We start from the raw sequence: 72,089 nt of genomic DNA on the forward strand, positions 1-72,089 counted from the left end.
GCTCTTACAGAATCCTGAGTTTCAGGTCAATCCGTGAAAAACTAAACTTTTTACAGAGGGTTGAATGTAGCGTTTTCACTATCTGCTGGTGGATACATCTAAACCATGTTTAGGGTCAATCTTCCCACTTCCGGTTGCTCCAGGAAGCTTAAACTCAACACATGTAATCCTTATAGTGGCCTGATGGGTTGACAAAGAAGACAGTTTGATATGGCAATATAAACCCACATAGGCATCAAGTTGAAGTTAGGGCAGCAGGCAATGTATTTCTATATCCCCTGTGGATTTTGGCCACTCTCTCCCCCCTTTCTCCTAGCCTGCTGCACCTCATATGACATTTTGGAAGGATTTAACCTATTTGAAAAAAGTTGAAAGGCAACGTGGATCTACTGTGGTGTAGTTCTTCCCAGCATTGCAACCAAATCAGATTTGTATTACATATTGCCTGGAGTGATTTAAAAAGGAAAGAAAGCTCTAATCTTTACCCAAATGGTCTCAAATTATAGGCCTGATCACCCTGGACCAATGCCTGTTGGTCATTTCAGTAGAACCAAGCAACTCAAGTAGCTATTCAACCTCAAAACTACCTGGTTTTGCTATACATTCAAAACAGCAGTATAATGTGAAATTTTTTGTGGGCATTTAAAAATGACAGAAAATCTTTTCCAAAATGGTCTCAAATGAGCTGTACTCTCAGGCCCATGGGAGAAAGGGTTTTACTAGGCAGGGAGTGTAGAACAAGATGCATGGAGCTCCAGAGGTCACAAGGTCAATGTGGGCCTGCATGGATGTCAGCAGGGCATGAGGGAGAAGGCCCAAGTGAATAGGTGTGTCTGTGTGAGTGTGTGTGTGAGTGATGTATGTTGTTAAGCTATGGAATTAATTGTACAGCATTGGATTGGTGTTGGCATGGGGTAGAGGGAGTTTACATATACCAGTCATTTCCTTTTAAATCCATGAAGGGAAGTGGACAAGTTCACACTTAGAAAGGAGATAATAGTTCCAATTGAGAAAACATATCAATGGTTCTGAATGCCAACCAATACACATCAGAAACATACATCATGATTAATGTGATAGAACCTGCTCTTACCATGAGAAACAGATTCCCCAATCTTCTCCTCCTCTTCTTCATCTTTAATGTTGACATTCAGCTCCAATGTAGGGAATGTCCTCTTGGTGTAACGGTCAAGCTGTTGCTTTCTCCCGCGGTAGACCTGGTTCATATCCCGTCGGTTACATTAAGCAGTCTATTCTCTGAAAATAGTCCAGACAGCATGTACCCAACAGTGAGGTCAGTGGGATTGGAGAGAGTCCCCTCTCCCTCTCTCTGTCAGCTGGGTAAACACCTCCCGAGTATCATTTCTTACTCGGCAGGATCCGTCCACGTTTTCGGAGGGCTCCTGGCAAGCGGGGAGTCGCCGACCCGCGTTCAATGTGCCGGTCCGCTTAGCGAGTGCGTCCCGCACGCCCCCATGTCTTCTTTTTTTTCATTTTCATATTTTTGAAAAAATTATTTTACATATTTTTTTTTCTGCTTCAAAGTAGATTAAGTCAGCTTCTCCAACATTCCGTTTTTTTCTCTGCTTCAAAGTAGATTAAGTGAAGCTTCACCTCCATTCAGGCAGTTATCACACCCCCCCACCCGGATTCGACCCCACTGGTCATTTAAAGACGTGTTTGGCTACGGGCACGTGGTAAGTTATGCGTTCACCTGGTAGTTGTCTTTTTTTTCATTTTCATATTTATGAAAAAATATATATATATATATTTTTGGTAGTCATTTAGCAGACACTCTTATCCAGAGCGACTTACAGTTAGTGATGCATATTTTCTTCATATTTTTTATTTTTTTTTATATATTTTTTTCTAGCTTTATAAAAAAACAAACGGATAAAAACCTGGTTTTCTAATATGTACGGGTTCATGAGGGTTGCCTAATCACACATGTGACATTTTGGAAGGATGTGACCTTTTTAACCCTTCGAAACAGCACCTATGACCACAATGTAAGGCACTTCCGGTTGTCACAGGAAGCTGTAATTAAACACATATCCTCATTGGGACAAGCTCTTACAGAATCCTGAGTTTCAGGTCAATCCGTGAAAAACTAAACTTTTTACAGAGGGTTGAATGTAGCGTTTTCACTATCTGCTGGTGGATACATCTAAACCATGTTTAGGGTCAATCTTCCCACTTCCGGTTGCTCCAGGAAGCTTAAACTCAACACAGGTAATCCTTATAGTGGCCTGATGGGTTGACAAAGAAGACAGTTTGATATGGCAATATAAACCCACATAGGCATCAAGTTGAAGTTAGGGCAGCAGGCAATGTATTTCTATATCCCCTGTGGATTTTGGCCACTCTCTCCCCCCTTTCTCCTAGCCTGCTGCACCTCATATGACATTTTGGAAGGATTTAACCTATTTGAAAAAAGTTGAAAGGCAACGTGGATCTACTGTGGTGTAGTTCTTCCCAGCATTGCAACCAAATCAGATTTGTATTACATATTGCCTGGAGTGATTTAAAAAGGAAAGAAAGCTCTAATCTTTACCCAAATGGTCTCAAATTATAGGCCTGATCACCCTGGACCAATGCCTGTTGGTCATTTCAGTAGAACCAAGCAACTCAAGTAGCTATTCAACCTCAAAACTACCTGGTTTTGCTATACATTCAAAACAGCAGTATAATGTGAAATTTTTTGTGGGCATTTAAAAATGACAGAAAATCTTTTCCAAAATGGTCTCAAATGAGCTGTACTCTCAGGCCCATGGGAGAAAGGGTTTTACTAGGCAGGGAGTGTAGAACAAGATGCATGGAGCTCCAGAGGTCACAAGGTCAATGTGGGCCTGCATGGATGTCAGCAGGGCATGAGGGAGAAGGCCCAAGTGAATAGGTGTGTCTGTGTGAGTGTGTGTGTGAGTGATGTATGTTGTTAAGCTATGGAATTAATTGTACAGCATTGGATTGGTGTTGGCATGGGGTAGAGGGAGTTTACATATACCAGTCATTTCCTTTTAAATCCATGAAGGGAAGTGGACAAGTTCACACTTAGAAAGAAGATAATAGTTCCAATTGAGAAAACATATCAATGGTTCTGAATGCCAACCAATACACATCAGAAACATACATCATGATTAATGTGATAGAACCTGCTCTTACCATGAGAAACAGATTCCCCAATCTTCTCCTCCTCTTCTTCATCTTTAATGTTGACATTCAGCTCCAATGTAGGGAATGTCCTCTTGGTGTAACGGTCAAGCTGTTGCTTTCTCCCGCGGTAGACCTGGTTCATATCCCGTCGGTTACATTAAGCAGTCTATTCTCTGAAAATAGTCCAGACAGCATGTACCCAACAGTGAGGTCAGTGGGATTGGAGAGAGTCCCCTCTCCCTCTCTCTGTCAGCTGGGTAAACACCTCCCGAGTATCATTTCTTACTCGGCAGGATCCGTCCACGTTTTCGGAGGGCTCCTGGCAAGCGGGGAGTCGCCGACCCGCGTTCAATGTGCCGGTCCGCTTAGCGAGTGCGTCCCGCACGCCCCCATGTCTTCTTTTTTTTCATTTTCATATTTTTGAAAAAATAATTTTACATATTTTTTTTTCTGCTTCAAAGTAGATTAAGTCAGCTTCTCCAACATTCCGTTTTTTTCTCTGCTTCAAAGTAGATTAAGTGAAGCTTCACCTCCATTCAGGCAGTTATCACACCCCCCCACCCGGATTCGACCCCACTGGTCATTTAAAGACGTGTTTGGCTACGGGCACGTGGTAAGTTATGCGTTCACCTGGTAGTCGTCATTTTTTTCATTTTCATATTTATGAAAAAATATATATATATTTTTTTTTTGGTAGTCATTTAGCAGACACTCTTATCCAGAGCGACTTACAGTTAGTGATGCATATTTTCTTCATATTTTTTATTTTTTTTAATATATTTTTTTCTAGCTTTATAAAAAAACAAACGGATAAAAACCTGGTTTTCTAATATGTACGGGTTCATGAGGGTTGCCTAATCACACATGTGACATTTTGGAAGGATGTGACCTTTTTAACCCTTCGAAACAGCACCTATGACCACAATGTAAGGCACTTCCGGTTGTCACAGGAAGCTGTAATTAAACACATATCCTCATTGGGACAAGCTCTTACAGAATCCTGAGTTTCAGGTCAATCCGTGAAAAACTAAACTTTTTACAGAGGGTTGAATGTAGCGTTTTCACTATCTGCTGGTGGATACATCTAAACCATGTTTAGGGTCAATCTTCCCACTTCCGGTTGCTCCAGGAAGCTTAAACTCAACACAGGTAATCCTTATAGTGGCCTGATGGGTTGACAAAGAAGACAGTTTGATATGGCAATATAAATCCACATAGGCATCAAGTTGAAGTTAGGGCAGCAGGCAATGTATTTCTATATCCCCTGTGGAGGCTGGCCACTCTCTCCCCCCTTTCTCCTAGCCTGCTGCACCTCATATGACATTTTGGAAGGATTTAACCTATTTGAAAAAAGTTGAAAGGCAACGTGGATCTACTGTGGTGTAGTTCTTCCCAGCATTGCAACCAAATCAGATTTGTATTACATATTGCCTGGAGTGATTTAAAAAGGAAAGAAAGCTCTAATCTTTACCCAAATGGTCTCAAATTATAGGCCTGATCACCCTGGACCAATGCCTGTTGGTCATTTCAGTAGAACCAAGCAACTCAAGTAGCTATTCAACCTCAAAACTACCTGGTTTTGCTATACATTCAAAACAGCAGTATAATGTGAAATTTTTTGTGGGCATTTAAAAATGACAGAAAATCTTTTCCAAAATGGTCTCAAATGAGCTGTACTCTCAGGCCCATGGGAGAAAGGGTTTTACTAGGCAGGGAGTGTAGAACAAGATGCATGGAGCTCCAGAGGTCACAAGGTCAATGTGGGCCTGCATGGATGTCAGCAGGGCATGAGGGAGAAGGCCCAAGTGAATAGGTGTGTCTGTGTGAGTGTGTGTGTGAGTGATGTATGTTGTTAAGCTATGGAATTAATTGTACAGCATTGGATTGGTGTTGGCATGGGGTAGAGGGAGTTTACATATACCAGTCATTTCCTTTTAAATCCATGAAGGGAAGTGGACAAGTTCACACTTAGAAAGGAGCTAATAGTTCCAATTGAGAAAACATATCAATGGTTCTGAATGCCAACCAATACACATCAGAAACATACATCATGATTAATGTGATAGAACCTGCTCTTACCATGAGAAACAGATTCCCCAATCTTCTCCTCCTCTTCTTCATCTTTAATGTTGACATTCAGCTCCAATGTAGGGAATGTCCTCTTGGTGTAACGGTCAAGCTGTTGCTTTCTCCCGCGGTAGACCTGGTTCATATCCCGTCGGTTACATTAAGCAGTCTATTCTCTGAAAATAGTCCAGACAGCATTTACCCAACAGTGAGGTCAGTGGGATTGGAGAGAGTCCCCTCTCCCTCTCTCTGTCAGCTGGGTAAACACCTCCCGAGTATCATTTCTTACTCGGCAGGATCCGTCCACGTTTTCGGAGGGCTCCTGGCAAGCGGGGAGTCGCCGACCCGCGTTCAATGTGCCGGTCCGCTTAGCGAGTGCGTCCCGCACGCCCCCATGTCTTCTTTTTTTTCATTTTCATATTTTTGAAAAAATAATTTTTCATATTTTTTTTTCTGCTTCAAAGTAGATTAAGTGAAGCTTCACCTCCATTCAGGCAGTTATCACACCCCCCCACCCGGATTCGACCCCACTGGTCATTTAAAGACGTGTTTGGCTACGGGCACATGGTAAGTTATACGTTCACCTGGTAGTCGTCTTTTTTTTCATTTTCATATTTATGAAAAAATATATATATATTTTTTTGGTAGTCATTTAGCAGACACTCTTATCCAGAGCGACTTACAGTTAGTGATGCATATTTTCTTCATATTTTTTATTTTTTTTTATATATTTTTTTCTAGCTTTATAAAAAAACAAATGGATAAAAACCTGGTTTTCTAATATGTACGGGTTCATGAGGGTTGCCTAATCACACATGTGACATTTTGGAAGGATGTGACCTTTTTAACCCTTCGAAACAGCACCTATGACCACAATGTAAGGCACTTCCGGTTGTCACAGGAAGCTGTAATTAAACACATATCCTCATTGGGACAAGCTCTTACAGAATCCTGAGTTTCAGGTCAATCCGTGAAAAACTAAACTTTTTACAGAGGGTTGAATGAAGCGTTTTCACTATCTGCTGGTGGATACATCTAAACCATGTTTAGGGTCAATCTTCCCACTTCCGGTTGCTCCAGGAAGCTTAAACTCAACACAGGTAATCCTTATAGTGGCCTGATGGGTTGACAAAGAAGACAGTTTGATATGGCAATATAAACCCACATAGGCATCAAGTTGAAGTTAGGGCAGCAGGCAATGTATTTCTATATCCCCTGTGGAGGCTGGCCACTCTCTCCCCCCTTTCTCCTAGCCTGCTGCACCTCATATGACATTTTGGAAGGATTTAACCTATTTGAAAAAAGTTGAAAGGCAACGTGAATCTACTGTGGTGTAGTTCTTCCCAGCATTGCAACCAAATCAGATTTGTATTACATATTGCCTGGAGTGATTTAAAAAGGAAAGAAAGCTCTAATCTTTACCCAAATGGTCTCAAATTATAGGCCTGATCACCCTGGACCAATGCCTGTTGGTCATTTCAGTAGAACCAAGCAACTCAAGTAGCTATTCAACCTCAAAACTACCTGGTTTTGCTATACATTCAAAACAGCAGTATAATGTGAAATTTTTTGTGGGCATTTAAAAATGACAGAAAATCTTTTCCAAAATGGTCTCAAATGAGCTGTACTCTCAGGCCCATGGGAGAAAGGGTTTTACTAGGCAGGGAGTGTAGAACAAGATGCATGGATTTCCAGAGGTCACAAGGTCAATGTGGGCCTGTATGGATGTCAGCAGGGCATGAGGGAGAAGGCCCAAGTGAATAGGTGTGTCTGTGTGAGTGTGTGTGTGAGTGATGTATGTTGTTAAGCTATGGAATTAATTGTACAGCATTGGATTGGTGTTGGCATGGGGTAGAGGGAGTTTACATATACCAGTCATTTCCTTTTAAATCCATGAAGGGAAGTGGACAAGTTCACACTTAGAAAGGAGCTAATAGTTCCAATTGAGAAAACATATCAATGGTTCTGAATGCCAACCAATACACATCAGAAACATACATCATGATTAATGTGATAGAACCTGCTCTTACCATGAGAAACAGATTCCCCAATCTTCTCCTCCTCTTCTTCATCTTTAATGTTGACATTCAGCTCCAATGTAGGGAATGTCCTCTTGGTGTAACGGTCAAGCTGTTGCTTTCTCCCGCGGTAGACCTGGTTCATATCCCGTCGGTTACATTAAGCAGTCTATTCTCTGAAAATAGTCCAGACAGCATGTACCCAACAGTGAGGTCAGTGGGATTGGAGAGAGTCCCCTCTCCCTCTCTCTGTCAGCTGGGTAAACACCTCCCGAGTATCATTTCTTACTCGGCAGGATCCGTCCACGTTTTCGGAGGGCTCCTGGCAAGCGGGGAGTCGCCGACCCGCGTTCAATGTGCCGGTCCGCTTAGCGAGTGCGTCCCGCACGCCCCCATGTCTTCTTTTTTTTCATTTTCATATTTTTGAAAAAATAATTTTTCATATTTTTTTTTCTGCTTCAAAGTAGATTAAGTGAAGCTTCACCTCCATTCAGGCAGTTATCACACCCCCCACCCGGATTCTATTTTTTTTTTTTTTTTTTATTCATTTAGCAGACACTCTTATCCAGAGCGACTTACAGGAGCAATTAGGGTTAAGTGCCTTGCTCAAGGGCACATCGACAGATTTTTCACCTAGTCGGCTCGGGGATTAGAACCAGCAACCTTTCGGTTACTGGCACAACGCTCTTACCCACTAAGCTACCTGCCGCCCATTCGACCCCACTGGTCATTTAAAGACGTGTTTGGCTACGGGCACGTGGTAAGTTATGCGTTCACCTGGTAGTCGTCTTTTTTTTCATTTTCATATTTATGAAAAAATATATATATATTTTTTTTTTGGTAGTCATTTAGCAGACACTCTTATCCAGAGCGACTTACAGTTAGTGATGCATATTTTCTTCATATTTTTTATTTTTTTTTATATATTTTTTTCTAGCTTTATAAAAAAACAAACGGATAAAAACCTGGTTTTCTAATATGTACGGGTTCATGAGGGTTGCCTAATCACACGTGACATTTTGGAAGGATGTGACCTTTTTAACCCTTCGAAACAGCACCTATGACCACAATGTAAGGCACTTCCGGTTGTCACAGGAAGCTGTAATTAAACACATATCCTCATTGTGACAAGCTCTTACAGAATCCTGAGTTTCAGGTCAATCCGTGAAAAACTAAACTTTTTACAGAGGGTTGAATGTAGCGTTTTCACTATCTGCTGGTGGATACATCTAAACCATGTTTAGGGTCAATCTTCCCACTTCCGGTTGCTCCAGGAAGCTTAAACTCAACACAGGTAATCCTTATAGTAGCCTGATGGGTTGACAAAAAAGACAGTTTGATATGGCAATATAAACCCACATAGGCATCAAGTTGAAGTTAGGGCAGCAGGCAATGTATTTCTATATCCCCTGTGGAGGCTGGCCACTCTCTCCCCCCTTTCTCCTAGCCTGCTGCACCTCATATGACATTTTGGAAGGATTTAACCTATTTGAAAAAAGTTGAAAGGCAACGTGGATCTACTGTGGTGTAGTTCTTCCCAGCATTGCAACCAAATCAGATTTGTATTACATATTGCCTGGAGTGATTTAAAAAGGAAAGAAAGCTCTAATCTTTACCCAAATGGTCTCAAATTATAGGCCTGATCACCCTGGACCAATGCCTGTTGGTAATTTCAGTAGAACCAAGCAACTCAAGTAGCTATTCAACCTCAAAACTACCTGGTTTTGCTATACATTCAAAACAGCAGTATAATGTGATTTTTTTTTATGGGTATTTAAAAATGACAGAAAATATTTTCCAAAATGGTCTCAAATGAGCTGTACTCTCAGGCCCATGGGAGAAAGGGTTTTACTAGGCAGTGAGTGTAGAACAAGACGCATGGAGCTCCAGAGGTCACAAGGTCAATGTGGGCCTGCATGGATGTCAGCAGGGCATGAGGGAGAAGGCCAAAGTGAATAGGTGTGTCTGTGTGAGTGTGTGTGTGAGTGATGTATGTTGTTAAGCTATGGAATTAATTGTACAGCATTGGATTGGTGTTGGCATGGGGTAGAGGGAGTTTACATATACCAGTCATTTCCTTTTAAATCCATGAAGGGAAGTGGACAAGTTTACACTTAGAAAGGAGATAATAGTTCCACACCTCATGTGTCCTGATAACTTCAGGAATGGAACCATATTGAGGTTGGCTGCTTTCTATACGGTTTGATGGGAGAGAGAGAGAGAGAGAGAGAGACAGAGAGAGAGAGAGAGAGAGAGAGAGAGAGAGAGAGAGAGAGAGAGAGACAGAGAGAGAGAGAGAGAGAGAGAGAGAGAGAGAGGACATCAGGTAAAGTTCTGGAGATGAGGGAATATGTGTGCAGAAAGAAACCCTCCAGTATGGTTAACCCCAGTTAGGCCCAGTATGGACTATCAATACAAGTGACCATTTAGAATGTGACCCAGTTCAATGGGTCTTAACAGAACTGGGGGATGTCAGCCATGAAGTTGTCTAAACACAACTGGAATATAATTTGTTTGTGATTCATTGTTAATGGATTTTCCATTAGGAACACAGGGGGAAAACCTAACACAACAACACACATAACACACAACCAATAAAAACAAAGGGGGAGGAAACCACTAAAGTCATTACCATATTGTCATTTTCTAACGACAGGGAGAAAACATGTAAAATCTAGAAGACTACTTTAGATCTGGTCAGAAGAAGCCTAGTGCACTACGCAGGGAACAGGGAGAGATTTGGGACAGAGACAGTAACTCCTGTATGGAAATCTTCATTCTAATGACAGTGAGCAAATCTCCACCCTATTCCCTATGTAGTGCACTACTTTAGATCTGATCAGAAGTAGCCTAGTGCACTACGTAGGGAACAGGGTGTCATTTGGGCCAGAGTCAGTAACTCCCCTGGGTATGAATTGTCTCTCTATCTTATCTGTCTATGCTTGGTTGACCTAGCAACTGGGTCTGTTTTAATGTCCAGACAGCATGTACCCAACAGTGAGGTCAGTGGGATTGGAGAGAGTCCCCTCTCCCTCTCTCTGTCTCCTCCCGAGTATCATTTCTTACTCGGCAGGATCCGTCCACGTTTTCGGAGGGCTCCTGGCAAGCGGGGAGTCGCCGACCCGCGTTAAATGTGCCGGTCCGCTTAGCGAGTGCGTCCCGCACGCCCCCATGTCTTCTTTTTTTTCATTTTCATATTTTAGAAAAAATAATTTTTCATTTTTTTTTTTTCTGCTTCAAAGTAGATTAAGTGAAGCTTCACCTCCATTCAGGCAGTTATCACACCCCCCCACCCGGATTCGACCCCACTGGTCATTTAAAGACGTGTTTGGCTACGGGCACGTGGTAAGTTATGCGTTCACCTGGTAGTTGTCTTTTTTTTCATTTTCATATTTATGAAAAAATATATATATATATATTTTTGGTAGTCATTTAGCAGACACTCTTATCCAGAGCGACTTACAGTTAGTGATGCATATTTTCTTCATATTTTTTTTTTTTTTTATATATTTTTTTCTAGCTTTATAAAAAAAAAAACGGATAAAAACCTGGTTTTCTAATATGTACGGGTTCATGAGGGTTGCCTAATCACACATGTGACATTTTGGAAGGATGTGACCTTTTTAACCCTTCGAAACAGCACCTATGACCACAATGTAAGGCACTTCCGGTTGTCACAGGAAGCTGTAATTAAACACATATCCTCATTGGGACAAGCTCTTACAGAATCCTGAGTTTCAGGTCAATCCGTGAAAAACTAAACTTTTTACAGAGGGTTGAATGTAGCGTTTTCACTATCTGCTGGTGGATACATCTAAACCATGTTTAGGGTCAATCTTCCCACTTCCGGTTGCTCCAGGAAGCTTAAACTCAACACAGGTAATCCTTATAGTGGCCTGATGGGTTGACAAAGAAGACAGTTTGATATGGCAATATAAACCCACATAGGCATCAAGTTGAAGTTAGGGCAGCAGGCAATGTATTTCTATATCCCCTGTGGATTTTGGCCACTCTCTCCCCCCTTTCTCCTAGCCTGCTGCACCTCATATGACATTTTGGAAGGATTTAACCTATTTGAAAAAAGTTGAAAGGCAACGTGGATCTACTGTGGTGTAGTTCTTCCCAGCATTGCAACCAAATCAGATTTGTATTACATATTGCCTGGAGTGATTTAAAAAGGAAAGAAAGCTCTAATCTTTACCCAAATGGTCTCAAATTATAGGCCTGATCACCCTGGACCAATGCCTGTTGGTCATTTCAGTAGAACCAAGCAACTCAAGTAGCTATTCAACCTCAAAACTACCTGGTTTTGCTATACATTCAAAACAGCAGTATAATGTGAAATTTTTTGTGGGCATTTAAAAATGACAGAAAATCTTTTCCAAAATGGTCTCAAATGAGCTGTACTCTCAGGCCCATGGGAGAAAGGGTTTTACTAGGCAGGGAGTGTAGAACAAGATGCATGGAGCTCCAGAGGTCACAAGGTCAATGTGGGCCTGCATGGATGTCAGCAGGGCATGAGGGAGAAGGCCCAAGTGAATAGGTGTGTCTGTGTGAGTGTGTGTGTGAGTGATGTATGTTGTTAAGCTATGGAATTAATTGTACAGCATTGGATTGGTGTTGGCATGGGGTAGAGGGAGTTTACATATACCAGTCATTTCCTTTTAAATCCATGAAGGGAAGTGGACAAGTTCACACTTAGAAAGGAGATAATAGTTCCAATTGAGAAAACATATCAATGGTTCTGAATGCCAACCAATACACATCAGAAACATACATCATGATTAATGTGATAGAACCTGCTCTTACCATGAGAAACAGATTCCCCAATCTTCTCCTCCTCTTCTTCATCTTTAATGTTGACATTCAGCTCCAATGTAGGGAATGTCCTCTTGGTGTAACGGTCAAGCTGTTGCTTTCTCCCGCGGTAGACCTGGTTCATATCCCGTCGGTTACATTAAGCAGTCTATTCTCTGAAAATAGTCCAGACAGCATGTACCCAACAGTGAGGTCAGTGGGATTGGAGAGAGTCCCCTCTCCCTCTCTCTGTCAGCTGGGTAAACACCTCCCGAGTATCATTTCTTACTCGGCAGGATCCGTCCACGTTTTCGGAGGGCTCCTGGCAAGCGGGGAGTCGCCGACCCGCGTTCAATGTGCCGGTCCGCTTAGCGAGTGCGTCCCGCACGCCCCCATGTCTTCTTTTTTTTCATTTTCATATTTTTGAAAAAATAATTTTACATATTTTTTTTTCTGCTTCAAAGTAGATTAAGTCAGCTTCTCCAACATTCCGTTTTTTTCTCTGCTTCAAAGTAGATTAAGTGAAGCTTCACCTCCATTCAGGCAGTTATCACACCCCCCCACCCGGATTCGACCCCACTGGTCATTTAAAGACGTGTTTGGCTACGGGCACGTGGTAAGTTATGCGTTCACCTGGTAGTTGTCTTTTTTTTCATTTTCATATTTATGAAAAAATATATATATATTTTTTTGGTAGTCATTTAGCAGACACTCTTATCCAGAGCGACTTACAGTTAGTGATGCATATTTTCTTCATATTTTTTATTTTTTTTTATATATTTTTTTCTAGCTTTATAAAAAAACAAATGGATAAAAACCTGGTTTTCTAATATGTACGGGTTCATGAGGGTTGCCTAATCACACATGTGACATTTTGGAAGGATGTGACCTTTTTAACCCTTCGAAACAGCACCTATGACCACAATGTAAGGCACTTCCGGTTGTCACAGGAAGCTGTAATTAAACACATTAACTCATTGGGACAAGCTCTTACAGAATCCTGAGTTTCAGGTCAATCCGTGAAAAACTAAACTTTTTACAGAGGGTTGAATGAAGCGTTTTCACTATCTGCTGGTGGATACATCTAAACCATGTTTAGGGTCAATCTTCCCACTTCCGGTTGCTCCAGGAAGCTTAAACTCAACACAGGTAATCCTTATAGTGGCCTGATGGGTTGACAAAGAAGACAGTTTGATATGGCAATATAAACCCACATAGGCATCAAGTTGAAGTTAGGGCAGCAGGCAATGTATTTCTATATCCCCTGTGGAGGCTGGCCACTCTCTCCCCCCTTTCTCCTAGCCTGCTGCACCTCATATGACATTTTGGAAGGATTTAACCTATTTGAAAAAAGTTGAAAGGCAACGTGGATCTACTGTGGTGTAGTTCTTCCCAGCATTGCAACCAAATCAGATTTGTATTACATATTGCCTGGAGTGATTTAAAAAGGAAAGAAAGCTCTAATCTTTACCCAAATGGTCTCAAATTATAGGCCTGATCACCCTGGACCAATGCCTGTTGGTAATTTCAGTAGAACCAAGCAACTCAAGTAGCTATTCAACCTCAAAACTACCTGGTTTTGCTATACATTCAAAACAGCAGTATAATGTGAAATTTTTTGTGGGCATTTAAAAATGACAGAAAATCTTTTCCAAAATGGTCTCAAATGAGCTGTACTCTCAGGCCCATGGGAGAAAGGGTTTTACTAGGCAGGGAGTGTAGAACAAGATGCATGGAGCTCCAGAGGTCACAAGGTCAATGTGGGCCTGCATGGATGTCAGCAGGGCATGAGGGAGAAGGCCCAAGTGAATAGGTGTGTCTGTGTGAGTGTGTGTGTGAGTGATGTATGTTGTTAAGCTATGGAATTAATTGTACAGCATTGGATTGGTGTTGGCATGGGGTAGAGGGAGTTTACATATACCAGTCATTTCCTTTTAAATCCATGAAGGGACTAGGACAAGTTCACACTTAGAAAGGAGATAATAGTTCCACACCTCATGTGTCCTGATAACTACAGGAATGGAACCATATTGAGGTTGGCTGCTTTCTATACGGTTTGATGGGAGAGGGAGAGACAGAGACAGAGACAGAGACAGAGACAGAGCGAGAGAGAGAGAGAGAGAGAGAGAGAGAGAGAGAGAGAGAGAGAGAGAGAGAGAGAGAGAGAGGACATCAGGTAAAGTTCTGGAGATGAGGGAATATGTGTGCAGAAAGAAACCCTCCAGTATGGTTAACCCCAGTTAGGCCCAGTATGGACTATCAATACAAGTGACCATTTAGAATGTGACCCAGTTCAATGGGTCTTAACAGAACTGGGGGATGTCAGCCATGAAGTTGTCTAAACACAACTGTAATATAATTTGTTTGTGATTCATTGTTAACACACATAACACACAACCAATAAAAACAAAGGGGGAGGAAACCACTAAAGTCATTACCATATTGTCATTTTCTAACGACAGGGAGAAAACATGTAAAATCTAGAAGACTACTTTAGATCTGGTCAAAAGAAGCCTAGTGCACTACGTAGGGAACAGGGAGAGATTTGGGACAGAGACAGTAACTCCTGTATGGAAATCTTCATTCTAATGACAGTGAGCAAATCTCCACCCTATTCCCTATGTAGTGCACTACTTTAGATCTGGTCAGAAGTAGCCTAGTGCACTACGTAGGGAACTGGGTGTCATTTGGGCCAGAGTCAGTAACTCCCCTGGGTATGAATTGTCTCTCTATCTTATCTGTCTTCTATATGATGTTCTCATCTCCTCCTCTCTTCTCTCCTCTATTCACTCTATTCTATCATCCACACCACATGCCAGCTTCAACACAATCCATTTACAAGTTAAAGACACACCTTGGAATAAATAGCAAAGGAAAACTACTACTAGATGTATTTTTTATTTCACATCACCATGAATCATATTTAATAACTGAACAGTAGCAGACCTAACTTCATCTGTTCCTGACTCTGGGTAGTGGATTAAAAAGACCATCAATCTCCAATGATATTAAAGTACAATTCTGAACATTACTGATATACTGAGTGGCAAGTCAAGATATGTGCTGGGTTTGTATTGTTTGGTTAATAGCACCACCTGATGGACAGGTTTAATGTTGCTTGACTGAGCAGTACGGGAGAATAAAAGATGCCAAATTTAGGGCCGGTTTCCCGGACATCTCCATTGAACATGCTTTTTAGTCTAGGACTAGGCTTCATCTGTGTCCGGGAAACCGGCCCATATAGTTCAATTAGCAAGTAAGTAACACTACCTGTTCCATGATACTGAGGAAAATGACATTGAGAGAGAGAACCAATTGAGAAAACATTTAAATGGTTCTGAATGACAACCAACATACATTAACAGCATTCATCATGATTAATGTGAATATATAAGATTAAAACATTGCACTTACAAATAATATGAATGCATTGAATTGTAATTCATAACATCTTCTGAAGATCAAATCAGTCAAATCATTGTACATAAAAACAGAGCAGAATGAATCATCACATCTGGGGACCATCACCACCAGCATGACTAGTATCTATGTGGACCCTACTACAGTTTAACCAGCTCAGCTATAGACTACACCAGCATGACTAGTATCTATGTGGACCCTACTACAGTTTAACCAGCTCAGCTATAGACTACACCAGCATGACTAGTATCTATGTGGACCCTACTACAGTTTAACCAGCTCAGCTATAGACTACACCAGCATGACTAGTATCTATGTGGACCCTACTACAGTTTAACCAGCTCAGCTATAGACTACACCAGCATGACTAGTATCTATGTGGACCCTACTACAGTTTAACCAGCTCAGCTATAGACTACACCAGCATGACTAGTGTCTATGTGGACCCTACTACAGTTTAACCAGCTCAGCTATAGACTACACCAGCATGACTAGTATCTATGTGGACCCTACTACAGTTTAACCAGCTCAGCAGTACCATTGAGCAAAAACCCAGGATAGAGGGGCTGAGTGAATGTGGTCTGGACTCTGTGGAGGAGGGTCATTGTGTCAGAGACACTGTAGAAGGACAGAGTACCTGCCTTGTGATCCAGGTACACTCCTACCCTGGAGGACTGAGGGCCTGATACTTTAGTCCTAACACTATTGTGTCTGAACCAATAACCACCACTAGAGCACTCTAAACTCCAGGACTTGTCATTGTATCCAAATCCACCACCTGTCCCTGTTCTGCTGATGTCTTTATATGAGACTGCTGTAACACACCACCCACTCCACTCCACCTCCCAGTAACAGCGTCCAGACAGACCCTCTCTACACAGAACCTGGTAGTAGTTGGTGAATCTGTCTGGATGAACAGGATATGGTTGGACTTGGTCTGTACGTGTCACCTTTCTGTTCCCTTCAGACAGAGAGAGGAGTGTGCATGCTGTGTTTGGGTCCAGTGTGAGCTGACAGGAATCTGGGAGAATAGCAGAGCAGAGACCAATGAGGGAAGTTAGAACAATAAGTGAAGTCAGATACTGTATCTACCCTGTCTTTGATTAGAGCACAGCAGAGATCAAATCAGAGAAATATGAGGAGTCAGATAGATACCCAGTCTTTGATTAGATCTACTATTGCTATATATTTCTAGAGGGATTGTTAGGAGTGTCAGTAAAAAGAGACTGTTAGTTACTTCAGAATAAAGAGACTCACATTGTAAGAACTGTTCTCTGGTCTTGGGCTCTGGAGGCAGTACAACATCCACTATATTCACTACAGACACACAAACACATTCACAGAGAGAGGGAATGTTATCATCATACCATATTCCACATGTATATGACTAGTAGGGAACTTTCAATGGTCTAAAGTTGATGTTCTTATTATTTTCAACACACCTGTAGTGGAGATCTTGGTCCATTCTCCTTTAAGGACGTCTTCTATTTTCTCTCTCAGTTCAGACACAGTCTTACTCACATCTCCAAAGTACTGAAGAGGACGGACAACGATGCTGGGTAAGTCTGAAGATACACTGGTACTGGAGAGAGACTGATAACTCTGGAGACAGAGAGAGAGAGAGAGAGAGAGAGAGAGAGCGAGAGAGAGAGAGAGAACAGAACCAAATGATTGAGAGTTTTAATTTCATATCACATGTATCAAGGCAGTTGAGTTACCTGGAGGAAATGGATGTGATCCTCTGTGTGTGAGAGCTGCTCCAGCTCAGTGCTTCTCTTCCTCAGCTCAGCTATTTCCTGCTCCAGTTGCTCCAGGAGTCCTTCAGCTTGACTCACTTGAGCCTTCTCTTGGGCTCTGATCAGCTCCTTCACCTCAGAGCGCCTTCTCTCAATGGAGCGGATCAGCTCGGTAAAGATCTTATCACTGTCCACCACTGCTGCCTGTGCAGAGCGCTGTTAAGAGAGAGAGAGAGAGAGAGAGAGAGAAAGAGAGAGAGACTGACTTGTCTTACTTGAATGAGCCATCCTCATTACACTAACACTCCCACCCCCACTCCTAAAAGCACATTGCGTGCCACCACAACCTCCACACAATCACATTATCCAGTACCCAACACCACAGTACAATACACCAACCAGCACCACATTCCAACCGTCCATCCAACCCCTCCTCTCCAGCCGTACAGACAGCCCCCCTGAGCCCCCATACCTCCTGAAACATCTCCACACTGTTGATCATTTTGTACAACTCAAACTCAACCCTAAGGCGTCAACAGTAATGGCATTACCCTGGCAACACAGAAAAAACATGATGAACAGTCTGTCATTGCAGAAAACGGACACCCCTCCCCAACTCCCAGGTCAACCCGAGCCAACCAGCTATTGGTGTCCAGGGCTCCATGTAATACCCTCCACTGGAGGACCCCTGACCTTTCCAGCACTGGGAGCTTATAGAGCACCCTCCACCTATACCCTGCCATGCTCTCAGCCCCCACAACCCCCTGCCACTGATGCCCCTTCACTCCCACTAAGCTCAGAGTGTTAAAAGTCAGTAAGTCCTCCGGACTCTCCTGCCAGTCCCCAGTCTCTGCTGTCACTTGCAGTGGTGGAAACGGTGGTGGCCCCTCCTCAGGCTGCTCCAGCCCTCAGTACTGCAGCATAGAAATCAGAGACCCCTGCTGTATTGAGTCTCTCCTGCCGCATGATGAGGAGCCGCTGATCCAGCCCCAAACCACCAGCCCTCCTCAACAGAGCACATGCTGGTTCCCTCCAGCCCACCTCCGTACGGTACAGTAGCCTCTGTGCTGCTGAGTCAGAACGCTGCCACCCTGACCAGAAAATGTTTACTAACTTGCGCTGCAGGTCCACAAGCAGACCACCGGGGGGGGGTTGAGAATGGCCAATTTATGCCATAGAGAGGATGCCACCAAGTTGTTGATGATCAGCACCGTCCCTCTGTATTCCACTTGGGAGATGAGCCACCTCCACTTCGTCAGCCTCGACACCACCGCTTGTGACACTCCTTCCCTGTTCTTCCTATCCCAACCCTCCGAGCCCAGATACACCCCAAGCATCTTGAGCCACTCACAGCCCCACTGCAACCCCCTGGAAGCTGCGGAGGTGCCCTGTCCCTCCATGCCCCACATAACAGAGCCTCACGCATGCCCCAGTTTCCCTAAGCAGAAGACGCCCCCTCGTACACCCTCAAACTATTCTCCAGGGCCTGTAGGTTCTGCTCATCCCTAACCAACACAGACGTCATCAGCGTATGCTGACACTGCTATGCCTGTCCCCAACCCTATGCCTGGCTCCCACACTCCCTGTAGCCTCCTGCGTAGCAGGCCCAGAAAGGGCTCAATAACAAGAGTGTATAGCTGCCCTGACAGAGGGCATCCCTGGTGAATGCCCCTCCCTACCCAGACTGGCCTACTGAGCCCTCCCCACACCTTGACCATACATGAAGCCCCAGCATACGACCGCAACATTACGTGGTCCTCTGTAGCTCAGCTGGTAGAGCACGGCGCTTGTAACGCCAGGGTAGTGGGTTCGATCCCCGGGACCACCCATACACAAAAATTTATGCACGCATGACTAAGTCGCTTTGGATAAAAGCGTCTGCTAAATGGCATATTATTTATATTTATTTATTTAACATTTGATCACAGGCCACAAAATTCTCCCCACAACCAAAACAACACATTGAACAGATATTCATGGTCCACCCTATCAAAGGCTTTCTCCTGATTATGAACAGATTGTCTGTGATTGAGCGTCCTGGTACACAGTACGTTTGGTCCTTGTGTACAATAGAGTCCAGGTGGGACTTCAGTCTGTTAAACGAGGACCTTGGTAAAGACCTTATAGTCCAAACAGAGCAATGCCACAGGCCTCCAGTTCTTTATGTCGCTCAAATCCCTATTTTGGGCAGGAGAGTCAAAGCCTCCCGTCTACAGCTTAGCGACAGCTCCCCCACCCCGACGCACTCACACAACACACGTCCTGTAAAATAATTCCCCAGAACTTTTTATAAAAATCCAGAGGCAGACCGTATGAGAGACAGCAGCTGAGAGTTTGTGTAAGGCCAGGGAAATGTCTATTTGATTTCTCTGTGACAGAGAGAGTTTGGAATGGTCTGTGAGCAGAACCTGAGAACACCCAGGATCACAGAGTTCTGCCCTCTATAAATCAGAGTACAACTCCACAGCCACAGCCTCATCTCCCCACAACAGAAGTTACCCTCCCATCAGGCTCCCTCATCTCCCCACAACAGAAGTTACCCACCCATCAGGCTCCCTCATCTCCCCACAACAGAAGTTACCCGCCCATCAGGCTCCCTCATCTCCCCACAACAGAAGTTACCCACCCATCAGGCTCCCTCATCTCCCCACAACAGAAGTTCTATATCGTGGAGCTCCGCCCCATAGGGGAGCTCTGCTCCTAGTGGTTTACCCTCTGCCCTAAGGCAGCATCAGCCTGAGACAAAATTATGCACACACCTGCAGTCAATATGAGTACAGGTGTCCCTATAAGAGGGGATGCCTCCCCTCAATCTGCCTCCCTTTATCTTCAGCGACTGGACTAGACTGAAGAAGCCAAGAAGAGACGAAGAGAAGACTCAGGACGAAGAAAACGCCGTCGATTTTCCAGATCATCGACGTCGTCCTACAATGAGCACACCAAGCTTATCCATAGGGTAAGTATTTAACAAAAGCTCTTTTCAGAGCTCAATGTCGCTGTTCCCCTTGGCGGCTGTCACCCCCCCCGACATATGTTTCGTGGGTCGAGGGACACAGCACGCCAGGGACAGCTTCATTAATCCCCCACTATGCGCCAGCTGCGCCCTCCTTTTTTGAAGGAGTGGAAGCAGCGTTGGGCATTTTTAGGGAGGATATTCCTCTTGAGGATGTGCTATCAGTGTTAGTCTCAGCTTCTGAGGCATCATCTGAAGGCGCTGACTCAGGGGATGACAGGGCTATTGGGGAAGAAATGAATATTCTATTGGAACAATTCATTACACTGACCCAGATGTTTAACACCCCTTTTCCCTCAGGAAATTGTGAGGTCATTTACATCCCTGGATGATGACGCCACAGCCTCTCTGTGCTCTGAATTCTCAGGTCTCATTGAGTGGGCTGCTAAACAGCGGGAGATTAAGCTGCCCCCCATTCCCTCCAACCCGGAAGTGGATATGAGGAAGGACGGCCGTTACTCTCGCTACAGCTTGGCGTCAGACGGCGGCCTCCAGCAGCAAGGGAGCAGTCCTCGCCCCCCCCTGCTGCGCCAGAGGTGCCGGCGAGAGAGGTCATTAAAGCGTCATCCTGGCATCACCCGAAGGGCGGCCAGAAGAGACGCCGTTTATGACAGGCGAGGGGGAGAGAACGGAAGACGGCACAGCGCCTGCTGTGACCGAGCCCACTGTCCCCCCCCACCCTACCGTTGAGTGTATGGAGGAGAATGTTTTTTGTTGATGTGTGTAATAAAGAGTTGGCTCTACTTGACACTGTCAAAAAGAGCCCCTTTTCCATAATACATCCGAGAGCGTTCGACCTTCCTCACTCTCGCACTCTCTCTTACCACTATGAGTGCAGCTCAGCCCACCATGGTGCGTTGCTGAGCGCACACATAAGGCAGGTATATAAAAGGTATTAAGTGTACCTTATAAAGACCTCACTTTACAGACTCCTAGGAGTGCTGTAGTGAGTGTCTCACATAGCAGGCTGCAGTCTCAGCCAGATAATGGCATGATGACGCGACCGCTATTCGGGACGGCGCTCTGTCTCAGGCTAACGCCTCAGTCAGTGCAGTTCAGACCCGTGCCGCGTTCACGGAGGGCCTGATTACTAAGGTTACGGGCGTAACCAACGTATCGGCGCCCCCGTTTCTCTCAGAACGCGCTGATAATAACCACATTGGGGATGGCGCACTATCACAGACTAAGGTCTCTGTTAGTACGACCCAGACCCATGCTGCGTTCAAGAAGGGCCCGATTACCACGGTCACGAAGGTGCCCAGTGTATCGGCGCCCCCACCTTTTTCTGAATGCGCCCAGGCTCACCACACTGAGTGTAGTTCAGCCCACCAGAGGTGCAGAGCTGAACGCACACAGGAGGTGAAAGGAGGAATAATACCTAGACGCCGTCTTGGTTTATCTCAAAGAGACCTCACATTACAGACTCCAAGGAGTACTGTAGTGAGTGCCTCTCATAGCAGGCTGCAGTCTCAGTCAGGAGACATGATGACGCAGCCGCTAGTTGGGGATGGCGCACTATCGCAGACTAAGGTCTCGGTTAGTGCGATTCAGACCCATGCTGCGTTCACGGAGGGCCCGATTACCACGGTCACGAAGGTGCCCAGTGTATCGGCGCCCCCACTTTCCTTTGAACGCGCTAATACTCACCACACTGAGCGTGACTCAACCCACCAGAGGTGCAGAGTTGAACACACACAGAAGGTGAAGGGTAAAACGGTATCAAGGCGCCGCCTTGTGTTACCTCATAGAGACCTCATATTACAGACTTCGAGGAGTATTGTAGTGAGTGGCTCTAATAACGGTTTGCAGTCACCTACGATGACGCAATCGCTTGCTGGGGATGGTGCCCTGTCGCAGGCTATGGCCTCGGTCAGTGCAATTCAGACCCACGTTGCGTTCACGGAGGACAGGAATATGACGGTTACAGGTTTAACTGACGTTTCTGCCCCCCTTTTTGGTTCAGAACGCACTAATGTTTCCTCTCCCTTTTTTGGGAGGCCCGCCTTGGGCTGTTCCACCACCTCAGTGTTGGAGAACAGCGGCGGCAAGGGCCATAGAGGAATACAGGTCCTTCCTACTGGATGCACCACAGCTTCGTGCTCAGCCGCTTTCTCAGGCATTGCTGGCAGTGGCGAAGAAGCTGCACCCTCTCACGCTGGCTAGAACAGACGTTGCAGAAGGGTTATGCTCTCCAATTCCACCGGACCCCACCCCCGTTCAGGGGAGTGGTGGAGACGGTGATGAAAACGCCAGACAAAGTGGCCGCTCTGATGACAGAGATTACGGAACTTTTGGCGAAGGAGGCGGTGACAGTAGTTCCGCGGGAGCAAAGGAACAAAGGGCTATATTCGCCTTATTTCCTAGTGCCCAAAAAGACGGGGGGAGTGAGGCCGATTTTGGACTTACGCATTCTCAACGAGAGCATAACCAAACGGCCCTTCCGAATGCTAACGACAAAATGTCTGCTGGAATGTGTCCAGAGAGGGGACTTTTGTACGAGCATAGACCTAAAGGACGCGTACTTTCATGTGCCGGTTCAGCCGCGTCACAGGAAGTTTCTGCGGTTCGCCTTTCAAGGGGTGGCGTACGAATACACGAGGATGCCATTTGGGTACGCCCTGGCACCTCGCACATTTTCCAAGTGTGTGGAGACGGCATTGGAACCGTTGCGTCGTCAGGGAATACGGCTACTAGCCTACCTGGACGATCTACTGGTTCTCTCCCCGTCAGCAGAGCTGGCGGTCACTCACACAACACAGACAGTGATGCATCTCACAAGTCTGGGGTTTGCTGTGAATTGGAAAAAGAGCGCGCCCTGGCCCACTCATCAGATTGTCTACCTGGGGATACAGCTAGACACTGTGAGGATGAGGGCTCGAATTTCGGACCCCCGAAGGGTAGCCTTGTTGCTAGCCCCGAGGAAGTGTCGTCCGAATCACACAATGACGGCTCTGTCGATCATGTCACTTTTGGGTCTCATGTCGTCAGCCCACTCTGTGGTTCCGCTGGGACTCCTGCATATGCGCAGGATGCAGCGATGGTTCGCCCAACCAAGACTAGACCCATTGCGTCAACGTCATCGGTTGGTGGTGGTTCCCCTCTCGCTCAGTGCAGATCTGAACTATTGGAGAAACCCGCGCGTTCTCATGCACGGAGTCCCGATAGGAAAGGTGTCCTCTCACATCCCAGTATTCACGGATGCGTCCCTGACGGGATGGGGAGGGACATGTCAGACCCAAGCGATAGGAGGTGTGTGGCCTCAATCAGGTCGTCATATCAACCTCTTGGAGTTGGAAACGGTTCGACTGGTTCTGACCCACTTCGCGTCTACCCTTCGGGGTCGCGATGTGCTGGTCTGGTCAGACAACCGGACCACAGTAGCTCACATAAATCGCCAGGGAGGAGTCAGGTCTCCTGCTCTCCATCGGGCGGCAGAGGAATTGTGGCTGTGGGCTCACGAGCACCTTCGCTCATTGAGAGCAGCACACATTCCGGGCTACTTGAACGTAGGAGCAGACCTCATGTCAAGAGGGGGTCCTCGAGACGACGAGTGGTGTCTGCATCCGGACATTGTTCTCCAGATTTGGGAACAATTCGGGAGAGCCGAGGTGGACTTATTCGCGTCACGCGGTCAGATGTTGATTGCGCCACCTTGGCCAATTCCACATCGACGGGACGCGTTGTCTCAGGCGGCTGGCACGATAGGGAAATTGCCCATAATCGGCCAACCACTGAAGGCCTGGCTGCTGAGAGGGACAGGCTAGAGCGCCGTGGGTTATCTGATGCAGTGATCAGGACCATACAGGGTTCACGTGCCAGTTCCACTTCTAAGATGTATGCCAGTAGATGGAACGTGTTTTCACAATGGTGTGTCACACAAGGTGTAGACCCCATGAGCTGTCAGGTTGAGAGTATTCTCTCTTTCCTACAGCTTATGTTTGATAAGCAGAAATCGCCCTCCACCATTAGAGTGTTTGCAGCGGCGATTTCAGCTGGTCATGAGGGGTTTGGCGGAACGAATGTGTTCAGCCACCCTCTAGTGAAACGTTTCTTATTGGGCCAACACCTAGAGCCACGCTGCCCCAGTGGGATTTGGCTTTGGTACTCGAAGCGCTATGTAAGTCGCCGTTCGAGCCATTGAATCAAATACCCCTCAAGATGCTGTCTATCAAGACGGCACTGTTGCTCGCTTTGACTACCGCTAAGCGTGTCAGTGATTTGTGTGCTCTGTCGACGAGACCCGACTGCCTTGCCATTAATGGCGATCTGAGCAGAGCGGTGTTACGTCCTAACCCGGCGTTTGTGCCGAAGGTTATTAGCAGTGCATATAGATCACAGACCGTGGAGTTGTGGGCTTTTTCTCCCCCTCCTCATGGGGAGAGGAGTGAGGAAAAGCTTCATTGTCTGTGCCCAGTGCGTGCTTTGGCGTGTTACATTGAGCGCACAGTAGCGATTAGGTCATCGCCTCAGTTGTTTGTGTGTCACGGTGCTGCTGCATTAGTAGACCACTTTCAAACAGCGATTGTCTCATTGGATTTGTGAAGGTATTGAGACAGCTTACGAGGCAGCGGGGCGACAATTGCCTCAGGGTATCAGAGCTCACTCCACTCGTGGAGTAGCAGCTTCTACTGCCCTTTTCAGAGGAACAGGGGTAGAGGATATTTGTAGAGCAGCGTCATGGTCGACACCGTCTCCATTTTTCCGTTTCTATCTCTTAGATATGTCTTCTAACTGTTTGGCTCGATCTGTACACAGCGTGGCTGAAGGGAGATCTTGAGCAAGAAAGAGAGAAAAGCAGGGCTGTGGACGTAGGTTTCCATCAGGTCCGCTTTGGTTAGGAAGACGTGTTTTTGATAGATATGTTTTCCAACTCTTTGGCTCGGTCTGTACTCAGCAAAGCTGAAAGGAGATTTTGAGCCAGGAAAAGAGAAAAAAGCAGGACTGTGGACACAGGTTTCCATCAGGTCCGCTTTGGTTAGGAAAACATGTTTTTTGATAGATAGGCTTTCTATCTCTTTGGCTCGATTTGTACTCAGCTTAGCTGAAGGGGAATCTTGAGCTAGAAGGAGAGGGAAAAAGCAGGACGATGGACACAGGTTTCCATCAGGTCCGCTTTGGATAGGAAAGCATATCTTGTGGCATGACTCCTGACTGACAGGTTCAGTACAGTAGAGGCATGTATCGATTTGACAGAATGTGAGGTCATCTATCTGATTGCTCAGTTTAGTATGACCCATGTTTTGTTCCTGCCCACTAATCTCTGGGATTCCATTGAGTGAGTGACGCGGTCTACCGTGTACACAATGTAGAGTGACACTTGGTGTCATTCCATTAGTGGTCGGTAGTGTTTTCACAGGATATTGAGGCACATCTATCTGCTAGTACAGATTAGTATGGCTTCTATTCTGGTGATCTGCCCACTAGTCATTGGCATTGCCATTGGACTAGGTGGGGCGGGTCTTTAACCGATGACGCGGTATATTGTGACGCCCGTATGGGTTCTTAGTTGCAGTACTGCGGGAATTGGTTGCAGCCATTGCTAGGCTTGACCTTTTCATTTTTTAATGGGAAGTGTTAGGCTCGGCAGGGAGTACATTTTGGAGCGCTACGCTCCGCCTTAAACCATTAGGAGCAGAGCTCCCCTATGGGGCGGAGCTCCACGATATAGAACGATTAGTTACCGGAGTGTAACTCCAGTTCTATGAGTGGAGCGGAGCCCCATAGGACTTAAGGCCCTGCCGACCCTCTCTAGTCTCGCTGAAGATAAATATCTCGGGAGGCAGATTGAGGGGAGGCATCCCCTCTTATAGGGACACCTGTACTCCTATTGGCTGCAGGTGTGTGCATAATTTTGTCTCAGGCTGATGCTGCCTTAGGGCAGAGCAGGGACGGCTTGTTCAATAGGGCGATATGGGCGACGCACTGCCAAACGGGAAAAGGAAGGGATTTTTTTTCTAATCAATTATATCACGGCAACAGCAGTTATCAGTGTTCACGTCTGATCTGCCAGCCACTAAATGTCAAATCAGGCTAAAGTCGTGCTTCAAATGGCCCCGCCCGTTTTTTGGGCGATTTCAGTCAGGTTGAAAATCGCCCAGAAGTCTCTCATAGCCTGTCATGTAAAATCTATTTTTTTCACATTTCAAAGCTTTCAATACATTCTCTATGGGTGTCTGTGTGCATGCACTTACGCGCTTTCGTCATACGTGACGTAACGTTGAACGTAACTAAGACAATGGCGGCTATCAGCGTCTATGTTGCGACCTGCAGTGTGGCGTTATTTTATGTTTTTAATTTGTAGACTTAGTTTACAAACATTCTGCAAACATTCTGCTTTGGACTGATCTTCGGTTTTGGACTGATCTTGTTGATCGTGTACATACCCGCTACGAACGGACTAAATAATGAAAATGCTGCTGGCAGCGGAATCCCAATACAGCTGGGAGACTTGACTGGATGACAGAGTCCCGGACAGAGAGGTGGAGCCGGCCACCTTCACCCTGGTCAGAGCGGACCGCGATCCTGGTAAGAGAGCGACTCTGTACCCCGACATTGAACTGCTTTCTGTGTCATTGAACCTTACTATTGTTGATAAAACAAGTTTACTGGAGAACGGAGAAAAAGTAGAGACTTTTGGACAAGGTGGATAATTGTATAATATAAGGCAGTTTATTCAGAGGTAAAGATATCTGCAATCGCGTGCATGGACCCGTTCGTCAAACTCGTAGGGAGTTTATCAGAAGAGCCCCTAAACATTGTGTGCTGACATTTTATACAATAAAATGAAGTAGGTTGAATCTAGTAGTTCTGATCTTCTGATTGGTCCTGATGAGTTGGGCGATGTCACCTCCAGGCTAGTGTCACTGTTGCATTGGCTCTGAGTCGGGTTCTCTGTCTTCAGATGTTCAGCCTAAGAGAAGAGGATTTGTGTGTGTGTGTGTGTGTTTGTTATCAGTGTGTGTGTGTGTGTGTGTGTGTGTGTTTGTTATCAGTGATGATGTGTGTGTGTGTGTGTGTTTATCAGTGATGATGTGTGTGTGTGTGTGTGTGTGGGTGTGTGTGTATGTGTCCTCAGGGCAAGAACTCGTGAGTTGGAAGAACTGAGAGACCTATGGCGTGGGTGTTATCCTTAGCCACCTGCTGACAAGGCTGACAAGATAGGACTCTTGTTCATTGTATTGAATACAAAGGCCCAACACAAAATGGGTCATGCACAAGATTTTAGTCAGACCAAGCTATAACATTATATATTTACTACGACAGTACATTCAACCAAAAGCTAATATAACAAAGGCATCAGAGATTATTTATAATCTGTCACAGAAACTGGAATCCATCTCCCCAGATCAGTCAATAAATGCTTCTGGTATTGACTTATATGCTGCCCCTGTCTTCATGTTGTTGCTGGACATATCTTTTTTTAAATGTGTGTAGGTCACCTAAATCATCAGAAAAATTGCCCCTCCTGAGAATTTTTTCAGGAGCCGCCACTGGGGCAGAGGGTAAACCACTAGGAGCAGAGCTCCCCTATGGGGCTCCGCTCCACTCATAGAACTGGAGTTACACTCCGGTAACTAATCGTTACCCACCCATCAGGCTCCCTCATTTCCCCACAACAGAAGTTACCCACCCATCAGGCTCCCTCATCTCCCCACAACAGAAGTTACCCACCCATCAGGTTCCCTCATCTCCCCACAACAGAAGTTACCCACCCATCAGGCTCCCTCATCTCCCCACAACAGAAGTTACCCACCCATCAGGCTCCGTCATCTCCCCACAACAGAAGTTACCCGCCCATCAGGCTCCCTCATCTCCCCCACAACAGAAGTTACCCGCCCATCAGGCTCCCTCATCTCCCCACAACAGAAGTTACCCACCCATCAGGCTCCCTCATCTCCCCACAACAGGTTACCCACCCATCAGGCTCCCTCATCTCCCCACAACAGAAGTTACCCACCCACCAGGCTCCCTCATCTCCCCACAACAGAAGTTACCCACCCATCAGGCTCCCTCATCTCCCCACAACAGAAGTTACCCACCCATCAGGCTCCCTCATCTCCCCACAACAGAAGTTACCCACCCATCAGGCTCCCTCATCTCCCCACAACAGAAGTTACCCACCCATCAGGCTCCCTCATCTCCCCCACAACAGAAGTTACCCACCCATCAGGCTCCCTCATCTCCCCACAACAGAAGTTACCCGCCCATCAGGATCCCTCATCTCCCCACAACAGAAGTTACCCACCAATCAGGCTCCCTCATCTCCCCACAACAGAAGTTACCCACCCATCAGGCTCCCTCATCTCCCCCACAACAGAAGTTACCCGCCAATCAGACAAACGTAAAACAAGGGATTTTCTTGGTTTCCCCACTCTGTTTTTCCAACCCCTCTGATGAAACAGAGAACTGAGCCCTGTACTATAATATAATGTGCCATTTTGCAGACGCTTTTATCCAAAGCGACTTACAGTCATGCGTGCATATATATATATATATATATTTTTTTTGTGTATGGGTGGTCCCGGGGATCGAACCCACTACCCTGGCGTTACAAGCGCCGTGCTCTACCAGCTGAGCTACAGAGGACCAGGTGCAGACACATTTATGAAAGCAAAGACAAGGTCATTATTTGGGCTCTAAACACTAACAACCTACCCTTACACACCTCTTTTGCTACCCCTGCACTAAGATTTCTGCCATGGCATTTAAATGTTTTTGGTTTACATATTCCCCCAGTCTTTGCCGCCGTTCATGTTAAGGAAGTCTAACCGTGAAATCTCCATAAGAGGTGGGAGGGAAATCACCACAATCAGAAACCAGTAGAGAAGCCCATAAAGCCGCCATGCCAGAAAAAAACATCAATTTAAGCAGATTCTGAAGACATGCCCTTAAGAACCCATGACCCATTTTCTCAGCCTATACCGCTTCCTGGGTGAGAGGACACTAAACCCCTCATTCTTCATCACGTGTTGTACTGACCTTACAAACCTTCCACGATCAATCAAATAAGACTCCAGCAGAACCTTCTTTTTCCCCTTTAGTCTCCATCAGGAACCTAGAAAGTTCTCTCACCGTATATACTGGGCCCTCAGCCTGACTGGCTGTCAGCTCTGGATCCAATGAGCCGTCTGAAAACGAGACACCTTGTCCTCCGCTCCCGCAGACTCACCTCCCCCCTCTTCCTCCTCCTCCATTGGCACGGTACCGTCCTCCTCCTCCCCAGTCTCTGCCCCCCTGCACTTCCCCCCTGATCAGAGCCTCTTCCCCAATGACAGGCAATATTTCCTGGGATGAGCCCAACAAGCCTTCGCCCACCGGAGTCTCTGTTACTACAGAAACCTGCCTCAGCTCATGTAGCCCAGCTGCAACCCTCCCCACCACCGCTTTCTCCACGGCCTGCGCACCACCACTTGGCCATGCACTACTACCGTGTAGCTCAGTTGGTAGAGCATGGCGCTTGCAACGCCAGGGTTGTGGGTTCGTTTCCCATGGGGGGAACAGTATGAAAATGTATGCACTCACTAACTGTAAGTCGCTCTGGATAAGAGCATCTGCTAAATGACTAAAATGTAAAAAATGTACTCTCCTCCCTCCTGGTACCCCTGCCATTTATTTTGCAATTCTGAGTAATCACTATTTTAGTAAGGATTAGTAAGGAAAAACTCTTTATTCAGTACTACTGCAGTTGCTTAATAATTCCAATAGATGGCAGCATAAGACCATGAATGACATTTCAGAAGATTAGTTTAGTTCTCTCCCTGGATACACCACCACTCCCCCTCACAGGAAAACTCCCCCTGCCTGAGCTTTTTACTGTCACTTTCCACACTACTAACGCAAGAGGAAGGACTGAAAACACATTACTGTGAAGTAATATAATGATGATTCATGTTTATTATTACCTGTTTTTATGGTCATGTTTTGAAATTATACTTCATTATTATAATGATTATCAATACGCCTGAACATTAATTCAGTCACCTCTGGTCGACAAAAACGTATTTTCCTAGTACATTAATTGTCAAATTCATCAACCAGCATCGAGCACTCTGCCCTCTCACGCAAGCGAGGGGCATGTTGAGGTAAATATGCTAACCGCGACATTTTCATTATGTAATTTATTGGTGGGCTGGAAGATGCAGTGTTTTTTCTTTTCTATTCAGAGGCTATTTACTCCCAATATGAGAATTTTATGTAGAAGGTTTTTATAATGCATGTTTACTAGGGTTGAGGTTAGCGCATCTGAGTAGGGATTATTTTGCCGGGGTTCAATACCTGTCCTACCTATCAATCATATTGCTGCTTGTAGCCTATAACTGATGATCCCCACACTAGAAACACCGAAAACTATCTGTGCTAGCAAACCCTGTGTTACACCCCTCCCCTGTGTAACCTTGAAGTTTGTTAAGAAACAAACACTTGTCTACGAAAAGAGACATGTTTAACGGATTCCGCTTGGCACCCAGCCGAGAGCACACGAAAACCACTTGCAAATTTACCAAAACGAACCAACTACTTGCGGTCTTTTCGTAAGCAATAAACGGAGGCAGATTAGCCACCACAACTCTTATCGAAAGAGGCGAAATCTGCACCAACACACCCCTCACAAAAATCCCACTCACAACAAGACAAACCTTTTTCATTAACACGACCACCGCCTTGTTCATTCTGGATGCAGAGTGCAGATGTCCTGCTCCAACCTGTTCGCCGACCATGAGCAAAACTTCCTCCACACCTTTCTCCGGAACGCACCCGAAGCGACAGCGTTTCTTCTCCACTCGGTTGAGGCCATCACGCCGCCCTAACAAACTACCCCTACTCCCCCCTCAACTCTAAACGATAAACAGTGGAAACCAATAAACAAACCCTCCACCATGAGAAAATACATTCAGAAAATACGCAAGAACCACAAGAAAAAAGAATAGTAGCCCTCCTCACGAACCACAAATCTCTCACACAACCAACTTCTTCTTCTATGATATAATGGCGGTCCACAAACCAACGTTAAAGGTGCATGCCGCCACCTACTGTGCTGGAGTGTGTGGTCAATCACGGTTTCCAACATTTCTAAATCCTCCTACCTAACTCAGTACTTCTGAGAAAATAAAGAAGAGCCCTACTAACTTCTAATAGACCCTCCCCCATCCCCAAAATCCCTTCCAACCCCCCCCAACCCCGTCCAACCTCAATGACGCTACACATCTTTCCCTCTCTTCAACATACTTACAACAATATAACAACACATGCTCCACCGTTTCATCGACCGTACCTTCTAGACACAAACCATTCCCATGCTTGCCAACCAGATGTAATGACGAGTTCAATGTACAATGTCCTAAGCGCAATCGAGTAAACACCACCTCTTCCTTCCTAATCTGACTTTTGAATCTTGGTCCATCGACCTTTCTGTAAAACTGTAAACTATTCATATAAATACCGGCCCTTGTGCTCAGAGTACCATCTCTTCTGCCACACATCTATCAAAATGGCTCTGATCTTACATTTGGCCTCACCTCTACCCAGTGGAACATTAATATCAATTATATCTCGTTTCAAAGCTCTTTTAGCTAACTGGTCTACAATTTCATTCCTTTCCACACCCGAATGTGCTGGGACCCAGCAGAATCTCACTACTAAACCCATTCTCTCAATTCTCCATAATAACATTAATACCTCCAATAGCAGGTCACTCCTATTAGATTTACCAGATGATAAACTATTCAATACAGACAGAGAATCTGACCATACTATAATTCTAACAGGTTGTACGTCCTCCACCCACTGGAGGGCAACTATTATCACCAACAGTTCAACTGAGTATACTGACAGTTCATATGTTAGTCTTCTACATATCTGCACATCAAATTCAGGAACGTAAACGCCTGCTCCTGTGCGCCCACTATCTGGGTCCTTGGATCCATCTGTGAAAAGCGGTAAAAAAGCATAAAAACTTCTACCAATGTAATTGTCAACCAGTTTCACTATATCACTGACTTCTGACCAATCTTTCCTTTTCTCTACCAAGATTAGATCAACAACAGGGTCTGGGAGTAACCATGGAGGAACATCCCCTATCACCACAGAAGGGCCAACCTCCAACTCCCTCAAACCACTCTCATCAGCAAGCTTTCCAACTGTCCAACCAAAACCACTGCCTTGTCTACTAGTATATTCCCAACAGTCATCTAGAACAGTAGCAGTGGGATGCTCAACCTCACAGCTTTTCAACCCAATAAGATAATGACCATTTTTTACGCCGTACATACAAAGGCATCTCACCTGCCTCCACCAGTAAGGCACATACAGATGTTGATTTAAATGCACCAGTACATATCCTTAAAGCTATATACTGGATTCTGTCCAGCTTCTGAAGCCAAGTCTTTACCTCTGTTCCATAAACTGTACACCAGTAATAAATTGGCGTCCTGATCAGAGCTCTATAAATATCCATCAACAATTGTCTGTCAGCACCCTATTCATAACCAGAGACCCACACAACCAACTACCGCGAAAGTTAATGAATGAGAGAGACATGAACATCGTTACAATACTGTACATAGACATAATATAACGGTTCTTCTTCTTTGGAGTTTAACGGCGGTTGGCATCCAATATGTTGCATTACCGCCCCAACTGGACTATAATATAAATCTATTTTACTTTGTGATACAAAATGGGAAAAGGGGAAAGGAACATTTAATTAAAAACCTTCCTACTAACCCTACACTCATTAAATACCCACTACCCCATTCCACTACTTTGACCCTATCTGCTCCTGCACCATGCCAACGGCCTGGGAGGACGGGACACCACCACTCAACACACCCTGTAACTCCTCTGAAGTCTAATCTTGTATGCCCAAATACTTCTCTGCAGCTGCCACCACAATATCTATTTTCGGTGATTTACGTTCCATTTCTGCGGTACAGTTGATAACCATTGCTATGAATGCTAAGAAGCTAACTTTACTGAAGCATATATCACTCGTTGGCCTATCCCCCTGTGCTGGCACAGATCTACTACTCACAGGGATCCTCTCAGGATCTCTCACCCTTGACCCATCCTCCTCTACTTTCTTCACTGCCTCAGCATACGACACCTTCTGTACTACTCTGACTCTAGCCACCTCAACCTGCCTCTCTCGCACCGGACACTTCAGATCCCCAGCAACATGGGCATCCCAACAGTTGACACACACAACTTTATCCACCGAAACTACACAATCCTCTATCCCATGCCCTCCTGCACACTTCCCACATCTTGGATCTCCCTCCTACAAACTGCTGACCATAAAAGTTGCACCTGAAACAAAGCAGTGGATTCGCCACAAAAGCTCTAACAGGATAACTGATATATCCTACCATGACTTTGTTGGGTAAAGACTCAAAACTCAAAAGGACTGACAGTGACTCATCTGTTTCACCACGCTCACCACCGGGTCTGTGTTGCACCAAACGGCGGGCATCACAAACACCAGGAAGCTTAAACTTGAATTGCTCCACCTCCACACTTAACGCTACCCCAGAAATCACTCCTTTCAATGGTGCCCTGTTCCTAAGAGCAAAGCAAGAAACAGATCTTGACCCAAGTTGCGTGACACGGAGCGCCCACTCCCTCTGGTCAGAAGAAACACAAACAAATATCCCAAGTCCACTACAGGTTACCTTCACTGATTCAACTCCACCCAACTCCTTTCCCACCCACCCTGAAACTACAAATGGATCTGCCAAAAGGTATGGATCCACTTTGTCCTATAATGTAACTCCTACTGCACCAGATTCTTCTTTATCATGTCCATTGATGCCAGGCTCTGGTTCTGAGCTCTTCACCACACCTTCTACCTCACTTAACTCTCCCTCATTCATTTCCATTTCACCTCCAGAACTCAGTCTGGCAAATGGCTCACTCTGTTTGCACTTGAGTTATAACATTTGATTTTGATTTAGATTTATTTTTATGTCTCTATTCCTTTTAAACTTTTTTGAGTGTAACGTTTACTGTTAATTTCTGATTTGTTTATTATTTATTTCACTTGCTTTGGTAATGTAACATATGTTTCCAATGCCAATAAAGCCCATTTAATTGAATCGAGAGAGAGAGCTCCCTGTTAATGTATAGCAGACATGAGTCGCTCATGGTTACTCATGGTTATGTGAAGAGGTAGAGCCGCTTGCGACTTTAAATCAGTCAGAACAATAGGGAATGTCCTTTTGGTCAAGATGATGGTTTCTCCGGCAGTAGACCCGGGTTCATAACCAGTCAGTTACATTAAGCAGTCTATTCTCTGACAGGGGTCCAGACAGCCTGTTCCCAACAGTGGGATTTCATAGGGTTCTCTCTCTCTCTCTCTCTCTCTCTCTCTCTGACTGGAGGAGAGAAGTCTCGTCTGGTCAACAATACTCACCTTGAGAGACTCCACAGCCTGTTGGAGCTCCTTCAGGTCCTCCTCTCTCTCCTGGAATCTCTGCTGGACCTTCTGCTGACTCATCCCCAGCTGCCTCTGTGGAGAAACACTCTTCAATGAGCTATCAAGCTTTATTTGTCCAGTAGATCAATAGTATAGTAATGGGACATAGGGCACATAGAAGATAGGGATTAATATGTTGAGGAAGTGTCTGTGTGAAATTATATTATTATATTGTTATGTGAATGATTATAGTTTTAACAGTGCACAAAACAGGGTAGCTGATTGGGTGTTTGATAACAAATTACAATGGTGTTTGACTTTAGAAAATGGTGATACATTTGGAGACTCTGGGTTAACACATCTATATAATCAAGGTTTGTGTTCATTTTTGTTCTGCCCTGGATCGATATCATTTAATGATCTCATATTCAAACAGCCTTAGTTCCTACTGTATATTTAATTATTTGTTTATCAGACAGTCACCAACAAGTAGTTCTGGTCTTACCTGTTTCTCAGTCATCTCTGCTGCAGCTGACACTGTATCATGGCCTTTATGTTCATCCATTGTACACTGATAACAGATACACTGCTGATCGGTACGACAGTAAACCTCCAGCAGTTTGCCATGATGAGAGCAGATCTTCTCCTGTAGTTGTGCGGTGGCTTTGACCAGCTTGTGCTTCTTGAAAGCAGGAAATTCATAGTGAGGTTGGAGGTGAGTCTCACAGTAAGAGGCCAGACACACCAGACAGGACATGAGGGCTTTCTGCTTTCTGGTCCCAGTGCAGACATCACACGCCACATCTCCAGGTCCAGCATAGCACAGAGCAGGAGGGGGAGCAGCCTGGAGTCCTGTCTTCTTCAGTTTCTCCACCACCTCAGCCAGCACGTTGTTTCTCTTCAGAACAGGCCTTGGGGTAAAGGTCTGTCTGCACTGTGGACAGCTGTAGACACCTTTCAGATCATCCTGATCCCAGCTTTCTTTAATACAGCCCATACAGTAGCTGTGTCTACAGGCAGTAGTCACCGGATCCTTCAGTGGATCCAGACAGATGGAGCAACAGAACAGTTCCTGATTCTCTGCCATTTTGGTGCTCTCTCCCGTAGGTTAAGCAATGGCAGTGTCAAAGATTATTTTCTGTTTCATGGAACTCTACACCAGAGGACAGGAAGTGGCTTCCTACTTGACTGTGTACTCTGTATGTAGAGGGGGTGTGGTTTCTTTGATAAGGAAGTGTGACAGAGTGTTGGGTAGTAGGCAGAAATGGTTAGTATTTATGTTTGAAATACATATTTTAATTACTTCTGAATATTTTGTCATTTGAATTACACTGGGCTTAACTACACTCCCATGCATTTTGTATTTTGTACTTTCAGAATACTAAATTGTTTTCTATGCCATTTTTTATAGCGGTTCACATCTTGTGGCCCCCCCTTTCACCCTGCAATGGTATCAGAAGTCTGATAGCACTATGGTGTGATAATAACATCTGCTAAATGAATTACATATAAATGTATATGGGAAAATGTTGATAAATACTTTTTTGAGGGAAAATGTACTTGATACGATTGTAATATATTGTTGTCTCACCTAGCTGTCTTAAGATGAAGGCACTAATTGAAATTCGCCCTGCTAAATGACTAAAATGTAAATGTAAAAATGAATAATTGCAAAGCATGCTGAGTATTATTCTAAAGAGCTCCGCCCCGAAACAAGGCCAAAAATAATACCCAGTGTGCTTTGCAGTTAATTTCTTATGTTCATTTTCACATATACATTTACATTTGAGTCATTTAGCTTATCCAGAGTGACTTGCTCAACTAAGGTAGATAGCAAAATACAGTATCACTGTCATAGCAAGAAAAATGGTTTTGTCACTGTCAGGGCCGTGTAGAAATGGTGTGGTGTGGAATCAGGTGCAGAAGCAGAGTGATAGTCCAATAAACTTTACTGGAAAGTGCGAGGCAATAATCCAAAAAACAGCCAGAGGCAAAACGCACACAGGCGTAAAATACAAGCGCGCAAAACTCTTCTCAACCGAGAAGTAAGCAATATAGTAGTGGCGTACCAAACACAGGTACGAAATGACACCTAACACGAAACAATTACACACAACACTACACTAACAACAAGGAAACTAAATAGGGTGCTTAATTAGACATAACACAAGACAGGTGTGGCTAACAGACAAAACTAGTCAAACAGAAAACATAGAGCGGTGGCAGCTAGTACTCCGGAGACGACGACCGGCGAAACCTGCCCGAACAAGGAGGAGGAGCTGCCTCGGCCGAAACCGTGACAGTCACTGTTTCTGAGAATGTTGTTGGTGTTCGGATCGGTTACTTGTAAATGTGTTTTTGTATTTAAAATGAATACATTACATTGAATGAAATACATTACAAAATACAAGTATTTAGTAGTTTATTTTGATACATTGATCTTGATGGTATTTTGTATCTGTATTTTGTAATTGTATTTTGTAGTTTTATCCCTTCCCTGGTAGTAGAATACTCTGTCTGCAGGGTGTTTTCAGGACCAGGACACTGGAGGCAAAGGACCGGTTTAAACAGGAAAATGTCCTGGAGTTTTATTAAAAATAAATGTTTCACAAATCACTTTGAAAAGGCAAAATAAAATACCTATCTCTCCTCAGAGCATAATTACTGGGCAATCACTTACAAACTCAAGAGATCAGGGTGTTGTTTCAGTTCTCGGAACAGGGTTCTGAGAACTGACACATCTCAGTTTTCAACCCTAATGCTGAGTTGTTGTGAATTCTATCTCAACAACAGGATGCTGCCCCTCACCCAGAAGCTCGTTTGGCACTCCGGCTTGAACAGTTGGTTTAGACCAGGGGTGTCAAACTCATTTTAGCTCAGGGGCCACATGGAGGAAAATCTATTCCCAAGTGGGCCGGACCGGAAAAATCATGGTATATATAACTTAAAAACAACAACTTCAGATTGTTTTATTTGTTTTAATACGATCAACATACAACATAAAGCTGGAGCCTGAGGACAGTGTGTCCAAAATAGTACAAGCACAACATCACTGATGTGATTCGGTTAATAAAAAAGTGGTCAGATGACGCAGATGCTAAGCTACAGGACTGTTTTGCTAGCACAGACTGGAACATGTTCCGGGATTCTTCAGACAGCATTGAGGAGTACACCACATCAGTCACTGGCTTCATCAATAAGTGCATCGATGATGTCGTCCCCACAGTGACCGTACGTACATACCCCAACCAGAAGCCATGGATTACAGGAAACATCCGCACTGAGCTAAAGGGTAGAGCTGCCGCTTTCAAGGAACGGGACTCTAACCCGGACGCTTATAAGAAATCCCGCTATGACCTCAGACGAACCATCAAACAGGCAAAGAGTCAATACAGGTCTAAGATTGAATCATACTACACTGGCTCTGACGCTCGTCGGATGTGGCATGGCTTGAAAACTATTACAGACTACAAAGGGAAGCACAGCCGCGAGCTGCCCAGTGACACAAGCCTACCAGACGAGCTAAACCACTTCTATGCTCGCTTCGAGGCAAGCAACACTGAAGCATGCATGAGAGCACCAGCTGTTCCGGATGACTATGTGATCACGCTCTCCGTAGCCGATGTGAGTAAGACTTTTAAGCAGGTCAACATTCACAAGGCCGCAGGGCCAGACGGATTACCAGGACGTGTACTCTGAGCATGTGCTGACCAACTGGCAAGTGTCTTCACTGACATTTTCAACATGTCCCTGACTGAGTCTGTAATACCAACATGTTTCAAGCAGACCACCATAGTCCCCGTGCCCAAGAACTCTAAGATAACCTGCCTAAATGACTACCGACCCGTAGCACTGACGTCTGTAGCCATGAAGTGCTTTGAAAGACTGGTCATGGCTCACATCAACAGCATAATCCCAGAAACCCTAGACCCACTCCAATTTGCATACCGCCCCAACAGATCCACAGATGATTCAATCTCTATTGCACTCCACACTGCCCTTTCCCACCTGGACAAGAGGAACACCTACGTGAGAATGCTATTAATTGACTACAGCTCAGCATTCAACACCATAGTGCCCTCTAAGCTCATCACTAAGCTAATGATCCTGGGACTAAACACCTCCCTCTGCAACTGGATCCTGGACTTCCTGACGGGCCGCCCCCAGGTGGTAAGGGTAGGTAACAACACATCTGCCACACTGATCCTCAACACGGGGGCCCCTCAGGGGTGCGTGCTCAGTCCCCTCCTGTACTCTCTGTTCACCCATGACTGCATGGCCAGGCACGACTCCAACACCATCATTAAGTTTGCCGACGACACAACAGTGGTAGGTCTGATCACCGACAACGATGAGACAGCCTATAGGGAGGAGGTCAGAGATCTGGCCATGTGGTGCCAGGACAACAACCTCTCCCTCAACGTGACCAAGACAAAGGAGATGATTGTGGACTACAGGAAAAAAAAGAGGACTGAGCACGCCCCCATTCTCATCGACGGGGCTGTAGTGGAACAGGTTGAGAGCTTCAAGTTCCTTGGTGTCCACATCACCAACGAACTATCATGGTCCAAACACACCAAGACAGTCGTGAAGAGGGCACGACAAAGCCTATTCCCCCTCAGGAGACTAAAAAGATTTGGCATGGGTCATCAGATCCTCAAAAAATTCTACAGCTGCACCATCGAGAGCATCCTGACTGGTTGCATCACCGCCTGGTATGGCAACTGCTTGGCCTCTGACCGCAAGGCACTACAGAGGGTAGTGCGTACGGCCCAGTACATCACTGGGGCAAAGCTCCCTACCATCCAGGACCTCTATACCAGGCGGTGTCAGAGGAAGGCCCTCAAAATTGTCAAAGACTCCAGCCACCCTAGTCATAGACTGTTCTCTCTGCTACCGCACGGCAAGCGGTACCGGAGTGCCAAGTCTAGGTCCAAAAGACTTCTCAACAGCTTCTACCCCCAAGCCATAAGACTCCTGAACAGCTAATCATGGCTACCCGGACTATTTGCACTGCCCCCCCACCCCATCCTTTTTACGCTGCTGCTACTCTGTTAAGTATTTATGCATAGTCACTTTAACTCTACCCACATGTACATATTACCTCAACTACCTCAACTAGCCGGTGCCCCCGCACATTGACTCTGCAACGGTACCCCCCTGTATATACAGCCTCCCTACTGTCACTTTATTTTACTGTATATATAGCCTCCCTACTGTCACTTTATTTTACTTCTGCTCTTTTTTTCTCAACACTTTTTTTGTTGTTGTTTTATTCTTACTTTTTTTGTTTAAAATAAATGCACTGTTGGTTAAGGGCTGTAAGTAAGCATTTCACTGCAATGTCTGCACCTGTTGTATTCGGCGCATGTGACCAATAAAAATTGATTTGATTTGATTTATTAATCATAAAACACGTCAAGTTTATTTCGAAAATTCTAAAGAAAAAGAACACACAAACACACAATGCCTCAGTGATTAACAGAACTGTTTCACAGATCACAGAACTATATCAGGGTGTCATTTCTCAGGCAGAAATGTAGATAAAAATAATGAAATCCTGTTCCCCAAACAAGTGCAAGAACCACAGAGTCAAGAATAGGTATTAACAGAACTGTTTCACAGATCACAGAACTATATCAGGGTGTCATTTCTCAGGCAGAAATGTAGATACAAATAATGAAATCCTGTTCCCCAAACAAGTGCAAGAACCACAGAGTCAAGAATAGGTATTAACAGAACTGTTTCACAGATCACAGAACTATATCAGGGTGTCATTTCTCAAGCAGAAATGTAGATAAAAATAATGAAATCCTGTTCCCCAAACAAGTGCAAGAACCACAGAGTCAAGAATAGGTTAGACAGAGGATCAACAACAGGATGCTGCCCCTCACCCAGAAGCTGTTTTGGCACTCCGCCTAGAACAGTTGGTTTAGACAGAGGATCAACAACAGGATGCTGCCCCTCACCCAGAAGCTGTTTTGGCACTCCGTCTAGAACAGTTGGTTTAGACAGAGGATCAACAACAGGATGCTGCCCCTCACCCAGAAGCTGTTTTGGCACTCCTCCTAGAACAGTTGGTTTAGACAGAGGATCAACAACAGGATGCTGCCCCTCACCCAGAAGCTGTTTTGGCACTCCGCCTAGAACAGTTGGTTTAGACAGAGGATCAACAACAGGATGCTGCCCCTCACCCAGAAGCTGTTTTGGCACTCCGCCTAGAACAGTTGGTTTAGACAGAGGACCAACAACAGGATGCTGCCCCTCACCCAGAAGCTGTTTTGGCACTCCTCCTAGAACAGTTGGTTTAGACAGAGGATCAACAACAGGATGCTGCCCCTCACCCAGAAGCTGTGTTGGCACCTTGTCTAGAACAGTTGGTTTAGACAGAGGATCAACAACAGGATGCTGCCCCTCACCCAGAAGCTGTTTTGGCACTCCGCCTAGAACAGTTGGTTTAGACAGAGGACCAGAAAGAGGAACTTGTGCGACACACTGTTCTAATGAAGTTTTACTGGCAGAATGTTTTCTTCATTATATCTTCTTCACACAATAACTTACGTTTAGTACCTTTAAGACTAACTGTATGTCATCTTACTTAATTACCTTGTACCTAAGTCAATTTTCTGTCACCACAAATGTTATCCACATGTTCATCTGACTGGGGAAATAAATATAGGGCTTCATTGACAACATCCTGAAGTATCCCTTTAAGAACAAAACTATAACTGAAATGTCTTTGGCCACCATACCAATCAAAACTACATCAAAAGAGTTCATCAAGAGGTCCATAGTCTTTGAGATAGTGGCTGGGTTGGAGATTTTTTGGTAGTCGGCAGAGATAGTTTGTATTTATGTTACATGCATTTGAAATACATATATTAATTACTTCTGAGTATTTAGTCATTTGAATTATGCTGGGATGAACTACACTCCAATGTATTTTGAAAATACAAAATTCTTTTCTATACCATTTTTTTTATAGCGGTTGACATCTTGTGGCCCCGCTTTCACCCTGCATTGGTATCAGAAGTCTGATAGCACTATGGTGTGATAAGAGCGTCTGCTAAATGAACTAAATATACATGTAAAAAAGAACACTTGAAAAATATGCTGGGTATTAAAATAATGAGCTCTGCACCCAAAAGAAGGCCAATAATAATACCCAGTGTGCTTTGCAATTGTTCATTTTTACATTGTCATTTTAGTCATTTAGCAGAGACTCATATCCAGAGAGACTTACCATCAGTACATTCAACTAAGGTAGATGAACAATCTCATATCACAGTCATAGAAAGTTAAAAGCTGTTTTCTTCCGTCACTGAGAATGTTGTTGTAGTGAAGGTGTATACTAGCAAATGTATTTACCTGTATGTATTTGTATTTTATCTACATACAACTACAAAAGTATTTTGTATTTAAGTTTGATACATTAGTCTTTAGAGTATCTGGTATTTTTAACAAGATCCATTTTTGATGTACAGTATATTTTGCCCATCTCTGTGTTGATATATCGTCTCTCAGTGACTAGCTGATTTGGTTATGGCTACCTAGATTCATGTGGAGATCACAACACCCTTCTCCCCCGACAGAGTCATCAGTAAGCACACACAGGGCACACACACACAGACACACACAGACACACACACGGATAGACAGACAGACAAACAGACAAACAGACACAAACACACACACAGACAGAGACACACACACGCACAGACACACACAGACACAGACACATACACGACACACACACACACACACACAGACACACACACACAGACACACACACAAATACCATCCACATCAATGAGCCAGTCAATGTTAATGTCTCTCTCTCTCTCTCTCTCTCTCCCTCTCTCTCTCTGTTTCTCTCCCTGTCCCCTCCCTCCTCTCCTCTCTCAGTGCTGGGTCATGCGTGTGCGGCCCAGTCTGTCCTGGTAGCGGGCCTGTCTGAGGTCCACAGGAAGGGCTATCCTCTGACGGAGCAGGCCCTGTCAGGGAAGGTGCTCCAGGTGTCCTCCATGGCCTGCTTCCAGCTGGCTCCCCCAGTACATCCTACTGGGGCTGGCTGAGGCCCTCGTCACCCCTGCCTGTGAGTGACAGAGAGCCAGCACGTATTTCTGACACACCTATTGCTGCTACACTGTTCGTACACAGAGACAAACTGGGTTTGAGATTTCGAATGTCAATGGACACCATATGTAGTTACGATGAAGTTAGAATGTGGAGTTTTGGAACCAACTGCCAACATGGAGGATAATATTCTGAACTCTGAAAGCTAGGGTTAGGATGCCCCCTACTGGTGTATTAGAGACAGACAAGAGACGTTTGAACCAAATGAATGCTTCTTTCTCTTCCCAGCCTTCCTCTCTTCTCTGTTCCAGGCTCTGTGATCTCCTTCCATCTGACACCGAGTCATATCAGAGGCATCTCCCTGCACTTCCTCCCCCTGTCCTACGGAGGGGGCTGTTTCCTGGGAGCCCTCATCATCCAGCTGGTCTACCTACTCTCTGGAGGTAAAGGCTTCACTAACAGATGCATCATCGTAACCATAGAAACTGAAGAGGAACATCCATTCATGTTGGAATGGTTGATGGGGTTCTGTCTGCATTATGGTGATTCAGTCCTATGGCCACTGATAGCACTGTTCTCCTGTCCAACTACAGGTAACTTCTACCCAAACACACTGCATGAAGGGAATCTGGAGCATTTCTTCTTCTTCTTAGCCATGTTGATGACCATAAACACTCTGGTGTTCTGGTGGATATCTTCCAGGTCCAGTATGAGAACCTCTCATGTATCAATATAGTCACTGTAGATGAGGCAAAGGACATGAGGATTTTCAGCAGTGGCGGCTGGTGAAAAATATTCTCGGTGGGGCTGTGCCATACTTTTTTTTTCCTGTAACCATCGCGATATATTTTAACACAAACTGCAGGACAGCAGTGCTCAGTGAAACATTCAGTAATTATTTAATGCCAATATTAAAAAGTTGAGGCATTCTTACACAAAAACATATTACACAAACCCAAGCCTTTCATTTGCATTTAAAGTGAACTTTTTACCATTGGTAGTAAACAGGCAACGCAACAGGCATGCTGTCAGAACAGAGTGGAAAGTGGACAATAACATGAAATTATTATAAAGTTTATAGGAAATCTTACACTGTATAAAAGGATGTATAATATAGAAATGGATATCAAGTGGATGAACTCAAACCTTTGACTGGAAGAATAGCATACAGTATTTTATGATCATACTAAATGTGACTAATTGTTAATGTGCTCCAGAACTGCAACAATTAATTGATACAAAACAACATATATACAGTAATATTAGCAAAGACACTATTAAGACTTTCTAGAGTACCATATATAACTGGATTTTTTATGCTAAGGTCAACTATATACAAAGAAACATGCGGCCAGAGCTGCTCTGTGTGTGTGTGTCTGTCATCTTATTTGTACAGGAATTTTGCCCGTCTGTCCTTCTGAGTGGCAAACCTCTCAATGACCCTTTGATTAAAGTCAGGAATGTCCCTGACAAGTTTCTTCTCCATGGAGAGCATGGCCAGAGCGTTCAGGCGATCCTGTGTCATGCTGTTTCTCAGGAAGGTCTTGATCCTTTTCAGTGTAGAGAAGCACCTTTCTGACTCAGCAGTTGTCATGGGTGTGGTGATGAGGATCTTGAGGAGGCTGGCAGTCTCTGTGAAAGTGCTCTGAAGGTTGTTCTCCATGAAGAACTGGTACAGGGGCACTGCACCACTACAAGCCTTGAACTCACTGTTCTCATAGATGAGGGACAGTTCGGTTTTGAGCTTGGCCTTGTTCAACATGGGGTACGCCTCCACGGTTGTTTCAAGCGCTGTATCGGGGAACTTCACACTGTGTTGTGGGAACAACTCTCCGTGCAATAGTGTTGCGCTGATGAGGTGCTGGGTGAAGGAGAACCTCTCTTTGGCATGACTCAGGATGGTATCACATACCTGTAAAAGATACATCATCAGCTTTAATTTGCAATTAAGCTATTTTGATGCAAGTGATCCTGACTGACACATGCCTATGTCCAACTCAAGTATATGATTACCAAGGTGCTGATTGTTCAGGGTTTTGGCTACATACTACCAGGCCTGAAAAAAGTTCTATGGGGAAACACTGACAATTACATCACAACTTACCTCTATAGCCAACCTCTGTTGTTCTCCTGGTCCCAGCATCCTCCGTCGCTTGATGGGCTGTTGCTGCTCGTCAGATGCGCTGTCCCCACACAAAGAGGGAATTGAGGCCCTGGGTCCAAAAAATAAAGTTTAATTTGATAACTTGCAATCAGACTTCTTAACTCACTGTAATTCCCCCTCAACACACAACCAGTGACTTTTATATATATATATATATATATATATAGACAGACAGACAGACAGACAGATAGTGTGTATATACACACAAACTATGTCTAGTAACTGCTTTTAACCTGTGATGTACATAATTAACTGATGTTATTACGTTTTAAAGCCTTTTTCTATTACATTTGTGAGAGGGATGCAACATAATTTTGTTCTGCTGTGCACTTAGCAATAAAGTTAATCTTCAATAACAACTAGGCCTCTTCTAGAAATTGACCTGGTGGACACCTGAATAATTATTACAAACTGTGTAGTACTTTCCTGCATTATTATCAACGTCTGATTGTGTCTTTTTGGACAAACACTTGTTCTCGTGGTCGAGTAACAACAACTGCGCTCCTTGAGTGACGGGGTGGTACTTGGTGAGAGAGGGAGAGAGACGACCCAAATTGCGGAGTAAACTAGAAAAACGGACGTTACACATGGCGGAGTGGCATTACCACATTTAACAAACCAAACATTGAAATACCGTTATAGAAGGTAAAGTAAAAACCCAAACTGGTCTGTGCATCAATACCGGTATATAGTAATATATAGGCAACATACCGTAAATCTGTATCAATTATGTATCAGTTTTACATGTGACCCATATCAAATTTGCGCATTCACACTGAAGGAGCACACAAATGCAATGCTCATTTGGCGTGATTGTCGTGGTAACACAGGTGAAAAAAAATCCTGAATGGTATCCTAATGGCAGCCATTTTGGTTAGGGAGAAATACAAACAACTCTACTGCCATACATTCCAATTAGACTGAAGGCATACAGTTGTGTCCAAATATATTGGGCTTTTCTTAAATAATTCCCTATTTCTTCTAAAATCAGTTGAAATTTGAGAGGAAAAAATGGGTCTCCACACCTTTAATTATATTTCTGTAAACTTAAGTTTACAATTGTAATTTAGAAAATATAGACAAATGTCATGGACTAAATTATTGGCACCCTGGAGCTAGTACTTGGTTGCACAGCTTTTGGCCAAGATAGCTGCCAACATATGCTTATTGTAGACATCAATGAGCTTGCTGCACCTTTTCTGCTGGCAATTTGGCCCATTCTTCAGCAGCAAACTGCTGTAATTCTTCAATGTTTGAGGGTTGCACTCCACCAACTTCTTTTTTCAGATCTTGCCAAAACTAATGTGGTCCCGTGTAGCTCAGTTGGTAGAGCATGGCGCTTGCAACGCCAGGGTTGTGGGTTCGTTTCCCACGGGGGGCCAGTATGAAAAAATGTATGCACTCTTAACTGTAAGTCGCTCTGGATAAGAGCGTCTGCTAAATGACTAAAATGTAATGTAAATGTCTTCTCTTTCCTTTTAAAATACTAAAACAAATATAATTGTGACGGCTCTATGATAATCACTCACTTTGATGACCAGACACATTTAGGCTTTTAAACTGTTGTAAGTGAACTATTCATCTTTCTAACAACATCTTTATCAGCCAATAGTAAATATAGTTATTTACCTGATGAAGACAGGGTCGATGTTCCTCTTCTGCAGCTGGCTGAAAAGCATGTCCACATTTGGCATGATCTTGTGGAACAGTGCCAGGAAAAAACTGAAAGCCTCGTCTTCGAGCATCCTCACAAAGCCCCCCGCCTCTCTGACAGTCGGGGCATCAAAGTTCCCAGAGTCTCTGATGGTCTGGAAACACGTTAGTGGGTGGAAACGTCAGTCGTCTCGTCAGCTTGAATGGCGATAAAATCAGCACTCTTTACTTCCTCCAGGATGTAATCCTTAAGCACTGACAGCATACATTCCAACAGCTCGTTCTGTATCGTCTTTGACGTGCCCTTAAAAACGGTAGCTGTCTTCAGGTGCTCCTCCAGCACACTGTCGAGGGAGGCAACAAAATCCACTAAGCCCCGGAAAATGCCGGGGTTGTCCGAGGAGTCAGTCTCCTCGTGCCCACGCAAGGCCAACTCAAAAGCCCCACAGAACTTCACACAATTGATAATTTTGGATAGAATGTGCCTGTTTTTATCCACCTCCTCATTGTGTTTCCTCACCGCAATCCTGTGGCCGTCATCCAGCTGCGTAGCAATGTTCACCCTTCCTAATACAGCTAGCTTTACAGAGTTGTCCATGTGTGCCCTGGTGTTCTCATGTTTCTTTACCTTCTCTGACAGGTGCTTCATATCCCTCACTCCGGTACCTGTCCATGCTGAATCTGACCCCGTCGTTTTAAAAAGCAAGCACGGAAAGCAAAATAAAGCATTAGCATCAGTGCACCCAGCTAGCCAAGCCTTCCTGGTGTACCAGCTACGGGAGAAGCCGCGCATATACTGCTTCCCTTTCTCGCTAGCCTGCTGTCTGATTGAGAGGTCAGGTTGATCTGGGCCCAGCTCTTTCACCCGAACTTTCTCTGACAAAGTTCTCCTCTCAAACGGATCTTGGAGGAGAGATTTCACCGAGTTAGGGTTGGGTCTTGGAGGAGTAACGTTTGCGTTCGCCATTGTCGTCTAGTAAAAATGGCGCCACTGGAGCCCGGTCCTTATTTTATCAGGGGCGAGCTTGGGGCGATAAAATAATCGCCCTCCTTGGATCCGAATTAAAATCGCTGATTAGCTACATTTTATGTCATACATTCATATCTTAAATTAGCAATTGGCTTAACTGCTACGTAGACCCGCCTCCTCGGGGCACTTTCTGTATCGCCCAGAGCTGACGAGGCGTTTGACAGGCAGAGGAAAGGTTGCGAATATGATTTTCTATCATATCTTACACATATTACTGTGTGCATTCCATATTTCAAACACACAAATATTGACATACTGATGTTTTTATTATTATTATTATTATTATTATGATTTTTTTTTTTTTTTTTTTTTTTTTTAAATAATTTTATTTAAGGGGGCGGCGCCCTAGCGCCCTCTATCGGCCAGCCGCCACTGATTTTCAGTGATACAAATTTGAGAATTTCCTTGAACCCCTTGAGGTGACCTGAACAAAGTATTAATATAGTCTGTGCAGATGAGACAGGTGACAGTATTGAGACAGGTGACAGTATTGAGACAGGTGACAGTATTGAGACAGGTGACAGTATTGAGACAGGTGACAGTATTGAGGCAGGTGACAGTATTGAGACAGGTGACAGTATTGAGGCAGGTGACAGTATTGAGGCAGGTGACAGTAGTGAGACAGGTGACAGTATTGAGACAGGTGACAGTATTGAGACAGGTGACAGTATTGAGACAGGTGACAGTATTGAGACAGGTGACAGTATTGAGACAGGTGACAGTATTGAGGCAGGTGACAGTATTGAGGCAGGTGACAGTTTTGAGACAGGTGACAGTATTGAGGCAGGTGACAGTATTGAGACAGGTGACAGTACTGAGACAGGTGACAGTATTGAGACAGGTGACAGTTTTGAGACAGGTGACAGTATTTAGACAGGTGACAGTATTGAGACAGGTGACAGTATTGAGGCAGGTGACAGTATTGAGACAGGTGACAGTATTGAGACAGGTGACAATATTGAGACAGGTGACAATATTGAGACAGGTGACAGTATTGAGACAGGTGACAGTATTGAGACAGCTGACAGTATTGAGACAGGTGACAGTATTGAGACAGGTGACAGTATTGAGGCAGGTGCCAGTATTGAGCCAGGTGACAGTATTGAGCCAGATCCACCCTAGCAGTCTCTCCTCCCCTGTGTCCCAGGAACCTAGACCTGAGTGTGGTGCAGAGTAGAGCAGTAGGAAGCAGCCTTCTGGCAGAGAAACTCCTGCAGTACAAGACCTGCCTGTGATTCCACGACACCATGGAACGCTCCTCCACAACAGTCTCCATGGAAACAGTGTTGTGACCTCTACACTACCTTAGTCCCCTGTAGCGCTGGACTTCCACTTGGTTTATTTATGTATGGACTGTGTTTTCTTTTCATTGACAGTCAGTTTTAGACATTTTAGATGGTTATAGACTTCAACCTTTGTGTTCCTTCCTGCTCCAATATAATGTGTGGGTGTATTATGTGTCGTCTATTTGTCTAAATGGATATATTGGTACATAGATGACTGGAAATAGCTGATTCATTGGGTCAATCAATTCAATAACAGAGCAATTCCAATGTCATGATGATGAGTTTTATTTTGAAAGATCACATTGATTCAGAAAACGGAATTGTTTGTATTCATACATGGACATGGGTGATTTAAATATTCTCATCTGTTCATAAATGGATCAACAATGATCCCAGTTTCTGATTTGACTGGTTTGCCAGTACTACAGTTTACATCAAGAGAAAAAGAGACCCATTTCCAGAGGATTGCAACAGCCAAGAGGTGATCAGGTAGACAGTAAAAGTCTGAAGTCTGAGTGTCAGTCTGTATGTGCCATCATGCCATCTCTGTAGCTCAATTGGTAGAGCATGATGCTTGTAACGCCAAGGTAGTGGGTTCGATCCCCGGGACCACCCATACGTTAAAAGAAAAAAAAATGTATCCACACATGACTGTAAGTCGCTTTGGATAAAAGCGTCTGCTAAATGGCATATTATAAGAGCACTAACAGATCTGGGACCAGGCTAATAAGAATGTGCTATGTTTAAAGAATTCTTTTTTTTACAATAATGTTAAAGAAGGGGAATTGAACCAGGTCGTAGGCCTGATGGAAGACTGTTAATAACCAAGAAGCTCTCCATCTATATATCTGAAATAGTTGAAATCATCTATATCTACTGGTAAATATTTTGATATATGATTTTGTACCAATCCCAAACCCAGGATAGAGGGGCTGAGTGAATGTGGTCTGGACTCTGTGGAGGAGGGTCATTGTGTCAGAGACGCTGTAGAAGGACAGAGTACCTGCCTTGTGATCCAGGTCCACTCCTACTCTGGAGGACTGAGGGCCTGATACTTTAGTCCTAACATTATTGTGTATGAACCAATAACCATCACTAGAGCACCCTAAACTCCAGGACTTGTTATTGTATCCAAATGCACCATCTCTCCCTGTTCTGCTGATGTCTTTATATGAGACTGCTGTAACACCCCTCCCACTCCACTCCACCTCCCAGTAACAGCGTCCAGACAGACCCTCTCTACACAGAACCTGGTAGTAGTATGTGAATCTGTCTGGATGAACAGGATATGGTTGGACTTGGCCTGTATAGGTCACCTTTCTGTTCCCTTCAGACAGAGAGAGGCGTGTGCCTGCTGTGTTTGGGTCCAGTGTGAGCTGACAGGAATCTGGGAGAAGAGCAGAGCAGAGACCAATGAGGGGAGTTAGAACAATAAGTGAAGTCAGATACTGTATCTACCCTGTCTTTGATTAGAGCACAGCAGAGATCAAATCAGAGAAATATGAGGAGTCAGATAGATACCCAGTCTTTGATTAGATCTACTATTGCTATATATTTCTAGAGGGATTGTTAGGAGTGTCAGTAAAAAGAGACTGTTAGTTACTTCAGAATAAAGAGACTCACATTGTAAGAACTGTTCTCTGGTCTTGGGCTCTGGAGGCAGTACAACATCCACTATATTCACTACAGACACATTCACAGAGAGAGGGAATGTTATCATCATACCATATTCCACATGTATATGACTAGCAGGGAACTTTCAATGGTCTAAAGTTGATGTTCTTATTATTTTCAACACACCTGTAGAGGAGATCTTGGTCCATTCTCCTTTAAGGACGTCTTCTAGTTTCTCTCTCAGTTCAGAAACAGTCTTACTCACATCTCCAAAGTACTGAAGAGGACGGACAACGATGCTGGGTAAGTCTGAAGATACACTGGTACCGGAAAGAGACTGATAACTCTGGAGAGAGAGAGAGAGAGAGAGAGAGAGAGAGAGAGAGAGAGAGAGAGAGAGAGAGAGAGAGAGAGAGAGAGAGAGAGAGAGAGAGAGAGAGAGAGAGAGAGAGAGAGTGAGAGGGAGCAGAACCAAATGATTGAGAGTTTTAGTTTCATATCACATGTATCAAGGCAGTTGAGTTACCTGGAGGAAATGGATGTGATCCTCTGTGTGTGAGAGCTGCTCCAGCTCAGTGCTTCTCTTCCTCAGCTCAGCTATCTCCTGCTCCAGTTGCTCCAGGAGTCCTTCAGCTTGACTCACTTGAGCCTTCTCTTGGGCTCTGATCAGCTCCTTCACCTCAGAGCGCCTTCTCTCAATGGAGCGGATCAGCTCGGTAAAGATCTTATCACTGTCCTCCACTGCTGCCTGTGCAGAGCGCTGTTAAGAGAGAGAGAGAGAGACTTGTCTTACTTTAATGAGCCATCCTCATTACACCAACACCCCCACTCCTAAAAACACATTGCGTGCCACCACAACCTCCACACAATCACATTATCCAGTACCCAACACCACAGTACAATACACCAACCAGCACCACATTCCAACCGTCCATCCAACCCCTCCTCTCCAGCCGTACAGACAGCCCCCCTGAGCCCCCATACCTCCTGAAACATCTCCACACTGTTGATCATTTTGTACAACTCCAACTCAACCCTAAGGCGTCAACAGTAATGGCATTACCCTGGCAACACAGAAAAAACATGATGAACAGTCTGTCATTGCAGAAAACGGACACCTCTCCCCAACTCCCAGGTCAACCCGAGCCAACCAGCTATTGGTGTCCAGGGCTCCATGTAATACCCTCCACTGGACGACCCCTGACCTTTCCAGCACTGGGAGCTTATAGAGCACCCTCCACCTATACCCTGCCATGCTCTCAGCCCCCACAACCCCCTGCCACTGATGCCCCTTCACTCCCGCTAAGCTCCTGATGTGTCTAACCTTGACACTGAGGGAGTCAGAACGCTGCCACCCTGACCATAAAATGTTTACTAACTTGCGCTGCAGGTCCACAAGCAGAACGCCTGGAAGCTGCGGATTTACTAATTTGCGTGCACTAATTTAAAATCACTAACTTGCGCTGCAGGTCCACAAGCAGACCACCGGGGGCGTTGAGAATGGCCAATTTAAGCCATAGAGACGATGCCAGCAAGTTGTTGATGATCAGCACCATCCCTCTGTATGCCACTTGGGAGATGAGCCACCTCCACTTCGTCAGCCTCGACACCACCGCTTGTGACACTCCTTCCCAGTTCTTCCTATCCCAACCCTCCAAGCCCAGATACACCCCAAGCATCTTGAGCCACTCACAGCCCCACTGCAACCCCCCTGGAAGCTGCGGAGGTGCCCTGTCCCTCCATGCCCCACATAACAGAGCCTCACTCTTGCCCCAGTTTCCCTAAGCAGAAGACACCCCCTTGTACACCCTCAAACTATTCTCCAGGGCCTGTAGGTTCTGCTCATCCCTAACCAACACAGACGTCATCAGCGTATGCTGACACTGCTATGCCTGTCCCCAACCCTATGCCTGGCTCCCACACTCCCTGTAGCCTCCTGCGTAGCAGGCCCAGAAAGGGCTCAATAACAAGAGTGTATAGCTGCCCTGACAGAGGGCATCCCTGGTGAATGCCCCTCCCTACCCAGACTGGCCTACTGAGCCCTCCCCACACCTTGACCATACATGAAGCCCCAGCATACGACCGCGACATTACGTGGTCCTCTCCTCTCCTCCAAAATTCTCCCCACAACCAAAACAACACATTGAACAGATATTCATGGTCCACCCTATCAAAGGCTTTTTCCTGATTATGAACAGATTGTCTGTGTTTGAGCGTCCTGGTACACAGTACGTTTGTTCCTTGTGTACAATAGAGTCCAGGTGGGACTTCAGTCTGTTAACGAGGACCTTGGTAAAGACCTTATAGTCCAAACAGAGCAATGCCACAGGCCTCCAGTTCTTTATGTCGCTCAAATCCCTATTTTGGGCAGGAGAGTCAAAGCCTCCCGTCTACAGCTTAGCGACAGCTCCCCCACTCCGACGCACTCACACAACACACGTTCTGTCCAATAATTCCCCAGAACTTTTTTATAAAAATCCACAGGCAGACCGTCTGAGAGACAGCAGCAGAGAGTTTGTGAAAGGCCAGGGAAAGGTCTATTTGATTTCTCTGTGACAGAGAGAGTTTGGAAAGGTCTGTGAGCAAAACCTGGGCGGCAGGTAGCTTAGTGGTTAAGAGCGTTGTGCCAGTAACCGAAAGGTCGCTGGTTCTAATCCCCGAGCCCACTAGGTGAAAAATCTGTCGATGTGCCCTTGAGCAAGGCACTTAACCCTAATTGCTCATGTAAGTCGCTCTGGATAAGAGCGTCTGCTAAATGACCAATTATAAATTATTATTATAATTATAAAAATTATAGAACCTGAGAACACCCAGGATAATAATAAAAATAATAATAATAATAATATGCCATTTAGCAGACGCTTTTATCCAAAGCAACTTACAGTCATGCGTGCATACATTTTTACATATGGGTGGTCCCGGGGATCGAACCCACTACCCTGGCATTACAAGGGCCATGCTCTACAGAGGACCACAGAGTTCTGCCCTCTATAAATCAGAGTACAACTCCACAACCGCAGCCTCATCTCCTCACAACAGAAGTTACCCACCCATCAGGCTCCCTCATCTCCCCACAACAGAAGTTACCCACCCATCAGGCTCCCTCATCTCCCCACAACAGAAGTTACCCACCCATCAGGCTCCCTCATCTCCCCACAACAGAAGTTTCCCACCCATCAGGCTCCCTCATCTCCCCACAACAGAAGTTACCCACCCATCAGGCTCCCTCATCTCCCCACAACAGAAGTTACCCGCCCATCAGACTCCCTTATCAAAGCGACTTACAGTCGATAATATATATATTTTTTGTGTATGGGTGGTCCCGGGGATCGAACCCACTACCCTGGCGTTACAAGCGCCGTGCTCTACCAGCTGAGCTACAGAGGACCAGGTGCAGACACATTTATGAAAGCAAAGACAAGGTCATTATTTGGGCTCTAAACACTAACAACCTACCCTTACACACCTCTTTTGCTACCCCTGCACTAAGATTTCTGCCATGGCATTTAAATGTTTTTGGTTTACATATTCCCCCAGTATTTGCCGCCGTTCATGTTAAGGAAGTCTAACCGTGAAATCTCCATAAGAGGTGGGAGGGAAATCACCACAATCAGAAACCAGTAGAGAAGCCCATAAAGCCGCCATGCCAGAAAAAACATCCATTTAAGCAGAATCTGAAGACATGCCCTTAAGAACCCATGACCCATTTTCTCAGCCTATACCGCTTCCTGGGTGAGAGGACACTAAACGCCTCATTCTTCATCACGTGTTGTACTGACCTTCCAAACCTTCCAGGATCAATCAAATAAGACTCCAGCAGAACCTTCTTTTTCCCCTTTAGTCTCCATCAGGAACCTAGAAAGTTATCTCACCGTATATACTGGGCCCTCAGCCTGACTGGCTGTCAGCTCTGGATCCAATGAGCCCATGAATGACATTTCAGAAGATTAGTTTAGTTCTCTCTCTGGATACACCACCACTCCACCACATAGGAAAACTCCTGCCTGAGCTTTTTACTGTCCCTTTTGAGGTTAGCGCATCTGAGTAGGGATTATATGGCCGGGGTTCAATACCTGTCCTACCTATCAATCATATTGCTGCTTGTAGCCTATAACTGATGATCCCCACACTAGAAACACCCAAAACTATCTGTGCTAGCAAACCCTGTGTTCCACCCCTCCCCTGTGTAACCTTGAAGTTTGTTAAGAAACAAACACTTGTCTACGAAAAGAGACATGTTTAACGGATTCCGCTTGGCACCCAGCCGAGAGCACACGGAAACCACTTGCAAATTTACCAAAACTAACCAACTACTTGGGGTCTGTTCGGAAGCAATAAACGGAGGCAGATTAGCCACCACAACTCTTATCGAAAGAGGCGACATCTGCACCAACACACCCCTCACAACAAGACAAACCTTTTTCATTAACACAACCACCGCCTTGTTCATTCTGGATGCAGAATGCAGATGTTCCGCTCCAACCTGTTCGCCGACCATGAGCAAAACTTCCTCCACACCTTTCTCCGGAACGGACCCGAAGCGACAGCGTTTCTTCTCCACTCAGTTGAGGCCATCACGCCGCCCTAACAAACTACCCCTACTCCCCCCTCAACTCTAAACGATAAACAGTAGAAACCAATAAACAAACCCTCCACCATCAGAAAATAAATCCAGAAAATACGCAAGAACCAAAAGAAAAAAGAATAGTAGCCCTCCTCACGAACCACAAAAATCTCACACAACAAACTTCTTCTTCTATGATATAATGGCGGTCCACAAACCAACGTTAAAGGTGCATGCCGCCACCTACTGTGCTGGAGTGTGTGGTCAATCACGGTTTCCAACATTTCTAAATCCTCCTACCTAACTCAGTACTTCTGAGAAAATAAAGAAGAGCCCTACTAACTTCTAATAGACCCTCCCCCATCCCCAAAATCCCTTCCAAACCCCCCCAACCCCGTCCAACCTCAATGACCCTACACTTCAATCTTTCCCTCTCTTCAACATACTTACAACAATATAACAACACATGCTCCACCGTTTCATCGAACATACCCCTCAGACACAATCCATTCCCATGCTTGCCAAACAGATTTAATGACGAGTTCAATTTACAATGTTCTAAGCACAATCGAGAAAACACCACCTCTTCCTTCCTAAACTGACCTTTGAATCTTGGTCCACCGACATTTCCCCCAACTGGACTATAATATAAATCCATTATACTTTGTGATACAAAATCAAATCAAATCAAATCCAATTTTATTGGTCACATGCGCCGAATACAACAGGTGCAGACATTACAGTGAATTGCTTACTTACAGCCCTTAACCAACAGTGCATTTATTTTAAACAAAAAAAGTAAGAATAAAACAACAACAAAAAAAGTGTTGAGAAAAAAAGAGCAGAAGTAAAATAAAAAAAATAAAATAAAGTGACAGTAGGGAGGCTATATATACAGGGGGGTACCGTTGCAGAGTCAATGTGCGGGGGCACCGGCTAGTTGAGGTAGTTGAGGTAATATGTACATGTGGGTAGAGTTAATGTGACTATGCATAAATACTTAACAGAGTAGCAGCAGCGTAAAAAGGATGGGGTGGGGGGGCAGTCCAAATAGTCCGGGTAGCCATGATTAGCTGTTCAGGAGTCTTATGGCTTGGGGGTAGAAGCTGTTGAGAAGTCTTTTGGACCTAGACTTGGCACTCCGGTACCGCTTGCCGTGCGGTAGCAGAGAGAACAGTCTATGACTAGGGTGGCTGGAGTCTTAGACAATTTTGAGGGCCTTCCTCTGACAACTAACTCTACACTCATTAAATACCCACTACCCCATTCCACTACTTTGACCCTATCTGCTCCTGCACCATGCCAACGGCCTGGGAGGACGGGACACCACAACTCAACACACCCTGTAACTCTTCTGAAGTCTAATCTTGTATGCCCAAATACTTCTCTGCAGCTGCCACCACAATATCTATTTTCTGTGATTTACGTTCCATTTCTGCGGTACAGTTGATAACCATTGCTATGAACTCTAAGAAGCTAACTTTCCTAAAGCATATGTCACTCGTTGGCCTATCCCTCTGTGATGGCACAGATCTACTACTCACAGGGATCCTCTCAGGATCTCTCACCCTTGACCCATCCTCCTCTACTTCCTTCACTGTCTCAGCATACGACACCTTCTGCACTACTCTGACTCTAGCCACCTCAACCTGCCTCTCTCGCACCGGACACTTCAGATCCCCAGCAACATGGGCATCCCAACAGTTGACACACACAACTTTATCCACCGAAACTACACAATCCTCTATCCCATGCCCTCCTGCAAACTTCCCACATCTTGGAATCTCCCTCCTACAAACTGCTGCGAAATGACCATAAACGTTGCACCTGAATTTATTGATTTGCCACAAAAGCTTGAATCAAGATAACTGATATATCATAACATGACTTTCTCTGGTAAAGACTCATAACTCAAAAGGACTGACTCCTCTGTTTCACCACGCTCACCACCGGGTCTGCGTCCCACCAAACGGCGGGAATCACAAACACCAGGAATCTTCAACTTGAATTTCTCCACCTCCACACTTAACGCTACCCCAGAAATCACTCCTTTCAATGGTGCCCTGTTCCTAAGAGCAAAGCAAGAAACAGATCTTGACCCAAGTTGTGTGACACGGAGCGGCCACTCCCTCTGGTCAGAAGAAACACAAACAAATATCACAAGTCCACTACAGGTTACCTTCACTGATTCAACTGCACCCAACTCCTTTCCCACCCACCCTGAAACCACAAATGGATCCGCCAAAAGGTATGGATCCACTTTCTCCTACAATGTAACTCCTACTGCACCAGATTCTTCTTTATCATGTCCATTGATGCCAGGCTCTGGTTCTGAGCTCTTCACCACACCTTCTACCTCACTTAACTCTCCCTCATTCATTTCCATTTCACCTCCAGAACTCAGTCTGGGGAATGGCTCACTCTGTTTGCGCTTGAGTTATAACATTTGAAATGTCTCTATTCCTTTGGAACTTTTTTGAGTGTAATGTTTACTGTTCATTTCTGATTGTTTATTTCACTTTTGTTTATTATCTATTTCACTTGCTTTGGCAAAGTAAACATATGTTTCCCATGCCAATAAAGCCCTTTGAATTCAATTGAATTGAGAGAGAGAGAGAGAGAGAGAGAGAGAGAGAGAGAGAGAGAGAGAGAGAGAGAGAGAGAGAGAGAGAGAGAGAGAGAGAGAGAGAGACGGAGACGGAGACGGAGACGGAGACGGAGACGGAGACGGAGACGGAGACAGAGAGAGAGAGAGAGAGAGAGAGAGAGAGAGAGGGCTCCATGTTAATCAGTCAGTCATGGGTACTCATGGTTATGCGATGAAGTAGCCCCGCCTGCAATTTCAAAATGAGTGTCGGCCCTCAGCCCATGTCCTCTTGGTGTAACGGTCAAGCTGTTGCTTTCTCCCGCGGTAGACCTGGTTCATATCCCGTCGGTTACATTAAGCAGTCTATTCTCTGAAAAGAGTCCAGACAGCATGTTCCCAACAGTGAGGTCAGTGGGATTGGATAGGGGCATCTCTCCCTCTCTCTCTGACTGGAGGAGAGAAGTGAAATGGTGTGTCTCCTCTGGTCAACAATACTCACCTTGAGACACTCCACAGCCTGTTGGAGCTCCTTCAGCTCCTTCTCTCTCTCCTGGAATCTCTGCTGGACGTTCTGCTGACTCATCCCCAGCTGCCTCTGTGGAGAATCACTCTTCAATGAGCTATCAAGCTTTATTTGTCCAGTAGATCAATAGTATAGTAATGGGACATAGGGCCCATAGAGAGGAAGGTCTAAAATCTTGAGGAAGTCCCTTTACCATATGACATTTTCTATGTTGCTATGTGAATGATTATAGTGTTTATGGTAGGTGTACATGTATCAAGGGGTTGAGACTGAACTTTGGACTCAAAAGGGCATTCGGAATGATAATGTTGTTTGACTTTAGAAAATGGTGATACATTTGGAGCAAACCCAATATACTCAAGGTTTGTGTTCATATTTGTTCTGCTGAGGATTGATTTCATTTGAATGATCTCATATTCAAACAGCCTTAGTTCCTACTCTATCTTTAATTATTTGTTTATCAGACAGTCACCAACAAGTAGTTCTGGTCTTACCTGTTTCTTAGTCCTCTCTGCTGCAGCTGACACTGTATCATGGCCTTTATGTTCATCCATTGTACACAGATAACAGATACACTGCTGATCGGTACGACAGAAAACCTCCAGTAGTTTGTCATGATCAGAGCAGATCTTCTCCTGTAGTTGTGCGGTGGCTTTGACCAGCTTGTGCTTCTTCAAAGCAGGAGATTCATAGTGAGATTGGAGGTGAGTCTCACAGTAAGAGGCCAGACACACCAGACAGGACATGAGGGCTTTCTGCTTTCTGGTCCCAGTGCAGAAATCACACGCCACATCTCCAGGTCCAGCATAGCACAGAGCAGGAGGGGGAGCAGCCTGGAGTCCTGTCTTCTTCAGTTTCTCCACCACTTCAGCCAACACAGTGCTCCTGTTCAGAACAGGCCTTGGCGTAAAGGTCTGTCTGCACTGTGGACAGGTGTAGACCCCTTTCAGATCATCCTGATCCCAGCTTTCTTTAATACAGCCCATACAGTAGCTGTGTCCACAGGCAGTAGTCACCGGATCCTTCAGTAGATCCAGACAGATGGAGCAACAGAACAGTTCCTGATTCTCTGCCATTTTGGTGCTCTCTCCCGTAGCTTAAGCAATGGCAGTGTCAAAGATTACTTTCTGTTCAGTATCAAAGATTACTTTGTGTTTCATGGAACTCTACACCAGAGGACAGGGAGGGGCTTCCTACTTGACTGTGTACTCTGTTTGTAGAGGGGGTGTGTTTTCTTCGATAAGGAAGTGTGACAGAGTGTTGGGTAGTAGCCAGAGATGTTCAGTATTTCTCTTACATCTATTTGAAATACGTATTTTAATGACTTCTGAGTATTTAGTCATTTGAATCACACTGGGCTGAACTAAACTTTTCAAAATACTAAATACTTTTCTATACCATTTTTTTTATTGTGATTCACATTTTGCATTAATTGAAAGTCGCACTGGATAATAGTGTCTGCTAAATGATTACAATGTAAATGTAAATGCAAAAATTAATAATTGCAATCACTGAAAAACTCAATTTAAAGGGATTCTTCGGGATTTAGGCAGTGAAGCCCTTTATCTATTTCCCCAGAGTCAGATGAACTCATGGACACCATTTTAATGACTCTGCATCCTGTATGAAGGAAGTTAGAGGTCGTTTTGGGAGCCGATGCTAACTAGCGTTAGCGCAATGACTGGAAGTCTATGGCATGCTAGCAGTTACTATAGACTTCATAGCGCTAATGCTAGTTAGAAACTTCCTTCAAACTGTAGAGACAAATAAATGGTTCCATTCATTCATTGATTTTTAGAACATTTTCAGGTCATTGTTTGTTTTCAGTGGAAAGTCCAAATACATTATTTTTCAGATGTTGGGGGTAAAACTGGCAAAGCTATAATGTTTATTTATGCTCCATAAAGTTGTCCTAGAATCTGTTGTTACCCTGACCTCTCCCACAGATTCCATCAGGTTACTACATTCAGACCATGACCTCTAACCTGCACCTGAACAGCTTCCTCCTGCCCATCGGTGCCATGAACGTCATCAGCATCCTACCTCTGCTGCTGCTGGCCCCTCTCATGGAGTGTGTCACCTCCTGCTACCTGTCCATGGAGAAAACACCCTTCTCCCACGCCAGAGTCATCAGTAAGCACACACACACACACACACACACACAAACACACAGAGAGAAAGACACACACACACACACACACACACACACACACACCCTACTGGTGTACCTGCCCCCTACTGGTGTATTAGAGACAGACAAGAGACGTTTGAACCAAATGAATGCTTCTTTCTCTTCCCAGTCTTCCTCTCTTCTCTGTTCCAGGCTCTGTGATCTCCTTCCACCTGACACCCAGTCATATCAGAGGCATTTCCCTGCACTTCCTCCCCCTGTGGATATACTGCTACATAGATGACTGGAAATAGCTGATTCATTGTGTCAATCAATTCAATAACAGAGCAATTCCAATGTCATGATGATGTGTTTTATATTGAAAGATCACATTGATTCAGTAATTGATTCAGAATACAGAATTGTTTGGATTCATACATGGACATGGGTGATTTAAATATTCTCATCTGATCATAAATGGATCAACAATGATCCCAGTTTCTGATTTGACTGGTTTGCCAGTACTACAGTTTACATCAAGAGAAAAAGAGACCCATTTTCAGAGGATTGCAACAGCCAAGAGCCAAGAGGTGATCAGGTAGACAGTAAAAGTCTGATGCCTGAGTGTCAGTCTGTATGTGCCATCATGCCATCTGTTAAGCAAGACCACTAACAGATCTGGGACCAGGCTTTTATTTTTATTTTTACAATAACTTTAAAAAAGGGGAATTGAACCAGATCATAGGCCTACTGGAAGACTGTTAATAACCCAGAAGATCTCCATCAATATGTCTGAAATGTTTGAAATCATCTGTACCTACTGGTAATTATTGAGATATGATTTTGTACCAATCCCAAACCCAGGATAGAGGGGCTGAGTGAATGTGGTCTGGACTCTGTGGAGGAGGGTCATTGTGTCAGAGACGCTGTAGAAGGACAGAGTTCGTGCCCTGTGGTCCAGGTACACTCCTACTCTGGAGGAGCAGGGGACAGATATTTATGTTTTATTAGCATTGTGCCAAACCCTACAATGGGGGGATAGCACTCCAAAGTCCAGGACTGACTGTTACCTAGAAATGTAGACTCTGGGACCTTTCCTTTCCTGATGATCCCTCTATATGACACTGCTATTTCAACCCATCCACCGCTCCACTCTACCTCCCAGTAGCAGACTCCAGACAGGCCCTCTCTACACAGCAGCTGTCTCCAGTAGTCAGGATAGGGCTGAGCTTTATCAGTGGCTGTCACCTTCCAGTTTCCCTCAGACAGGCCGAGTTCTGGATGAGCTGTATTCAGATCCAATGTCAGCTGGAGGACGTCTGACTGATGAACAACAAAACCCAATAAGTAAAAGAAAGAGCATGTAGGTTGTCTTTGAGATGGTATTTGAATATCACTTACAGAGGGACAACTCTTCTTTGGTCTTCAGCTAAGGAGACATTTCGAATTCTGTCACTATTAAAAAATGCAACTTCATATCACATGTATCAAGGCAGTTGAGTTACCTGGAGGAAATGGATGTGATCCTCTGTGTGTGAGAGCTGCTCCAGCTCAGTGCTTCTCTTCCTCAGCTCAGCTATCTCCTGCTCCAGTTGCTCCAGGAGTCCTTCAGCTTGACTCACTTGAGCCTTCTCTTGGGCTCTGATCAGCTCCTTCACCTCAGAGCGCCTTCTCTCAATGGAGCGGATCAGTTCAGTAAAGATTGTCTCATATTTACTAACTTCTGCCTGTACAGAGCACTGATAACTCACAGAGAGAGAGGAGGGGGTCAATTTCCACTCTTACTGGATTCCAGACAACCTGTTCCCCAGTGTTGTCTTGGTACTATTTTCACAAGTGTGTGGTAAAATTTCACAACTCTTAGAACAAAACTCATCACAGATCGTCAAAAAGGCTGTTACTTTTTTCTTCAAAACTTGAAGCACATTTTCAATTGACTAAGTACAAAACACAAAACCACACAGAAACATTTTCACCAAAACCTAATCAGTGTTTCATCTAGAAATACCTTTCATATAAAGTAAATGCCTTTCACAATGCAATGCTCACAATACTTTTCATATGATTCTCTTCTCATTTGTTTAAATACATTTGACCATCACTTAATCTAACTGCGCTTAATGGTTAATCACTTAACCGTTTGGTAAAACTATAGATTTTAAACTGGTTTGTCTACTATATAAGGATTTTGAGAACTACAGAAATAAAATGTGTTTGTAAAGTATAAACATCTAGATAACATGTATGATACATGATAACCATACATAATGACTGCTCATTATTGCTAATTGATTCCACATAGTGGGAACCACAATTGGTCACCATATAAAAGGATGTTTATGAACATTTCTTTCAACATGGAGCAGGATAGACAGCAAGGGAGAGGAAGAAATCAAAGAGCTTGTGGACAAGGGGCCCATCAGAGAGGAGGGCATGGGCCCCATTAAAGAGGTCAGAGAGGAGGGCATGGGCCCCATTAAAGAGGTCAGAGAGGTCAAAGAGCTGGACATCAGAGAGAGGGAGGCAGACGGCAGGGAACTGTTGTGTCTAATGAAGTCCGGGGGCCATCGTTGTTGACCATGTGGTAAACAGAGGCCTTACCATGGCAGAGGCTGCCAGATTAGTTCACCCCAATCTGAAAAGATCAACTGTCAATTCAATCATAAGAACATTTTCTCCAAGAAAACCGGTAAGTCTGAAGGATATGCACTATGCTTTACCATTACATTTACAATAAATTACATGTGGTCCTCTGTAGCTCAGCTGGTAGAGCACGGCGCTTGTAACGCCAAGGTAGTGGGTTCGATCCCCGGGACCACCCATACACAAAAAAAAAAATGTATGCACGCATGACTGTAAGTTGCTTTGGATAAAAGTGTCTGCTAAATGGCATATTAATGTTGTAATGCATGTAAATTCACATAACTTGTTCCAGTATGATCTACTGACAGTATACTCTTGTTCTACCCTCAGAATTGACAGAAGACCCCGTGGTGGTGGTCGTGTGCTGACCGACCAGCAGGAGTGGGCAGTGGTGGAAATGGTGAGGGCCAGGAATGACATACGTCTGTCTGAAATAAAGCAGGCCATTGAGGAGAATGATGACACCTTTGCCAATGTGGCATCCATCAGCCTACCAACAATCACCCGCCTTTTGAAGAGGCACCAGGTATCTATGGAACACATTGACCTGGAGCCTTCTGAGAGAAACAACTGGGGGCCGAGTATGTTCAGGTACAGCACTATATAAATACACTGTATTACTGTTGCTATTAATGCACATGCTACTTCACAATATCATAATGGAACTATACTGTAAAAAGAACTAACCAAAATATATTTTTTAGAGGTGATGGTGCTTGATGCTGCTGTGAACCATCACTAGTATATCTTTGTTGATGAAGCGGGCTTCAACCTGGGCCAAAACTTGGGTGCCGTGGGCGGAACCCTATTTGCCGACGGGCGTCCGTCCAAGTGCCTGGACAACGCGGGGGAAACATTTCCAAGTGCAGCAGCTATCTCTGAAGATGGTGTGGTAGGACGTAGACCATTACTTGGATCCTACCACGCTGCACACCTCATTGGGTTTCTCAATGAAATGGAGCAGGCCTGTCAAGGTGAAGGGGTCACCTATGTCATTGTGTGGGACAATGTCAGGTTCCACCATTCAGAGGTGGTTCAGGCATGGTTTCAGGTCGCTCCCTGATTCGTGACCCTATACCAGCCCCCCCGGTACTCTCCTTCCTCAACCTTATTAAATTATTTTTTTCATCATGGAGGTGGAAGGTGTACGATGGCCATCCCCATGAGCGTGCCACCCTCCTTCTGGCCATGGAAGAGGCATGTGATGACATCAATGCAGACCAATGTCAAGCTTTGATTCAACATGCCGAAAGGTTTCTCCAGCGGTGCATGAACAATGAGGACATTTACTGATGTGGATGAGAATTTATGGCCAAATGCTCTAGACAGGCTTGATGCAAATTAATGCGTGCTAAACATTATTTTATTTTCATTCATGTAATGTTTCATTTAAATGTCTTACATCTAATTACAGACAGTACTGTATGTTGCAATTATATCAGAAAAATAAAAATAAATCCCCATGAATGATTGTAGAGGATGTCATCATTGATCACACCTTTGATTACACATTGGATAGATATCATGGAAATGATAGATTGTCAATGTTGTTGGGTAATGTAAGTGTATTGCCTAATGTAAACTGTAATCTACAGTACTGTAGCATATTACTTTCAGCACTTCTAAGGGTTATTTGAAACATCTTGCAGTGATTTCTATTGGTAGTTAATGATATATTTTCAATTGAGTAGTTTTAAGTTGTTTTGGTGATTAAACCAATGCTCTCATTACATTTATATTTTGAATCAATGGTTGTGTGGTGAGAGATGTTTCCAATCCAAATGAATGCACAATGACAGGTTTTGAATGAAAGACTGGCTGCCTTACAAGTGTGACCAGCTTGGAGTTTGATACTAAGAGTTGTGAAAATGTACCACCTGCTTGTGAAAATAGTACCAAAGTGATTAAAACAAAACCGTAATAGGATTTTTTGGGCAGGGATGAATTGTTAATTGATTTTCAATAAGGAACACTGAGGGAAAACACAACAGAAGAAAAAGGGGGGACGCAACCACTACAGTGAGGGAAAAAAGTATTTGATCCCCTCTCAATCAGAAGGATTTCTGGCTCCCAGGTGTCTTTTATACAGGTAACGAGCTGAGATTAGGAGCACACTCTTAAAGGGAGTGCTCCTAATATCAGCTTTTTACCTGTATAAAAGACACCTGTCCACAGAAGCAAACAATCAATCAGATTCCAAACTCTCCACCATGGCCAAGACCAAAGAGCTCTCCAAGGATGTCAGGGACAAGATTGTAGACCTACACAAGGCTGGAATGGGCTACAAGACCATCGCCAAGCAGCTTGGTGAGAAGGTGACAACAGTTGGTGCGAATATTCGCAAACGGCAGAAACACAAAAGAACTGTCAATCTCCCTCGGCCTGGTGCTCCATGCAAGATCTCACCTCGTGGAGTTGCAATGATCATGAGAACGGTGAGGAATCAGCCCAGAACTACACAGGAGGATCTTGTCAATGATCTCAAGGCAGCTGGGACCATAGTCACCAAGAAAACTATTGGTTACACACTACGCCGTGAAGGATTGAAATCCTGCAGCGCCTGCAAGGTCCCCCTGCTCAAGAAAGCACATATACATGCCCATCTGAATGATTCAGAGGAGAACTGGGTGAAAGTGTTGTGCTCCAAAATGGAGCTCTTTGGCATCAACTCAACTCAGCGTGTTTGGAGGAGGAGGAATGCTGCCTATGACCCCAAGAACACCATCCCCACCGTCAAACATGGAGGTGGAAACATTATGCTTTGGGGGTGTTTTTCTGCTAAGGGGACAGGACAACTTCACCGCATCAAAGGGACGATGGACAGGGCCATGTACCGTCAAATCTTGGGTGAGAACCTCCTTCCCTCAGCCAGGGCATTGAAAATGGGTCGTGGATGGGTATTCCAGCATGACAATGACCCAAAACACACGGCCAAGGCAACAAAGGAGTGGCTCAAGAAGAAGTACATTAAGGTCCTGGAGTGGCCTACCCAGTCTCCAGACCTTAATCCCATAGAAAATCTGTGGAGGGAGCTGATGGTTCGAGTTGCCAAACGTCAGCCTCGAAACCTTAATGACTTGGAGAAGATCTGCAAAGAGGAGTGGGAAAAAATCCCTCCTGAGATGTGTGCAAACCTGGTGGCCAACTACAAGAAACGTCTGACCTCTGATTGCCAACAAGGGTTTTGCCACCAAGTACTAAGTAATGTTTTGCAGAGGGGTCAAATACTTATTTCCCTCATTAAAATGCAAATCAATTTATAACAATTTATAATTTTTTTGTTGTTATTCTGTCTCTCACTGTTCAAATAAACCTACCATTAAAATTATAGACTGATCATTTATTTGTCAGTTTGCAAACGTACAAAATCAGCAGGGGATCAAATACTTATTTCCCTCACTGTAACATTACAGTATGATATTCTAATGGGGCAACCACTAACATTACAGTATGATATTCTAATGAGGCAACCACTAACATTACAGTATGATATTCTAATGAGGCAACCACTAACATTACAGTATGATATTCTAATGAGGCAACCAATAATACTAAAGTATGATATTCTAATGAGGCAACCACTAACATTACAGTATGATATTCTAATGAGGCAACCACTAACATTACAGTATGATATTCTAATGAGGCAACCACTAACATTACAGTATGATATTCTAATGAGGCAACCAATAATACTACAGTATGATATTCTAATATTTTAACGAGGCAACCACTAACATAACGATATTCTAATGAGGCAACCACTAACATTCCAGTATGATATTCTAATGAGGCAACCACTAACATTCCAGTATGATATTCTAATATTCTAATGAGGCAACCACTAACATTACAGTATGATATTCTAATGAGGCAACCACTAACATTACAGTATGATATTCTAATGAGGCAACCACTAACATTATAGTATGATTTCTAATGAGGCAACCACTAACATTACAGTATGATTTCTAATGAGGCAACCACTAACATTACAGTATGATATTATAATGAGGCAACCACTAACATTACAGTATGATATTCTAGTGAGGCAACCAATAATACTACAGTATGATAGTCTAATATTTTAACGAGGCAACCACTAACATTACAGTATGATTTTCTAATATTCTAACTAGGTAACCACTAACATAACGATATTCTAATGAGGCAACCACTAACATTACAGTATGATTTTCTAATGAGGCAACCACTAACATTACATTATAATATTCTAATGAGGCAACCACTAACATTACAGTATGATTTTCTAATATTCTAATGAGGCAACCACTAACATTCCAGTATGATATTCTAATGAGGCAACCACTAACATTACATTATAATATTCTAATGAGGCAACCACTAACATTACAGTATGATATTCTAATATTCTAATGCCAGTGAGCAAATCTCCAATCTCCACCCTATTCCCTATGTAGTGCACTACTTTAGATCTGGTCAGAAGTAGCCTAGTGCACTACGTAGGGAACAGGGTGTCATTTGGGCCAGAGCCATTAACTCCCCTGGGTATGAATTGTCTCTCTATCTTATCTGTCTTCTATATGATGTTCTCCTCTCCTCCTCTCTTCTCTCCTCTATTCACTCTATTCTATCATCCACACCACATGCCAGCTTCAACACAATCCATTTACAAGTTAAAGACACACCTTGAAATAAATAGCAAAGGAAAACTACTACTAGATGGATTTTTTATTTCCCATCACCATGAATCATATTTAATAACTGAACAGTAGCAGACCTAACTTCATCTGTTCCTGACTCTGGATAGTGGATTAAAAAGACCATCATTCTCCAATGATATTAAAGTACAATTCTGAACATTACTGATATACTGAGTGACAAGTCAAGATATCTGCTGGGTTTTTATTGTTGGGTTAACACCACCACCTGCTGGACAGGTTTAATGTTGCTTGACTGAGCAGTATGGGAGAATAAAAGATGCCAAACTTAGGGCCGGTTTCCCGGACATCTCCATTGAACATGCTTTTTAGTCTAGGACTAGGCTTCATCTGTGTCCGGGAAACCGGCCCATATAGTTCAATTAGCAAGTAAGTAACACTACCTGTTCCATGATACTGAGGAAAATGACATTGAGACAGAGAACCAATTGAGAAAACATGTCAATGGTTCTGAATGACAACCAACATACATTAACAGCATACATCATGAATAATGTGAATATATAAGATTAAAACATTGCACTTACAAAAAATATGAATGCATTGAATTGTAATTCATAACATCTTCTGAAGATCAAATCAGTCAAATCATTGTACATAAAAACAGAGCAGAATGAATCATCACATCTGGGGACCATCACCACCAGCATGACTAGTATCTATGTGGACCCTACTACAGTTTAACCAGCTCAGCTATAGACTACACCAGCATGACTAGTATCTATGTGGACCCTACTACAGTTTAACCAGCTCAGCTATAGACTACACCAGCATGACTAGTATCTATGTGGACCCTACTACAGTTTAACCAGCTCAGCTATAGACTACACCAGCATGACTAGTATCTATGTGGACCCTACTACAGTTTAACCAGCTCAGCTATAGACTACACCAGCATGACTAGTATCTATGTGGACGCTACTACAGTTTAACCAGCTCAGCTATAGACTACACCAGCATGACTAGTATCTATGTGGACCCTACTACAGTTTAACCAGCTCAGCTATAGACTACACCAGCATGACTAGTATCTATGTGGACCCTACTACAGTTTAACCAGCTCAGCTATAGACTACACCAGCATGACTAGTATCTATGTGGACCCTACTACAGTTTAACCAGCTCAGCTATAGACTACACCAGCATGACTAGTATCTATGTGGACCCTACTACAGTTTAACCAGCTCAGCTATAGACTACACCAGCATGACTAGTATCTATGTGGACCCTACTACAGTTTAACCAGCTCAGCTATAGACTACACCAGCATGACTAGTATCTATGTGGACTCTACTACAGTTTAACCAGCTCAGCTATAGACTACACCAGCATGACTAGTATCTATGTGGACCCTACTACAGTTTAACCAGCTCAGCTACAGACTACACCAGCATGACTAGTATCTATATGGACCCTACTACAGTTTAACCAGCTCAGCAGTACCAGTGCACATAAAATTGAAAAAATAACCAGGATAGAGGGGCTGAGTGAATGTGGTCTGGACTCTGTGGAGGAGGGTCATTGTGTCAGAGACACTGTAGAAGGACAGAGTACCTGCCTTGTGATCCAGGTACACTCCTACTCTGGAGGACTGAGGGTCTGATACTTTATTCCCAACATTATTGTGTCTGAACAAATAACCACCACTATAGTACTGTAAACTCCAGGACTTGTCATTCTCTCCAAATGCACCATCTGTCCCTGTTCTGCTGATGTCTTTATATGAGACTGCTGTATAAACACCCACCCTACTCCACTTCACCTCCCAGTAACAGCGTCCAGACAGACCCTCTCTACACAGAACCATCAAGTTGTTTGTGAATCTGTCTGGATGATCAGGATATGGTTGGACTTGGCCTGTATAGGTCACCTTTCTGTTCCCTTTAGACAGAGAGAGGTCTGTGCCTGCTGTGTTTGGGTCCAGTGTGAGCTGACAGGAATCTGGGAGAAGAGCAGAGCAGAGACCAATGAGGGGAGTTAGAACAATAAGTGAAGTCAGATACTGTATCTACCCTGTCTTTGATTAGAGCACAGCAGAGATCAAATCAGAGAAATATGAGGAGTCAGATAGATACCCAGTCTTTGATTAGATCTACTATTGCTATATATTTCTAGAGGGATTGTTAGGAGTGTCAGTAAAAAGAGACTGTTAGTTACTTCAGAATAAAGAGACTCACATTGTAAGAACTGTTCTCTGGTCTTGGGCTCTGGAGGCAGTACAACCTCCACTATATTCACTACAGACACACAAACACATTCACAGAGAGAGGGGATGTTATCATCATACCATATTCCACATGAATATGACTAGTAGGGAACTTTCAATGGTCTAAAGTTGATGTTCTTATTATTTTCAACACACCTGTAGTGGAGATCTTGGTCCATTCTCCTTTAAGGATGTCTTCTAGTTTCTTTCTCAGTTCAGACACAGTCTTACTCACATCTCCAAAGTACTGAAGAGGACGGACAACGATGCTGGGTAAGTCTGAAGATACACTGGTACCGGAGAGTGACTGATAACTCTGGGGGGAGAGAGAGAGAGAGAATAGAACCAAATGATTGAGAGTTTCACATTGAGTTTTAGTTTCATATCACATTTTTTGTATCAAGGCAGTTGAGTTACCTGGAGGAAATGGATGTGATCCTCTGTGTGTGAGAGCTGCTCCAGCTCAGTGCTTCTCTTCCTCAGCTCAGCTATCTCCTGCTCCAGTTGCTCCAGGAGTCCTTCAGCTTGACTCACTTGAGCCTTCTCTTGGGCTCTGATCAGCTCCTTCACCTCAGAGCGCCTTCTCTCAATGGAGCGGATCAGCTCGGTAAAGATCTTATCACTGTCCTTCACTGCTGCCTGTGCAGAGCGCTGTTAAGAGAGAGAGAGAGACTGACTTGTCTTACTTTAATGAGCCATCCTCATTACACTAACACCCCCACCCCTAAAAACACATTGCGTGACACCACAACCTCCACACAATCACATTATCCAGTACCCAACACCACAGTACAATACACCAACCAGCAGCACATTCCAACCGTCCATCCAACCCCTCCTCTCCAGCCGTACAGACAGCCCCCCTGAGCCCCCATACCTCCTGAAACATCTCCACACTGTTGATCATTTTGTACAACTCAAACTCAACCCTAAGGCGTCAACAGTAATGGCATTACCCTGGCAACACAGAAAAAACATGATGAACAGTCTGTCATTGCAGAAAACGGACACCCCTCCCCAACTCCCAGGTCAACCCGAGCCAACCAGCTATTGGTGTCCAGGGCTCCATGTAATACCCTCCACTGGACGACCCCTGACCTTTCCAGCACTGGGAGCTTATAGAGCCCCTCCACCTATACCCTGCCATGCTCTCAGCCCCCACAACCACCTGCCACTGATGCCCCTTCACTCCCACTAAGCTCAGAGTGTTAAAAGTCAGTAAGTCCTCCGGACTCTCCTGCCAGTCCCCAGTCTCTGCTGTCACTTGCAGTGGTGGAAACGGTGGTGGCCCCTCCTCAGGCTGCTCCAGCCCTCAGTACTGCAGCATAGAAATCTGAGACCCCTGCTGTATTGAGTCTCTCCTGCCGCATGATGAAGATCTGCTGATCCAGCCCCAATCCACCAGCCATCCTCAACAGAGCACATGCTGGTTCCCTCCAGCCCACCTCCGTACGGTACAGTAGCCTCTGTGCTGCTGAGTCAGAACGCTGCCACCCTGACCAGAAAAAATTCACTAACTTGCGCTGCAGGTCCACAAGCAGACCACCGGGGGCGTTGAGAATGGCCAATTTAAGCCATAGAGAGGATGCCTTGGGAGATGAACCACCTCCACTTCGTCAGCCTTGACACCACCGCTTGTGACACTCCTTCCCATTTCTTCCGAACCCCACCCCTCCGAGCCCAGATACACCCCAAGCATCTTGAGCCACTCACAGCCCCACTGCAACCCCCCTGGAAGCTGCGGAGGAGCCCTGTCCCTCCTTACCCACCCATCAGGTTCCCTCATCTCCCCACAACAGAAGTTACCCACCCATCAGGCTCCCTCATCTCCCCACAACAGAAGTTACCCACCAATCAGGCTCCCTCATCTCCCCACAACAGAAGTTACCCACCCATCAGGCTCCCTCATCTCCCCACAACAGAAGTTAGCCACCCATCAGGCTCCCTCATCTCCCCCACAACAGAAGTTACCCACCCATCAGGCTCCCTCATCTCCCCACAACAGAAGTTACCCACCCATCAGGCTCCCTCATCTCCCCACAACAGAAGTTACCCACCCATCAGGCTCCCTCATCTCCCCACAAGAGAAGTTACCCACCCATCAGGCTCCCTCATCTCCCCACAACAGAAGTTACCCACCCATCAGGCTCCCTCATCTCCCCAACAACAGAAGTTACCCACCCATCAGGCTCCCTCATCTCCCCACAACAGAAGTTACACGCCCATCAGACCAACGTAAACAATGGATTTTCTTGGTTTCCCCACTCTGTTTCTCCAACCCAAAAGAGCTGGGAGCATCCATCTCCCTCAACATGGAAA

General features: G+C 44.7%; 2 protein-coding genes across 2 annotated transcripts in view; both read right to left on the reverse strand.

The window, feature by feature from the left end:
• Positions 1 to 14,917: 14,917 nt before the first annotated feature.
• On the reverse strand, positions 14,918 to 59,208 carry LOC311117925 (tripartite motif-containing protein 16-like). The gene is made up of 10 exons (XM_084192819.1): positions 58,603 to 59,208; positions 58,085 to 58,180; positions 50,961 to 51,194; positions 50,775 to 50,780; positions 35,117 to 35,707; positions 34,609 to 34,704; positions 17,174 to 17,407; positions 16,898 to 17,057; positions 16,713 to 16,772; positions 14,918 to 16,476 (listed from the first exon to the last, which is right to left on the reverse strand). The coding sequence occupies exons 1-10, from the start codon at positions 59,182 to 59,184 to the stop codon at positions 15,968 to 15,970; spliced, it is 2,568 nt and encodes an 855-aa protein (XP_084048945.1). The 5' UTR covers positions 59,185 to 59,208; the 3' UTR covers positions 14,918 to 15,967.
• An 8,351-nt stretch (positions 59,209 to 67,559) lies between these two features.
• The window catches only part of LOC311117928 (tripartite motif-containing protein 16-like), an 11,512-nt gene continuing 6,982 nt past the window's right edge, over positions 67,560 to 72,089 (reverse strand). The window contains exons 3-6 of the mRNA XM_084192822.1: positions 70,188 to 70,421; positions 69,927 to 70,086; positions 69,742 to 69,801; positions 67,560 to 69,505 (exon numbers count right to left, since the gene is read on the reverse strand). Of these exons, the coding sequence (XP_084048948.1) occupies positions 68,982 to 69,505; positions 69,742 to 69,801; positions 69,927 to 70,086; positions 70,188 to 70,421 (978 nt within the window). The 3' untranslated portion in view covers positions 67,560 to 68,981. The remainder of the gene's footprint in view (positions 69,506 to 69,741; positions 69,802 to 69,926; positions 70,087 to 70,187; positions 70,422 to 72,089) is intronic.

Source organism: Coregonus lavaretus, assembly GCF_964263955.1.
Source record: "Coregonus lavaretus genome assembly, contig: HAP1_SCAFFOLD_627, whole genome shotgun sequence".
Lineage (NCBI taxonomy): Eukaryota > Metazoa > Chordata > Actinopteri > Salmoniformes > Salmonidae > Coregonus > Coregonus lavaretus.

What these genes read in the sequence shown, in the direction of transcription:
- LOC311117925 (XM_084192819.1), bottom strand. Translation starts at nt 59,184, where the DNA reads ATGGCAGAGAATCAGGAACTGTTCTGTTGCTCCATCTGTCTGGATCTA. An exon ending in AGGCTGTGGAGTGTCTCAAG is followed by an intron (nt 51,195 to 58,084) that starts GTGAGTATTGTT and finishes CTCTCTTAACAG; the next exon opens with CGCTCTGCACAGGCAGCAGT. An exon ending in AGGCTGTGGAGTCTCTCAAG is followed by an intron (nt 17,408 to 34,608) that starts GTGAGTATTGTT and finishes CTCTCTTAACAG; the next exon opens with CGCTCTGCACAGGCAGCAGT.